At 41.2% G+C, this 72,089-nt stretch overlaps 1 protein-coding gene across 1 annotated transcript; it reads right to left on the bottom strand.

Annotated features, from left to right (window-relative positions):
- Positions 1-21,915: 21,915 nt before the first annotated feature.
- Positions 21,916-71,028, bottom strand: LOC124120325. Its single transcript, XM_046483125.2, has 8 exons — positions 69,658-71,028; positions 47,800-47,892; positions 45,696-45,854; positions 43,317-44,223; positions 42,344-42,586; positions 41,741-41,907; positions 41,012-41,212; positions 21,916-23,148 (listed from the first exon to the last, which is right to left on the bottom strand). Exons 1-8 carry the CDS (start codon positions 69,910-69,912, stop codon positions 22,987-22,989), a joined length of 2,187 nt encoding a protein of 728 aa, XP_046339081.2. The 5' UTR covers positions 69,913-71,028; the 3' UTR covers positions 21,916-22,986.
- Positions 71,029-72,089: the final 1,061 nt, after the last annotated feature.

Genomic DNA, 72,089 nt, shown 5'->3' with positions numbered 1-72,089 from the left:
GCCAGAGGTGCTTACTTAAAGTCAGGGTACAATGCCCATCAAAACAACGGCATAGTTTATACATCACTATATGCAAAAAATCTTTGATCCCGTTGATCAAACCCGAATAGCCAGGGGTCAGTCATTATTGGATCAACTCGCTCTTGTCCGGAGGGTAGGTGGCCGAGAAGATTGAAAACTGTGAAGTATAGCACGGCTTGACCAGTCCGCTTGCGTACAGTTACGTAGGTGTGTAGGGCAATTGACCTTATGATTAGGAGAAGCAACGTTGCGTAATGACCGCAATGGGATTTTCGGGCTGATACGATTGTCACTCAATGTGACGTAACCAACTACTATAGAATTTCGTGGGACTTGGTTAAAATTACACCGAAACGTGTTACAGTCGACACCATTTCGCCTCAAGGGAAGCGCTGATATGCGTTTAATTCTAACCATTCCTAATGATTGATTTTGAATCATTTTCAAAACCATTGTACACTGTTGGAAACGGGTAATCGGCAATCATTAATTTCAGTTTGACGAATGGTACAAATCATGCAAGATTATCTAAAGTATAGGTACGCTACGAACAAAACCTAATGGTTATGTAAGCTTGTCACGGTTAAAGTTAATTGGATATATACCATACACGCTAATGTGGGTAGTTATATATCTGCGTATAATGTACATAAAATTAATCATGTCACAAACAACAGTTCATATTTTGTTCTTTTTGTTACATGTACTTCAGTATAAGTAAAGATAAGATATATGGATGAACAACTTCTTTATTACAATTAGGAGCGACGTTTCGGTGTAGGTTCTAACACCGTTATCAAGCAAGTGATAACGGTGTTAGAACCTACACCGAAACGTCGCTCAGAACTGTAATAAAGAAGTTGTTCATCCATATATCTTATCCTTACTAAGAACTCCAACTTCCAAATGCCTCTCAAAGAAGTTACTACAGTATAGTATTCCATAATCATAGATTTAATAATCCGTTTGATCATGTATTTGTACGAACGTATCAGGGTTATTAGCGATGTTTTATAGTAAAAAAACCTATATGCCACACAAACCTAAAAAAACACCGTCACTATAAATGACACTGTCATTGACAACAGAAGCCTGCCCTGAGAGGTCACGTAACCTGCACCTGCGTTGTTTCGTCAGCCTGACACGGGGAAAATCGAGATGTCATAAATCTGCCTGCACGACCTGTCAAATGTGGTGAAATTGGCATCATTGTTGGCAGCTATTTACATGTACATGCTGAACGTGCACATACGCGTCACTGTCAAAGTGTAACACATTTCAAACCACATTGTTCTGAGGACAATTGGAAGATCATTCCATTTCTGTGCAGCAGTTACTTCAAAAGCTCGGGGACCACGTGGTTTAAGTTTCCACGAGGGAAGAAAAATAAAGTTTGTCACCAGATCGCAAATTCCTAAATGACTGGTGCACATGGTCACGATCCTTGAGATAAGATGGAGCTGCTCCATTTACACACTTGTAAGTAAGGGTTAGCAAGTTGAAATCAGTTTTCTTGCAGTAGGCAGCCAGTGGGGAGATCTCAACACTTGGGATAGTTTAAACTGTTTTTCCCTCAGCTATAAGCCGAATCATTTCAAATGCAAATTAGCCATAAATATAAATTAGATTGCAATCCTTTTTACGACAGTCACTTGTAGGTTGGGTTTTTTAAAATGCTGACGCCAGACAAACGATTAGTCTTGTAATAAACCTGAACATAAAATCTAAACGCTTAGAAAACGTATGTACAAATACCCTTGAAGTCAGTTTTAGTACCGTATAGGTTAAAAGCTACAAGCGACCACACCACGCTAACGCAGCTTTAATTGCCCCACGTCACCCATCTTAAAACACATCAAAGAAACTCCGCCTAAATGGGAAAAAAAGTTTATTCCTATAATTAGAAAGATTGGAAAGCGGTGCTGTGGAAATGAAACAACACAGACTATTCAACCAGAACAGACAATCACAGCTCCACGTTAATTGCCACACCAGATTCAACGGTCGGCGCCGAATCCATCAATGTCCTCAACTTGTTTGTACGAACTGAAAGAAACGTTTGGAAAATGTTATATTGCTCCAAATTAAATAGTTCGGCGTTACTAAAGAATGTTCCATTCTAATCTGGTGATTAAAGTACACACGCTGGAAAGGGTTAATCGATTCATTCAAAGAAAGACTGGATTTAAGACTTTAATTCCTCATCCATGTGCCTTTAACGTTATTTTGTGAGTCTAATCAGACACTCATCACACGAAAATCCGTCGATTCACAACAGAACAGAAGATTATTCTCAAACGTAACTACACGGAGAAATAATACACAGATGTGTGTGTGCGGTGTGTGTGTGTGTGTGTTTGTAGTTATGTGTGTGTGTCCATTGATAATTGTATAGAATACAAAATCACATATTTTATAGATAATAGATAGCAATTAAAATCTAAAAATGTGAAGAATAGAATTACAATCATATTTGCATATACAACACGTAAATTGGTTAACAAATCAAAATGAGCGTAATTGAATAACGAGGCTGTTATTAAAATCATCTTATTCTTAGGTTGACGCATTCCTGCTGCACAAACTTTGATCACGAAGGTGACAAGATTATTCGGCACAAGTGACACAAACTTGATATGTAATGGATTTTACATCCTGGATAATCCTGAATAGATAATTTCAGCAAAAAGAAGGTGTTTTGAAACATTTAGATGATTTCAAGATATAACATTGTGTCTAGCTATAGAGTCACTGAGTCTGGATCGTTGTCGAGAAACTGTGGGGACCCTTGTCACCTGTCACCATGGTTACACAGGAATTCTGTTTTGGTGATGGAGAAACATTGGTCGCAGGTGTAAGAATGTGTTTGATGCCGGTAAGCCAAAACATGCTTGCCCTTTTCGCGAATACCCGGTGTCATCACAGTTTCAGTGATCAATGCATATTGTTTTCAAAGCTGTTTTGCCTTTCACGCCCAATGGAACCTGTTTCAGCGGATAATCAAGACTGATGTTTCATATAACGCATCCCGATCATAAAAGTTCCAAGTGGTTTTGTTGTTGTTGTTGTTGTTGTTTAACGCCGTACATAGCAATAATCCAGTTGTATGAGGCTGTCTGTTAGTAACTGACAACATGAACATCCATCTACGCATTTGGGATACGATGACATGCATCAAACCAAGTCAGCGAGCCTTACCACCCGATCCCGTTAGTTGACTCTTACGACAAGCATGGGTTGACCAGTTCTAAGCCCATCTTCAAGCGGCTAGTTCAAGACCTTCGATACTTGCCTTAGCTTCCGTGAAAGATCTGATGAAATATTCCGCTTGTAGAAGCAAAGAGTATTGAGTTGTTTTCCAAGTTTATTGAGTGAGGTTAATTTAACGCCGCTTTGCGCTGTATTTCAGTTATATCACGGCGTGTCTGCTTAATGTGGGAGGAAAGCCCGAAGTGATGCAGGTCGCAGACGTTTTCCACTTCGGCGAAACCCGCTAGCGCGGGTATTGTGCAGGCAAACCCAGAAACAAAATCAGGGCGAATCCGGGATACGAACCCACGATCATAGGTTTCACACGCCTAAGGGAAGCACCTCTGCGTAACGAACTGGGGGAGGCTTGGAGAACCAGGCCACCCGTGCCCCTTTATCTAAATTTTACTCTCGGGGAGAAATTATAACGATCGTGATTAAAAGTATATGAACTAGGACTCGCGATATCTACAACATTTAGAAGAGTGATCAATGTATTCGAAGTGGTCCGTGAATCACAGTGAAACTGTAACTCCAACGTTAACTTACGCGAAAACAAAACGTTTATTGTCGTGTCGAATCGAGCTGAGAGTTTATCGTTGTATCGGAGGGGTGTGGAGAGAGTTGATCGTAGCGTCGAAGGGGTGTGGATGAGGGTTGATCGTAGTGTCGAAGGGGTGTGGAGAGTGTTGATCGTTGTGTCGAAGGGATGTGGAGAGAGTTGATCGTAGCGTCGAAGGTGTGCGGAGAGAGTGGATCGTAATGTCGGAGGGGTGTTGAGAGTTGATCGTATTGTCGAAGGGGTGCGGAGAAAGGATGGTGAGTCTTGGTAGTTGTCCAGTTAAGCCTGCTTGAAACCTACTTAATTTTTAACATGGCTATTAATGCCTAAACTGTTCATTAACCTGGCATTTCATTCATGATCTTTCATGATCAAAACTCGTCAAAGTCTCGAACATCAACTCACTTCTTCCTCGACTGTTGCAGGCGGTTACCCCGCCTAATTAACGCGGCTTGTCACATTCTCCGGTTCACCACCATTTAAATCCCACTAAGGCCACCGCGACTCGTTGGGGCAATACTGCCTACATGCAGTTACGATGTATACAAAATCAATGCGAATTCAAATATAATGAGTGTCCCTCCAACAGACGAACAACGGTAACTGCGCAGGTGGTAGTCGCCTTCACAACACCAGACTGAACAGCGGAGGCCGACCCCATGTTGTGCCTTGCAGTGAACCTCCTTCACGTCGTTGAAAGACGAACACATTACCAGAACAATGCCATTAACATTTTGACCAAACGGCCCAGAAAGGGACAGATAGTCTGGGGGTCTATTGATGAAGGAGGTTATATCCTGGTTTAGCCTAGATCTTCTATTATCCCGTAGCCAAGTTAAATGGTTGGTACACATGTATTTTCACGTAAAGCTCGATTCTTACAGAATGTCTTCATGGGTATCCCGCCAGATGATCTAATTCATTTTACTCATCTTTTGTGTTGTTTTCATCATTGTAATAGTCATTATTACCATTATACTTGTTGTGATTAGTCATAATTATGTTATTATTAAAACACATCTGTGACGTCATTCTATTGTTTGAACGCTCCATTAATTTTCAGGAATGGACAGTTGCTTGTCAACTGTACATTATCTTGAAGCAGCATTTGAATTTTTCAAATATTTTCAACTACAGAATATTTTGTCAAAGTGTAAAAGTAGGGATGAGTTTTAAGTAGGGGAATATCCTCGTAACTCTCCATTCCTTAAAAATAATGGGCCTCAGCCCCTGCGGGGCCTCTGCTCCATTATTTTTAAGGAATGGAGAGTTACTCGGACATTCCCCTCTACATAACAAGTAGCAGTAGTGGTTGTGGTGGTAGTAGTAGTGGGTACGGTGGTGATGGTAGTGAGTGAATGCTGTTTTACGACACCAGCTATTTTCCCATTCGTCACCACTCGCCCCTTTCCGTAACCTGCAAGAAGACGCTATTCGGCTTGTCCCGGAATAACACGAGTTAGTCACGAATGCTATTTTCCAGCTATATCATGTAATTTGTACGCATGAGTATTAAGGACAACCTGGTTCAAAATCCAGTTCCGAAATATAAACCCTGATCTGAACCCAACTGAACACCTTTGCGATTACCATGGCCACCAAATGAGAGCTAGGGCCCCTGTGTGAACTTACCCAGACTCTGCACAAGAATGCAGAGGATCCCAATGTTGAAAATCAGACGTCTGATCAACAGCATGAGGAGACGCCTCGCGAATGTCAGCCACGGATGGATACTCCAGGCACTGACTGCAGAGTCAGTGGTGATTCCTCGGTTGACAATACTCGTTTTTCACTACATAATGTGACAGTCCGATTCGTGGTGTGGGCTGGGGGATGATGCTATCAAGCGTTGTTGAAATGAACGTGTTTATACGTCTTCGCATAACGCCAATACATCGGTGCCTATCCCCTTTGTCAGCTTGTCAGTAAGTGAGTATGGTTTTACGCCGCCTTCATCAATGTTCCAGGATTATAACGATATTTACCTGATGAACAATGGCCCATTTAATGTCTTAGAGGCTGGGGATGCAACTGGTCTTGATAGATTAAACGGAGGTTATTCTTAATTGCGGGGGTGGGTGGGGGTTAATCAGTATTTTTCTCCCAGATTGGGAGATCTCGTTTTTTTCGAAATACGAAACATGCTCTAATTTAGTCAGTGAAAATGCCATCCGTCATATTGGAATATAATACCACATACTCCATATATATTATATGCCCATGCCTGTCTATAGACTGTATATACCAGGGTATATCTATGTACTCCACCTACTCCAGTATTTCATATACCACATATATCCATATCTATCAATATACTCATGCCTATCACTATACACCACTATACATCTACTTTTCATAAACTCCATGTATGCATGTCTATCCATTAACCTCAACGTACATATATATAAACGTGCTGTATGTTTCCTGAGTGAGTGATTAACAGCATTTCATCTATATAAGTGTTAAAGGAAAGCCCAAAGTGATGCAGGTCATTGGTTATACCAACGGGCATATGATGCTGCAAGCCACAGGATCCAAGTCGGCCGGCAGATCCCAATACGAGTAAGGGGTATAACTGTAACAATTACCTAGAGCACAGAACCAACCGTTTCCCTGACATCAGGTGTGGAATCATTGCAGAGACAGCAACTGCTTAATGTTTGTGTTTCGTTCAGAGAAGCGGACCTAAAATCTGACACTTTTCAAGTTTGTGTCGATTAATGTTACAATTCCATTTTCATCAGCATATAATGTGTATTAGACGTTGAAAATTAGACGAAGTAAATGGATAGAACGTTACTAGTGTTGTTAGTAAGTCGGTGAAACTGTAACCTCTGGTATTGTTGTCTGTCAGTGAATCATCAGTCATTTGTTTATTTGTCTCTCTTTCTCTCTCTCTATCTATATATATATATATATATCTCCTCTCTCTCTCTCTCGCTCTCTCTCTCTCTCGCTCTCTCTCTCTCTCTCGCTCTCTCTCCCTCTCTCTCTCTTTCCCTCCCATTTCTCTCCCTCTCTCTCTCCTCTCTCTCCCTCATTCATCCCTCTCTCTCTTCTCCCTCTCTTCTCCTCTCCCTTTCTCTCCCCCTCTCTCTCCCCTCTTTCTCCTCTATCTCCCCCCTCTCTCTCTCTCCCATTCCATCCCTCGCTCGTCTCCCCCCCCTCTCTCTCTCTCTCTCTCTCTCTCTCTCTCTCTCTCTCTCTCTCTCTCTCTCTCTCCTGAACAATATCTGATTGTTTTTGAATTACCCACCATGAATCACAGGATATTGATTAGTCTTTTGACTGAGCCGTAAAGTACACCTACCTACCCAGAGCAGTAATTAGAACAATCGTATCACACCCTTGCAGGCTGGATTAAACATGGCTTATACGAGATCGAATTATTATTCCCTTATGGCTGAAGCATCCTAGTAAAAAAAGTGGTCACTCAAACATATTAAGTCTAATTAACGACTACGTCTATAGTTTATTTTCATGAATATAATAACTACAGAAAATAATTAACCTACATTTGCCAACATCATACCGCACACGTTGATTGAAGTGCAGGCAAATATTGCTATTTTAATTCAGCGCGGTGTATACTGACATGAATTGATAAAGTACAAAGAAAGATGCCCTCTGAAATGTTTGGTTCGAGTTGACGTCATGGCTGGAAATAAGCAACTCGTTCTTTGATGCATCTTGTCGATAAGGAAACACACATCAAAACTCTCTGGGATTCGAAATAATTACGCGTACATAAATACTCCGTTATCAGGAATCGACATTTCTAGCAGTCACAGCGTGTTGAGTTTGTCTCACTGTCAACATGACATTCATATAACATCCTATTATTATATCAGGGGTAGGACGTAGAGACACTGTGTCGGTGTGTGTGTGTGGGGTGGGGGGTGGGGGGGGGGTCGGAGTACGAGTGCGCCCTACCCCCCTCCCCCCTCTTTGGTTTTTGTTTTGTTGCTAACGTATAAAGCATGAACCTGAATCATTTGGTGACATATTTTTAATTTATTTCTCTCACAAGCTGAAACTGATTCCTGAATGACTTATTTGCATTCATATAGGTTCTTCTAAGAGCAAACACACCGCAAACACACACACACACACACACACACACACACACACACACACACACACACACACAGATACGCACAGACATACACGCGCGCAAACACACGCACCCACACACCCACAGACACATGAAAATGCAAACACACAAATACGCACACACATACACGCGCGCAAACACACGCACGCACGCACGCACGCACGCACGCACGCACACACCCACACACCCACAGACACATGGAAATGTAAACACACACAAACGCACACTCACGCACACACACACACATGCAAACACTTGTGCTTGTAACACTATCCGTCGACATGGAATCTGTATACTCTCTTGCATTGACAATATATATTTCATGCAATATTAAAACAAATGGCTAGTGGGTGACGTTTATGTTTATAATTGAAATGCACAGTAACGGATTGGCATCTAGTTATATTTTATCGAACTCTGAGAATGTCCCTCATAGGTCCCGCCCAGGTCTGAGATAGTCAGATATCGATTATGTATATATCAAAGTAATAGACAATTTGTCCCCGTTAATTAACAACCCGACAGGTGAACGGACGTCCTCATCATTGCAACGAGTGATACCTTGAAGTATGACTTCATGCTCATATTCCCTTGTTGATAATATCCCAGTAACTATCGCGGGTAATGATGCTGTTAGGGTTCATCTGGTCATGTATTTGTTCGATTGATTATCGCAATTAACGTCCTCGTCATGCCCTCAAGTGACATCTCTTGTTAAATATATGGTTCACTTGATTGTGCTATTGACAATATGGTGATGCACACACTCATTTCCAAGCACTTATCGGAGAGAGACTCATTTTACCACCTGGGTTAATGTGGTGGACGATGAATGACTGTATTTATTTATCCATATAAAATTCTGACCCACTGTATCTTCGAGCTCATTTACTTCTTTTTCAAGGACGTGGATCGGTTTCATCATCGTCATTAATTCCTCTGCATCACTCACTCACTCACTCACTCACTCATTCTACCGCTTAACCACCCACTCACTCACTTACTCACGCCCACCCACGCACCATCAAATCCCACCCACCCACTCACTCACTCACTCACTCACTCCCACCCACGCACCCTTCCAATCCCACTCACTCACTCACTCACTCACACCCACGCATCCTTCCAATCCCACTCACTCACTCACTCACTCACTCAAACCTAAGCTAATTTGAAAACAATACTCATGAAAACGTGGTTTTCTCCTAACCATTGAACATGTTTTCCTGGGATCCCAATTCTTTCTTGAAACTTCAATCATGGTCTGTGGTCTAGTTTAGAGCCAAGATGAGGAAAACAAATCGATTCATTACCATCACAACCTTCAGGATCCTCCGCACACCTAACTACACTGATCCGAAAGATCAGTCTGTACTTAATTTGAATACAAACAAATGCCAAGCTCGCAATTTCATGAGCTAATATCAAATCAGTTTTTTAATAGGACTAGTTGCAATATGTTTGGAGTGTTGGTGCGTTCGTCACATTCGCTCTGATTCTGGTTTATCCCCCCTCTGCACCATACCCGTGCGAGTGAGTGAGTGAGTGAGTGAGTGAGTGAGTGAGTATGGTTTAACGCCGCTTTTAGCAATATTCCAGCAATATCACGGCGGGGGACACCAGAAATGGGCTTCACACATTGTACCCATGTCGGGAATCGAGCCCGGGTCTTCGGCGTGACGAGCGAACGCTTTAACCACGAGGCTACCCGACCGCCCCCATACCCGTGCGAGTCAGGGTTTCACCAAAGCGGTAGACGTCGGCGACCCGTGTGACTTCTGTCTGGTGTTTATTTGAAACGCCATGTTATAACTGAAATACTGTTCAACAAAGCGGCGTTAAATAGATCTCAATCACTCACTCTGGTGTAGATGGACCGGTAGTCTTAAGTCAATATAAATTATATGTATAAATTATTGCAATATTATTATATTATCAGAATATGTTTGTCATGATATATTTGTGGAAACCATGTTGATTGATTATAATGGTAAGAAAAAGTAACTGTGCCTTATATAAAATTGTGTAAGTGTTGTGTTATTGAAAAAACAACACATTATTTAGCCATTTGTCTGATCAATGTCTTATTGATTGACAAAACTAACACCTGATAACAGGAGAGAGAACGACACGCCCTAAAAGAGGACAAAAAGAACTCAATTTGCATTGTTAACATCGGGTGTGACCACAATTTGCATTGTTAACATCGGGTGTGACCACAATTTGCATTGTTAACATCGGGTGTGACCACAATTTGCATTGTTAACATCGGGTGTGACCACCATTTGCGTTGTTAACATCGGGTGTGACCACCATTTGCGTTGTTAACATCGGGTGTGACCACAATTTGCATTGTTAACATCGGGTGTTACCACCATTTGCGTTGTTAACATCGGGTGTGACCACCATTTGCGTTGTTAACATCGGGTGTGACCACAATTTGCATTGTTAACATCGGGTGTGACCACCATTTGCGTTGACACTGGAAAGGCAGTGACAGCGCATGGCAGACACAGGATGATTGAACACAACTGGGGGACGTTTCTTCCAAATGGCAACCAAAGATTGGTCCAGCTTTGCAAGCGATACAGGCTGGTTCTGGTCCTATCGTAGGCGTCGATCGATCTCATCCCCGACATATTCCATGTATAATGGGGGAGAGGTCTAGAGAAACAACCGAACATGGCAGTTAATCAATGTTTTACGGGCTCAAAAAGTCTGTTACAACACGTGCAACATGTGGGCGGGCATTATCCTGCTACGTGTAACGTTACTTTCCTGCATTTGCACAAAGGGTAGAACATGATCTCGAACGATGTCGTCCCGGTAGTGCACGCCATTCAAATTGTCATTAATGAGTTGTGTTTTCCTATGAGTTGTGATGCCACAATTACACACCATTACACTTCCACCCCAAACTGACGACGTTGAGTAAGGCAAGCGTGGCTAAATCGTTTCCCTGGAAGCATGTATACCATTGCACGACCATCATACATGTCCAGATGAAATCTGAAGTCATCTGTAAACGGTATACTGTCCCAGTCTTGTCTTCTGAACCTCAGATGCTGCCTACACCAAGCTATGCGACGTCGAAGCAAAATTGGGCGTATCGCTGAATGTCAGGGCCGGATGTAGTGCTCCTTCAACTGGTTGCGCATGGTTCTGCCAGTAACTGGTTTCAGTCCAGGAATTGTCCGAACTGTTTATGTAGCAGTTTGGTATCGATTCCGTAGATGCACCAACCGAACATGGTTTTGTTGCTGACGTGAACAAAAAAATGTCTATCAACTTGGTTTTGTCCTGTTTGGGGACACCCACGGCCCTGGCTTCACGAAAGCGTTGTTTGCGCAATGGGCCAAAACAGATGATAACCCTGGGTTAAGTTAGTGCGGGATGTTGTCATTGGTACAACATGAAAAAGAGGAAACAGAATTGGTGTAAACCCATTCTGCCTCATACAACTGTCATCCAAAGTCTGGCTGCCGTACATGTAGTAGTTCCCAACGGCAAGGTCGTTAATAACATAACCATTATATTTATTGTTTAATCAAAGAACTTGGTATATGTGGGATATCAAATAATACCACATGTAAGGCCAGCATGTTAACTCAGGAAGAAATCTGCCTAAACCATGCATCAGTACTATCAGCCTTTGACTTGACTCAAAAACTTGAAGACATGTCCATTCCTCTTTTATACTGGATTCCATAGCAACATAAAACTTCGTATGAGAGAGATGTATTACTGGGTTCAACAGATTAACCATCATCCTTAATACGATTAAGGAACGACTTTCTTTATATTCACAGAAAGTATTTGAGAGTTCAATTCTGTCAAAAAATTGATATTTCAACTTTGTACACCACTATCCCACGAAACAAACTTAAGGGAAAACTTCATTCCTTGATTCAACGGGCATTTCTCACTGTACACGGTGACCATAGATATATTCAAAAATGAAAGCAAATGCCATCTGAAGTTTACCAAGAAAACAATATGTGAAATATTGGACTTCGGCATTGATAATATGTAGGGAATTCTGTAGGGATAAGAAATTAAGGCAGTAATGGACATCCTCATGCGCACCAGTTGCGCTTCCCTTCTTGATTATCTGTTTCGTTTGCTTCTTTATGCACCTTCAACTACAGGCACAAACGAGCAGGCACTTTCCACAGAGATTTCAAAGGGCGCCATGTGACTCTTGCTCAAAGGTTGTATGATCAGGGTTACGGCAATCAGGTCTAAGTATAATCAGTATAATCAGTCTCAATTATCTGCCGAAACAGATTATAGGGCGTAAAAGGCAAAATAGTGATGAAAATTATATGGATGAAATTATTTGATCAAGGTTACAACATTCAATGCCTCAGTAAAGCTTTAATGGTAGACATGTGGAGGACATTTCCAAAATTTGACGCATCAGTTACTAAAATGATGGCCGATGCTACTCTCTGTTTTCGTGTTTTTTTTCAGGTGCACAATTGATTTGCTTTTGCATGTGTTTGTGACGGGTGGCAGCGGCGGGGCAGGATACGCTCACATTTTCGCGAACACCTGGTGTCATCACTATTAGATAGTGATTCATTATAACATGCTCATGATATAGTCGGAATCGTACAGAGGACAGCTTTCTTATGAATATGGAAAGTTTTGTCGCTTTTATTTAAATATAGGCATGCGCTAGCCTTCCCCACGACTGATGTGATGTATTGAGACATGCTCACGATTATAGTCGGAATCGTACAATCGACTCTGCTTTTGGCAGAGATTTCTCATAAATATGGAAAGGGTTTTGTTGCTTTCATTTACGGTTAAACAAAAGTGGTTATGAGCACCTGGTAGCTTAACAATCCTTGTGTGATGTTCACGTTCAAAACCCACGCGTGTGACTATGAAGCTCCCAACACTGAAACATCCAACTTGTGCACCGTGCATGAACATGCACGTGGAAATTGAGCAGTGGAGATGTGTTCATGAATATGGATTGAAATATACATCTCTTAATTTCAGAATAAATATGTTTTTTATTGAACTTTTATATCACTATGTTATCAGATTTTCAGATTTTGATAGTAATTATGGCTGTTAGTATAATATATTTGTGGAGGAAACCATTTTTATTAATTATCACATTAGGAAAATATACGGGTTCGCTTTACTGGTATACTCACTCACACTCATAAATCAGACGCTAACAATATTTAAGAAAGATATGTGTAATTGATTTGCCAATAATGCATCAACGCATGTCACCTGTGTAGTTGATTTGTTTGAAGTCATACTAAAGTTTATGTGCACATTAACATTGGCATGTTTGTGACGACATATTTTGCCAAATGCATAGCCCATTTCCAGTGCCCTTCGCTGATACTACTGAAAACGTGTTTAAACTGGCGTAAAACCATAATTACCCTCCTGAATATACGAAATATCGATAAATCAAATATAACTTGATGACTCATGAACACGCAATGTCCATAGAAACTCTAATCATTGTAATTCAATTTGATCATTCTCAGTTTCAATCAAGGAGAAACGTGACGGTTGTCAAATTATATCATTCCGTTGATGTTACTGATGTTGATTGTTGTTCAACACCGCACTCAGCTATATTTCCTCTACATGTAAATAATCGAGTCTGGACCAGACAATCCAGTGATCACGTTCGTCGCCTCTTACGACAAGCATAGTCGCCTTGTACTGCAAGCATGGGTTGCTGAAGACCTATTCTACCCCGTGTCTTCAGGGGCTTATATCATAGTGAGAAACTAATGTCAAACATTATCAAAATACAATAAAAAATAGTGTCCAGGCATTGTAGCTCACTTTGATAATTAATTAGCAGTTTAAATTTAAAGACAGACACGTCAGCATTGATATTCAAACAATTTTGCATAGGTACTGAAGACTACAAGTAACACTAAACTCTCATATGATGTGATCGTAAGGGAAACACACACTATGCCAAGATGAATTAGTTTCGTCACCTCATCTATCAACCAGAGCTGGAAATAAAGAAAAAACCGAGAAACCATATTCAGTGCCCTATCTTGATCTATGCCTAGAAATTCAAAATGATGGCAACCCCTGTACCAGGCTGTATGTCAAGAGGGGTCATTTCCATTTTCCCATCGCTAAGTTCCCCTTCATGTGGAGTCTACGTTTCCCAGTTGCTAAGATACTTAATTGAATGTACATATTATTCATATACCACATAAAGACACATCTTGCTAACAGATAAGCTTTTCAATCAAGGTCCTGAATTGACTTGTTTACAGACCGCGGCCATTTGGAAGGAGTGTTGATGTGTTCGACGTTAGGCATCAAACAAACACTTACTTTTTTCTGTACGGTGTGGGACCGCCTCCGTGGTCTAGTGGAAGAGCGTCCGCCCGGAGAGCAGAAGGATGGTACTTGTTGTTACCCTGTCTGGCGCTCGGCATTAAGGGGCTAAAACAAGGACTGGTCGGCTCGGAGTCAGTATACTGTGTCTGAGTGGGGTATTCATGTTAAACTGCGGCATGGTTTCTCAGTGAGCTAGCACTATAAATCGTCAGCCATCCGATCTAGTACAAGCAGCCACACAAACACACACACGTGCATGCTATATAAGTGCAATAATCTTGGACGCGACGTTAAACCCCATTTCACCTCACCTCACCTCACCTCACCTCACCTCACCTCACCTGTACAGTGTGTGAGTGGCGGGTGTTACTGGCGGAGCAGGACACGCTTACCTGGTGTCATCACGAATTTTCATTGATCAATTCATGTACGTTTCATTTCTATTTTGCCAAAGGGAACCTGTTTCGGCAGATAATTGAAACTGATACTGTGGCGTTTACCTTTTGAATTTACCATAGAACATTCTGAAACCCTTACTTAGACCATGACTGCTGTAACCCTGATCATACAACTTTTGAGCAAGAGTCGTATGACGATCTTTGAAATCTTCGTAGAAAGTGCATGCTCGGTTGTAGCTCACAGAGTTGTGAAATGAAGACACCAAGGGCTGGAGCTGCAGGATTATTGCTTGATATAAGGAAAAATCTGACTATTGGATAACTGAACTCATCCTTCTTGTTGCACAGTCTTGTGGAGAATAGTTTGTCACTCTGAATCTTCATGCATTGATCTCAATATGAAAAAGATGAGTCGATTTCACGCGTCTCTTTTCATTCTAGTTAAGGCGGGTAAATCAATGGAAAGGGAATTGGATATTTGACAACTATTGAACGATATCAGCCAATCAATATATCTGAAGCTTAAATTGAAACATCTTGGCCAAATTCACGTGCTTTAATTCAGATTGATTTGCATGAAGAAACAGATCAGCAGGAGTCAAAACAAGGTAAAAAACTAAAATACTGACACAAAAAGGGAACATATATGCATCGAATTCACCAACTCTATAAACAAGTACCATATTTTATTACATTTAGAACAAAAATGACTGTGTAATGGTCATGTATACTTTTTACAATATGGCTGATGTAATGGGCATTTTGAAATTCGGATTCAAAACGCTTAAACAAATTCAGGAGATATCATTGGTGGAAACAAGTACATGAAGTTTCTGCTTTGTTGGTCCACTTGTTTCTATATATTTACAGTGCGAGGAAATGCATTTTGACAGAATGTAGCAAAGGTCCAGCATAGGTAACAATGATAAATATCGTGAACGGAGCACGTGTTTGGGCGCAATACTATCTACACATAAACATATTTGCATTAAATATTTGAACTAATAAAGCCGAGTAATAGTAAGAAGTTTCACTGTTCAATGTGGTCGAAATGCAAGGATCAAATCAAGGTGAAAACATACCAAATCTCAGAAACCTAAACACGTATGTTGACCCCACTACAAACTTACACCTTTCTGAAAACTGAGTTATAGAAATATATACATTTTTCAATATGGCTGCTGTGGCTCTCTTGACGCTTAGTCGGGTGAACTAACCGCTCGAACAAAACGTTTCTGCACGTATTCAAATGTTTATTCATTTTAACATTCAGTGTTTACATATTAGATGTTGATATCTTATTTATCAAACACTTACATGTACCCGTCCGTGCATTCCCAAGGGAGATCGACCCGTGAAGATCCGGCTTATAATAGGTCTTCAGCAACCCATGCTTGCAGTAAAAGGCGACTATGCTTGTCGTAAGAGGCGACTAACGGGATCGGGTGGTCAGACTCGCTGACTTGGTTGATGCATGTCATCGATCCCAATTGCGTGGATCGAGGCTTATATTGTCAATCACTGGATTGCCTGGTCCAGACTCGATTATTTACAGACCGTCGTCATATAGCTGGAATATTGCTGAGTGCGGCGTAAAACAACAAACAAACCAACCAAGGGAGATGAGGGTTGATTTGGAACGATCTATTTTTTGTCAATGTCATGCGCTTTGACAATCCAGTTATTGACTCCTCCCAGGAAGCGCAGTGTAGTCAAACCTAACAAGAGCTTGCAGCCTGAAACACTGCAGCTTTTTGCAATACCAAGATGAGCTGTGTTTCTGGCAGCAAACCCGGGTACTCTCGCAAAGTCAAACAACAGATTGGGAGGTACTAAACCTAAGGCACCAAGAAGTGGTCCGGGCGGCTTGGTACTTGGTTAGTGGAAGAAGTGGTAGTAGTCGTAGTCGTAGTAGTCTTAGGATTAGCATGAGCAGTTGTAGTTGTAGTATGGTAGTAGTAGTAGTAGTAGTAGTAGTAGTAGTAGTAGTAGTAGTAGTAGTAGTTCTGTACAATCCACTAATCAGACATAACACATACCCCGGATTTTCTTTTTTAACTTTTAATTTGGAAACAGATAATGTCTACTTGTGCGCTAAAGGGGTTAGCTGTTAACCTAGTTGTTAAAGCGTTCGCCGTTCGACGAAGACCCGGGCTCGATTCACGACATGGGTACAATGCGTGAGGCCAATTTCTGGTGTCCCCTGCTACAGGCATCGTAAACCATACTCACTCACTCCATCCACAAGGTTAGGTTTAGTAGCCCGACGATACATGTACATGTAGACTTGAATTAATCTACTTTTACAATACACCAAATATAACATACTTATAAAAATACAAATTTATTAAATGTACACCTTCCCAAGCAACACATTGAGTTGAAGCAGTAGAAAAAATCCTACGGCTGAAGCACGATGTGTTTATCAAAACCCATACACAATGAAAGCCAACGACATAGCCAAGGCTTTATGGCAACGCAACGTAATGTAACGTAACGTAAAGTAACGCACGTCGCCTCATAACGCAACACTTTGTATCACAGATCACCGTCCTCTCCTCTCCCCTTCTCGCCTCGCATCGAATCGCCCCGCGTCGCACCTCATATTAAAATACAAGCTTCTGATTGGTTAAGGAACGGGCAATAATTGTCCATGTATCCTTATGTACCCCGCCGAGAAATAAATCGGAACTCACCACAGGTAACTTGCATATCTCGCATAAGCTGAGCTGAAATTAACCGATTTGTATCCCAAACAATTGGACAAAGGGAAGTAACTAGCTTCGTTTGCGTCGTCTGCTAGCTGTCAAATGGCTGAATCAAAGCGTTTGACTCAGTGAAACTTCGGACATATATTTCGGGTCTGTATGAGTGAATGTCGGTGAGATATATTCGTTGCCAACCGATCCCCCTGGGGCATGTGGTGTGATGTACCCCTCGAGATCGGTCGACAACTTGTATTGTGCACCATCGCCTGCAAAAGCATGTACATAGTTGGTACCAGGAACGTATCTGATGTAAATATTCTGAAATGGTGTTCATTTTGTATTTAATATCTAAAAAAGTCAATTTAGTGAGGAGTATATTATGCGTTGAGATATTTTGTTCACCATTCATTAGCTCCGGTACAGTAAATCTTCAAAAAACAACACATTTTGAATTATTTGCTTCTAAAATTGCCAACTCAAAAAAAAAAGAATATGAGCACAGTTATTCACATTTACGTATATATAGATGGCAAACCTGCGACAGAAAACATGTTAATTTCAAAAGTGACAGATGTTTGTTATATTTCCCTATCAAATGTCTCAAACAATTATTAACAAAAGTCATGAACGTATTCCATTTTATGGTGCCTTGTTGTTACTGGACTAGAAAAATACAAAATAAATAGCATTTTATATTGCTGTAATAGAAGCTCTAATTGCAGTTATTAATATGCATGACTTCTTTCAGTCGGTACCATCTGTTGACAGCTATCTGTTAGCAGCACACACAGCAAACTGGCGTGATAAAACAAAGAGTGTATCGTTATAGTTATGGTAAAAGTAAAACATACATGGCTTTCTGGATAATACGTTTAATACATGACACATTGTCAATACAAAAACGTCAGCAAAGACGACCTTTTAGCCATTCTCAAGACCAGGCGTCCACATATTTCACACATTGCCTCTCTTATGTAGTGGTGCAAAAGAATTTAGTCTTATACATATGGCAGAATCAACGATCAATCAATTTTCGTGACCCTAAATATGTGTTGATACTTCTGGTTATATTTTTGAAGATTTTGCAAACACGAAGTACTGTTTAAGTGTGTTAGGTAGAGAGAATTAACGTTTCAGGGTTTTACATTTGTAATGAAATAATTTAATTTTCCGGTAGAAACTACACAAAAAGTATATAATGAATAGAATATTCCACGTGTCGATTGAAATATCTCCTTTCCCCTCGTCATTCGATGAGAGAAACTTGATATTTCACTCGACACATGAAATATCCTCTACATATACTGAACCACAAAAGAAACGTCACCCCAAGTAACATTGCATGAAAAGTTTAAATATCTGGGTAATTTTTATCAAAGTTTCTAATATTTAACATTACAAATGAAATTTGATGATAAAAAAACAAAGCAGATGACAACAAAACCGATCGCCCAAACGCATCACGGCAACGGCCATGGTAACCCGATGCACGTGAGTTCCGTGCACATTGAAATGCACATGCGTTCCCCATATGTTACCCTTTAAAAATCCACTCAGATCGGATAACATTCATTCGTTATTGAATTGCTACCACATGCCAAGATTGACAAGAAATCAGCGACACCAAGCCCTTGGACGATTGCAAGCTGGACAAACCGCCCGGCAAGTAGACATTGCATTTCAAGTCCACGTAAGGACCATATACAGGCTCCAGCAACGGTACGAGACCACCAACACTACAGATGACCGACCACGTAGTGGAAAACCAAAGGTTACCACCCGACGTCAGGATAGTCAGATTGTGCGACAGCATCTTCAAGATCGCTTTGTTACTGCTGCGGAAACTGCTCGACAGACCATGGGGACACACCAGCGATACATTAGCGAAACACCGTGCGTCGACGATTGACGAGAAAGACACCTCCACTGTCACAGGCCACACCGAGGACCCATTCTGGCACCACGTCATCGCCGGGACCATCTTCAGTGGGCAATACAGCACAGCAATGGCGCCACCAGCAGTAGAGAAGAGTCCTCTTCTCAGACGAGAGCCGTTACTGTATCTCAACAGCAGATGGCAGAGAGAGAGAGTCTGACGAAGCCGTGGGGAACATTATTCGGATGCTTGGGTAGTTGAGAGAGAGTCGTGGGGTGGTCCGAGCATCATGGTGGGGGGTGGAACTGGTCTTGCACAGAGGGTCGGCCCTGTGATCTTCCAGAACATCGGTCCAGGGAGAGGCAATGGTGTCACAGCAGCTCGAAAGCAAGAAAAGACTTCCTCCAGCAGAATGGCATCAGAACCATGCAGTGGCCTGCCCCCAGTCCCGATTTAAATCCCATTGAGCACCTGTGGGACGAGATTCAAAGACGGCTGAATGACGTACGACCAAGACCGACAACTGCAGATGAACTGCATCAGGCGTTCCTCAGAGTGTGGGCTCAAGTGCCTATGGCCTTCATCAACAGCCTCATCCATTCCATGTTGCACGGCAGTCATCAATGCACATGGCGGACACACGAGATACTGACTTGTGATGCCATTTTCTCAGAGACTAGTGTTGTGTTTCACTTTAAGAACATTTAACACTTTAATTTCAACCTTGATGATAAGTTTTGCGAAGTTTCATCATTTTGATATGTCTCAAAGTATGTTTACAGTGTTTGGACAAATAAAGTTTCTCATATATCCATCCATGGTGACGTTTCTTTTGCGGTTCAGTATATTTGAAGGCTATAGTAACCTGTGATTTAAGAGGCCTCGCCCAAAATCGTTACAGGTGTTATGGCGACACTCACAAATGCTTGACAGTGTTTTTCATTTTGGCCACCTTGGTAAATACATCATTAAATAATACATACATACTTAAATGTACGACATTGTGCCACTCCGGGATACAGGTACAATGTGCCACTCTCGAGTATATGTACAGGGTACACTTCTAACCAGCCACGGGGTGCAGATCCACCCAGTATTCTAGTCATTTCGAGCGGATCGGGTGATTATGTACTGTGACTTCGTTGATTGCGTGTCATCATACCCCGATGGAGTGGGACGTTGTTCGTTCAACCACTGGTTTATCAAGTACAGACTCGATCATTTTAAAGGCACCCGTGATATAGTTGGACCATTCATGTGCGGCGTTAAACACTATTCATTCACTATTTATGCCAAATATAAAACGCTATTTTTTCATTCAGATCGAAGAAGACGTAACACCTGCCTGTCCATCCCGTATGTGAGAACAATATCTTAACTACATCGACGGAGCGGATTGTGTCATCGACAATTTGTTTGTTTGTTTGTTGTTTACCGCCGCACTCAGCAATATTCAAGCTATATGAAAGCGGTCTGTAAATAATCGAGTCTGGACCAGACAATCCAGTGATTAATATCATGAGCATCAATCCACGCAATTGGGATCGATGACATGCATCAACCAAGTCAGCGAGCCTGACCACCCGATCCCGTTAGTCGCCTCATACGACAAGCATAGTCGCCTTTTACGGCAAGCATTGGTTGCTGAAGACCTATTCTACCCCGGGTCTTCAGGGGCTTATATCATAGCGAGAAACTAATATCAAACATTGTAGACCTATTCTACCCCGGATCTTCACGGGTCGTCATCGACAATAATACATAGGGCACAGCGGAACTGACCAGTTTCGCGAATTCAAAACGTCAACACTAAAGAATAACCGGTCTCGTGATGCCGAAAATAGTCATGTAAAACATGGCATTTGTTTACATAAAATCAGTGATGGCACCAGGTGTTGCAAAAACGTAAGTGTGTCCTAAATTCTATTACCGGAAGCACCCGCTTCTCACAAAATTTTGTTAAGAAGTTCTCGGTTCGCCCCCATTATGTTTCTAGGTTTGTCAGCACCATATCCGTGCTCGTGGGTTTCACCGAAGTGGTAAACGTCTGAGACCTGCATCACTTCGGGCTTTCCTCCCACATTAAGCTGACACGCCGTGATATAACTGGAATACTGGTAAAAGCGGCGTTAAACACAACTCACTCACTCACTGTTAAAGAAGTAAGGGCATCTGTCTTCATTTTACAATGATTCATGATTGTTGGGTGAAACATTTTCTGCTTCCACATTGTTTTTAACATTCACCTGACACATGAATACCTATAAGGCATAATAGTTTAACATATAATGCGATTATGAATATTTGATTGTAATCGCCTTATATGATAAGCCCATACGGCACACACTTTGCGCTTGGTAAGCTTTACATTATTACAACGACTATTCTCAATCTGACATAATGATTACTTTATAGAACACTGTATTACAGTACCTTTAGAACACCCGGTGTCATCACTGGTTTTCAGTGTGTGTGTGTGTGTGTGTGTGTGTGTGTGTGTGTGTGTGTGTGTGTGTGTGTGTGTGTGTGTGTGTGTGTGTGTGTGTGTGTGTGTGTGTGTGTGTGTGTGTGTGTGTATTTTTTGTTTCTTTCCTTTTTTTAGGGGGGGGGGGGGGGGGGGGGGGTTGTGTGGCCACCATCAAACATGGTTGTATACTTTCTTTTACCCGGCAGTTTAATATCAAATTACGCGGTATACTTATTCTTATTGGAAAGCATCCAAACGAGGAAAATCTTTAAACGGGGAGAGAAAGAAGTCAAATGATAATGTGATGATTAATTTATGATAATTTTAATCTGTGATAATAGTATTGTCATTTCTGTGTATAATGTGCAATACATAGGACATCAGTGCAGGCAGATTCTCTGACATTTTATATCAACATTTCTCACATTCAGCAATACTGACTGTAACCTGTCTTAGTTTATACATTGTAAACCAGTCGTGTTCACCGATATCCATTCAATCTCACATGGAACGTTCTTCACTTCTGAAGTCCAAAGAACCCATTGGGATCGGGTACATGATGCAATTCAACAATTCTGTTTCCAGTTGTCATATATCACACTAAAGTTGTCTCTTTACAAAAATCCAGTCACCCTCAGAGTGATATATCCTCTATTAATGACCTACCAATGCAGTGTTTAAAATCAACGGTGGTTCACTCTATCACCCATATGTTCGACACGGCACATCCGGGTTACTTCTTGACGATCTTGTCTTTTTCACACGAGGTACGTTAATATTCAATGTAACCCCATTCAAATGTGGCTGTGGTAAACTAAGCCACGAGTCACATCTGTGCCATCTTGTCTTATTCTCTCGGGTGACCATCTCTGTGGTCTAGCGACCAAGCGTCTGTTCAGAGTGCGGACGATCGGTGGTTCGATTCCCGGCCATGTCATACTGAGAGAAGTTAAAATGTGGTATTTGTGGTTACCCTGCCTGGTCGACTCAGTGTCAGTATGCATGTGGGGTATCCATGTTAAACTGCGGCTTGCATTTCTGTGGACTAGCAATGAAAATCCGACATAATACCGGTCAGCTACAAGCAGTCACACACACGTGCATGCACGTCGCTATATAAGTGCAGTAATCTTGAACGCGACGTTGCCCCCATATCGCATCACCCCACACCACAGGGAAACGTAAGTGTTCGTATAACCCCTTTCAAAATTTGGTGTCGATAGTTGATCCACGATCTGTCTCAGTGTCATCTGTGATTATGGACAAGAGTAGTGTCGTCTGGAACTGGCGCAACTCTGTTAGTTTTGGCGGGAAGGAAGCAGACGACAACGCCGATGACCATAACGATGGTAGACAACACAGATATACCGATGAGACCTCCGCATGACACTCTCATCAACCGACCAACCTGAAAGAAGACATAATATATCAGTTTGTTTTGCATGCGTACATACGACAATTCTAATGGTATATCAAGCTATCTAGAGGATATTCAGTGAGGCTACCTAATTCCACTCATCACACTTTGGCAATTGCAATCTTTTCGTCATAATCATCATAACATGTGATCGCATAGATACATCGCCATGAGGTGAAATATAATCCTCTCATGGGGATTCCGGGATAGAATTGGTTCCCAGCAACATATGCTTGTCTTGCGAATCACCCTACCCAATCATATTAATAACTGGATTGTCTGGCCCGGACTCTGCTATTTATAGGTTGCCGTCATACAGCTGGAATAAAATTGAGTGCGGCGTTAAACGAAATAAGATCCTTAATAATTTCATTGAAAATATGTTATTTGCATGATCAACGATTTATTCATGAATACTTCAAGAATAGTGTATGTTGATAAGCTGATCAGTTGCAGGGCATTGACGCTCCACCAGTTTTGTATAAACCACAGTCTATAAACATACAATTTAATATGTTTATGCTGGTTGATTTAGGGTACAAAATATCCACTTTAGATGAGGTTTTTTTACCAGAAAAAAAACCTAAAAGCACGAAATAAAGAATAAGTTTTTCATACATAGACGGAGTCGAGTTAACTAGAATCGACTGAACTTAAACCCGACTCTAGTTCATTTGTACACGCTTATCTCGACGTGTGCTTATTTCGAAGTTCCCCGAGGCAAAGGGTTCATTGTGACTTTGGATAATTTTCTTTATGTGGGTTATTCGATTGTTACCTTTGACCATTCGATATAACAACAGTTTAGCGCAGTATAATATATACGTAAAGATCGAACTATTTGGAGGTATCTATATAAACAAGTTATGAAGCCGTCGGGACAAGTGGAGTGCCGATGTTGGATATAATTCATACGTGAAATGAACAACATAACACTGTTATGTGTCAATCACGGTAAGCTGTTACATTACGTCAAATATTATGAAACTGACAAGGATGATTACTGCATGCCACACAATACTCCAGTACCTTTCTGAACACCTTGACATCAATGTCAAATATTACAGGTAATATAGGATAACCAACACATCTAGATTAACTAAATTAAAATGATATTTACATATACACTCTTCAAAAAAAGAAACGCACAGGTAGTATGTCCATTGAACCTGACCACACACAAAATCCGGTATATATCTTGAATATATGTCATTGGGAAATGTTGGTGGCCTGATATTCGACAAACGGTGCGTCAAAACGCAGCCATTGTCGATTTGCAACGTCTTAAACGGCATTGTTGTCACACTTGTTCAAAAATGTCATGGAGGAAAACAGTGAAGCAAAATGCACGTGCAAGTTATGGCATTCGTAACTCGTGGTAGTGGCTATGAAAAAGCAAGCATAAGCCAATAATTTGTCATTCAATTGTCAACATTTTTCAAGTTCGAAAATGCCGATCGGAACATCGCCATAGGACGTATCCAAGGAGGGGGATCGCAGTCTTCTGTTGCACGCCACTTCAACGTCCACCACAGCACCATTTGCCGCCTTTGTGACCGATACACATAGTTCAATTCCACTGTAGACCGTCCGAAAACCGGCCGACGAAAAGTAACCACCCCTGCGCAGGATCGCTACATTCGAATGTTCCACCTACGTCATCGCAATGCCACTGCTACGAGATTGCATGACTCCCCTGCTTTGAGGAGGATATCGGACCAGACTGTCAGGAACCATCTTCGCGAGGCTGGAATCCGACCCAGAAGACCAGTTATCGTCCCTGTTACAGATCCATCGACAGCGACGCTTGCGTTGGAGCCATACCTTACGGCCTTGGAAACTGGAGACGAGTGTGGTTTAGCGATGAATCACGATTTCTTCTTCACCGGCGAGATGAAAGACAACGTGTTTATCGTCGTCAAAATGAGCGTTTTGCCCCACATTGTCTAAGCGAATTCGACAGTTTCGGTGGCGGTAGTGTCATTGTGTGGGGGGACCTGGAGATCTGACGTGGTTGTGGTTCAGGAACATTTGACAGCAAATCGCTACATGAATCAAATTCTTCAAACTCACCATCTTCCAATCGTTGACCGCCAGAGGGAGCTGTTACAACAAGACAACGCCCCAACGCACACAGCTCGTGTCACGGTAGACTACCTACATGATGCCAACATCAACGACTTGGTCATGCGAGATACTGAGTTCAGCGCAACCTTGTGGCCTTATGTGACATGACAATGAACAGTTTTCAATGCCTTTGTACGACGACAACATGTTACTATCGAGCTACGAAATTTCATATTTGTATCGATCATATTAAATTAAATATATCGACTTTATTAGGTACAGTACATTTACTAAAAATCGACCTGTGCGTTTCATTTTTTTGAAGAGTGTATGTATCCGTCAAAACAAATGAAATCATGACTATAACAAATGAGATCTCAGAGCGTTCTTCACAATGAGATGAGTGTACTGTGTGTTTGGATGCTAGAAAAGAGCGAAACGTCGCCTTATCCCAGTGAGTGAGTGAGTGAGTGAATGAATTTGAATTAACGCTGCTTTAAACATTATTTCACTGTTATCAGGGCGTGTCAGCTTGATGAGGGAGGAAAGTCTGACGTGATGCAGACCTCAGGCGTGTACCACGACCGCGGATATGGTGCTCACAATCATAGGCAGGGTGAATCTGAGTTTCGAAGCCACCATCATAGGTTCCTTGCACGCCAAAGGCATGCAACTCTGCTAAGCGAATGTCAGCGCCTGAGACGATGGGCTGTCCTCGTCTTTTTCGAAGTATCCGATTTCGAGTTATAAGGGGCAAACAAAGATAGGAATCTGCCACGAGCAGAAGTAATATCGCCTAAAGCGAAGTTCAAATTAATGTGCTTCCACTGTAAGTATGAATATCGACCCTATTGTGGTAATTACTGGTGACCAGTAAACACAGCATCTTCACGGGAGTCTATATTGGTTAGGAATCGAGTGTTAAAGGGCGTAATTGATTCGTTGCTATGCAACTCCTAATGAGTCTCTTCTTCAGTGGTAGTTTATTTATTTCAGTTATGTAGTCCTCTTTCTTGTCTTAGTTAATAAGCAACTGTGAATTGTTTTAATCCATCATTCATTCTGCTTTAAAAAAAACTAATTCTGTTATCACAGGTGTATCCTGAGGCTGGCGGAAATGCGTTCTACAAATCCTAAGCCACGACATGTCATTTAATGTTCTATTACATGAAGTTGATTTATGTGAATCGGGAATAATCAAGAAAGTGTGGCATCCTCAAGGCTGAAGTGTGAACAATATTTCAGGGCAATCAGTACTTTTTTTAGTATATTCAGATAAAAAACATCCGGTTGTTATATTAGTTCTCGGAATGACAAGATTATCTGTCTTTATTATTATTATTTATAATTTGATTTTCCTTCCCTAAAACGTTGCTGTGGTTATTACGAACGAGTTAGTTCGAAGGTCATTTTGAGTGAGTGAGTGAGTAAGTAACTAAGTGACGTGTAGAACTATTCGGCGTGATAAGGGAAGTCCACATGGTTCACGTTACCCTCTCTGTCATTTTGAAAATTAACTGCGACATACTATATAAAAGCTGTAATTGGTTCAGGAAACAACTTGCTTTTGTAAGCCACACGTAGGCCAAATAATTGTTATCACTCACTGCAGGACCAAATCAAACTTATTACACTGGGTCATTATACATTAAATATTCGATTTTCACACCGCCCTCTATAATAATAATAATAATAATAATTATTATTATTATTATTATTATTATTATTATTATTATTATTATTATTATTATAATAATAGTGAAAGCTCATTGTCCTATAGTCTTATTATTACCCCGGCCAATGAATCAGTGTGCACGCGATTTTCAATCTAAGCTCCATGGGGAGTATACAACCCAAGCTGCCTGTGAGGCGCTAGAAGGTTAACAGCCACATTACCATCTCACCCTACCGGGTACCCACTTACTGCCGGGGTGGACAGAAGCATAATTCGAATAAAGTCACTTGCCTAATGAAACACCACATGTGCTGCATAAGCTTCAGTGTTGGGCAGGACGAAGCCCTAGAAACTCTCAAGAAGTGATACACATAAGTGATACACATAAAGAAAGAGAATGTATGGATGTCAACTTCTCTATTATGAGGAACACAACGTTTCGGAGTAAATGTTTACGCCTTCATTCACCTGATGAAGGAGTAAGCATATACTCCGAAACGTTGTGTTCCTCACAATAAAGAAGTTGACATCCATAAATTCTCTTCCTAAGGAGTCAAGCTGCAGAACACGGACACCCATCAACCTACTCTCCGCCATCAAATTTGGTTAACGTCACCTGATTTGAGACTAGTGAGTTGTTCTCTGTGCTCAGTACCATGTGTAAGAGAGGACTTTGGTTTGCAGTGACCACTGACAATTTACACTGAATACAATGCTTTTGGTCACATATAATGATACAGATAAATACTTACTAAACATAGTTGAAGTTGCAGTTTGCCTTATTTGTAGAAATCACACCAATATAGAGCGGTTGGGAAAATGTAGATAAATTTTAACTATTCTCTGATACCCGTGAAGATCCGGGTTAGAATAGGTCTTCAGCAACCCATACTTGCCGTAAAAGGTGACTATGCTTGTCGTAAGAGGCGACTATCGGGATCGGGTGGTCAGGCTCGCTGACTTGGTTGATCAATGTCATCGTATCCCAATAGCGTGGATTATGGATGCTCATGATGTCAATCACTGGATTGTCTGGTCCAGACTGGATTATTTGCAGACCGCCGTCATATAGATGGAATATTGCTGAGTGCGGCGTTAAACAACAAACAAACATCATTCTCTGGTGATGGCCTTTGGATCTGGTTCGCCCAATCAGTAAATGAAAACAATGTAAAAACGCGTAGCATATAGCCTAATAGGTTCGGTTGGTAACGACGAGGAAAAGGGCAAACGTAATAGACGCGAGAAGTCAGACTGTGGAATAGTCTGTTCTCGCAGGCCCTCAAGAATACATCAAAATACAAATCCAACTCAAGCCTAGATTGCATTAGGTGAAATTAAGCATTGTCCTGGGCTTCATTTGGATTCTATTTTTTTTATTTTGTAGATATATATTTTTAACATATTTCTGGAACTACATTTTAGTCAAGCGGTGGGAGTGAGACATTGATTAACATCGCATCAGCAACCATGCCGTTAGTTACTCGTTGTGATCACATGGAAACTATATGTTCAGCTCACTGAACATTTACTTCAACTGGGTCTAACATATGTCACTGTATTTAAGTATGCACAGACACGTAAGTCGATGGTTCTTCACAAACCAGTTCGATTGTAGATGATGGGCGTAAACAATATAGATAATAGGTCGCCGCGGGAACCCTTGAGACATACATCGAGCGCACGAGTAGATCAAATATTGAAAACGGAAGTGTTTACATATCCTGTATTAACTGAGTATTGATGTCTCCATAACCATTTCCCCAGCGTACAGTTACAATTGTCATAGGAATTACCAATACGTTCAGTATATATTCTCTGCTCTAAAAAGGTCATATTAATGTTTTCTAAAACAATACATTAGAAAACAAACAAACTTATGGATAACAACCTCTGGTTTATTGCATATAGCAACGTTTCGATGTAGATTCTTACACTTTTATCAAAGTGGAGTGACTACAACCAAGTGAAGAGAGGGATGTATGCATGATATGTTGTGATAAGCATCATATTAACATTAACAACAGGTCATTTAAAACTAGTAGCACACAGATAATTGGATGAAGCCAAATGTACAGTGACACTAGCAAATAACACACAGGACATGAAGCCAGATAAAGATTAAAAAGTAACAACAGGCTGATTGGGTACTAATTAAAATGTCTTTTGGTTGATTAGTTCTTCATAGGCAGACGGGATGTAATAGTCTTGATCTCTATTGATCACGGCGGATGTCTATGGCTTCTGAGATTATTTTTGTTTGTGAAATCCTGATGTTTGGTTAAGAGGATTTGGACTATGTCAGACTGAATTTGATGACCTTCACTGGTGGTCTGAGAGGGCACACTTCGTTTTATGTTTACCGGTTTAGAAATGGAAATTGATGGAGTAGTATACATGTATCTATGACGCACCCCCAACCCTTTTTCCACCACCTCACAATCTGGATCCACACACCTTAAGCTGAGACCTATAATATGAGATTAATGGCATGATCCCAGCGTCAAAGTCGGTATTCTTGGTGTGAAGAAAAAAAAAGATGTCTGGCGAATCAGGAATGTGTTTTCACTGATCAGAGACATTTGCATTGGTATTCTGTAGTTACCATAGTAACTCCACATTACAATGACCGACGACAGGAGTTGAAACATTCATCAAAAACGTCTTATCTGACTGTATGGATTTTACACTTCTCAGTGTCCAATTGTCAATACAGGCTCTGAGTTTCATTAGCTGGCATCCACAAACGTGAGGGTGGTTTCTTAGCTACAACAGACGCTATACAAGATCCCTACGTGGCTGAGTAACAAGGCATCCGATTGAAGTAGTGCTGTTAACTGTTGTAATCACCAATGTCAATCAACACGCGGTTGTCAATCCGGTTGTATTCTAGTTTCGCCAATCAATGTCAATATGGTGAAACCTTCTTTACGTTATTAGGGCCAGCTGGATATATCGAAACACACAGAGACACACATACACTTAAACGAGGCGTGGTTATGGCGGCAGTACGTGCTCATGAGATGGAATATGTCTAAAGCGTAGTCGATAACCCTGGTACTACCCCTAAAGTCGTATTGGAAATAAGAGTCATAATAACCTGACATCTGTCAATTCCGGATATCAGCTGATTTTAGTGAAGTGTTTCATACAGGTATACCCCTGTATTTAATAGTATCAGGAGGAACTAATATATATATGTCCACCTGTCTACCATAAAAGCTTTATTTGGGCATAGAATGATGTGACCTTGATCAAATAACTTCATTCACATATAATTTTCATCACTATTTTGCCTTTTACTACCAATGGAATCTTTTTCGTCGGAGGGGGCACGGGTGGCCCAGTCGTCTTAGGCGCCGCGATTCGCTGTGCAGAGTTGCGTCCCTTGAAACCTATGATCGTGGGTTCGAATCCCGGTTCGCCCCGATTATGTTTCTAGGTTTGTCAGCACCATACCCGTGCTCGTGGGTTTTCACCGAAGTTGTAAACGTCCAAGACTTGCATCACTTCGGGCTTTCCTCCCACATTAAGCTGACAAGCCGTGATATAACTGGAATACTGTTAAAAGCGGCGTTAAACCCAACTCACTCACTCACTATTTCGTCGGATAATCGAGACTGGTTGTTCACTGGGGTTGAGGTTTTATGTTTCCTTGATGTAGGTTGATATTTCTGCTGGTGGACTGAAGTCCCCTAGTTTCATCATAAACTCAGTAGCGTTTATCATTTACGCTGCGTCAATAACAAAAGAAAAGTTTGTAAAAACGATCCTATTTCATAAACGTATTTACTTATAAGCAGTAAAATAGATGCACGTGTACACGGAAGACGTAATTCAAATGCCTGCCCCCATGCTGCACATTTGTAACTCTTTGTGGCAGCATTACATTAACGTTCTGCCATAGCAGGCTGTTTCTTCAACGCTAGGATCGACGCTAGGAACTACGATAGGACCAGAATCAGCTAGTAACGCAAGCTCACTTGGGCCAATCTTTGGTTGATATTTGAAACAACGTCTCCCGGTTGTTTTCAAACACCAGTCGGCTTCAATGCGCATGCCGCTGCCTCGCCTGTATAAACACAAATGGTGGTCACACCCGATATTAACATTGCCATTTTTTTAAGGCGTGTCGCTGTGTCGCCTGTATTTTGTCAATGAATTGCTTATGATAAAACATTGATCAGAATAATGACCAAATATTATGTTGTTATTTTCAATAACATATCATTTACACCCCTTTATATGAAGCACGGTTACTTTCTTCCGCTAGTATATATTCTGAACCGCAAAAGAAACGTAACCATGGATAGATATATGAGAAACCTCATTTGTACAAACACTGTAAACATACTTTGAGACATATTAAAAAGATAAAACTTGGCAAAACTGATCATCAAGGTTGAAATTAAAGTGTCAAATGTTCTTAAAGTGAAACACAACACTAGTCGCTGAGAAAATTGCATCACAAGTCAGTATCTCGTGTGTCCGCCATGTGCATTGATGACTACCGTGCAACGTCGATACATTGAATGGATGAGGCTGTTGATGAAGGCTATAGGCACTTGAGCCCTCACTCTGAGGAACGCCTGACGCAGTTCAGCTGCAGTTGTCGGTCTTGGTCGTACGTCATTCAGCCGTCTTTGAATCTCGTCCCACAGGTGCTCAATGGGATTTAAATCGGAACAGGCCACTGCATGGTTCTGATGCCATTCTGCTGGAGGAAGTCTCTTGTTGCTCTCGCAGTGTGGGCACGGGCGTTATCATGCTGAAACTCGTGGTTGCGGCGACGTGCTAAATGAGGTATGGCGTGTGGTATCAAGACTTGATCAATGTACCGAGCTGCTGTGACACCATTGCTTCTCCCTGGACCGATGTTCTGGAAGACCACAGGGCCGACCCTCTGTGCAAGACCAATTCCACCCCACACCATGATGCTCGGACCACCCCACGAGTCTCTCATAACAACACAAGCATCCGAATATCTGTTGAGATACAGTAACGGCTCTCGTCTGAGAAGAGGACTCTTCTCCACTGCTGGTGGCGCCAATGCTGGTGCTGTGTTGCCCACTGAAGACGGTCCCGGCGATGACGTGGCGTCAGAATGGGTCCTCGGTGTGGCCTGTGACAGTGGAGGTGTCTGCTCGTCAATCGTTGACGCACGGTGTCCGCACTAATGTATCGGTGTGTCCCCATGGTCTGTCGAGCAGTTTCCTCAGCAGTAACAAAGCGATCTTGAAGATGCTATCGCACAATCTGACGATCCTGGCGTCGGGTGGTGACCCTTGGTCTTCCACTTTGTGGTCGGTCATCTGTAGTGTTGGTGGTCTTGTACCGTTGCTGGAGCCTGTATATGGTCCTTACGTGGACTTCAAATGCATTGGCTACTTGCCGGGCGGTTTGTCCAGCCTGCAAACGTCCAAGGGTTGATGTCGCTGATTTCTTGTCATTCTTGGCATGTGGTAGCAATTCAATTACGAATGAATGTTATCCGATCTGGGTGGATATTTAAAGGGCAAGAAATGGGGGAACTCGCGTGCATTTCAATGTGCACGGAACTCACGTGCATCGGGTTACCATGGCCGTTGCCGTGATGCATTTGGGCGATCGGTTTTGTTGTCATCTGCTTTTTTTATCATCAAATTTCATTTTCCGGACAAGCTACTGTTATATTTTCGAAACAATGCCAAAAATTACCCAGATATTTAAATGACAAATTTTCATGCAATGTTACATGGGGTGACGTTTCTTTTGTGGTTCAGTATACATGTACATTGCAAGTCATATCTCATTAGCACAGCCCGCGGAGATATAAGATAATATTAAAAATATAATGCTAATTGTTATTATATAAGAATACACAGAACAATTATGTTTCTAATGGATGTTGTCCTTGTACCGTCAACAGGATTCTTGACAGATGATAATGGACCCTTATTGATTATATTATCCATGATGGATTTCCGTACTCGTGATGAGTATCGCGAGCATAGATACCCTGACATACACTGTATACACGTCCATGCATGGCTGGCACCAACAATCAATTATTGATATTGATATACAACTGCGAAGCACTTAAGAATAGAACAATCCTTGCTATTGGTTTTCTCATAGATTATTGAGGTAGTTTGGTTTCACATGACTATCCAAGGACGAACCCATTACCCTCAATGTTAGTGAATGTGTATGTGTCCCATATCTACCAAAACTGGTGGAAGTTCTGTGTCTTCTTTAAACTATATTATCTGTACATTCTTGATAAAGGGTGCATATTTTCTGTACATACTTCATAAAGGGTACATAATTTCTGTACTCCCTTGATAAAGGGTGCATATTTTCTGTAAGGGTGCATATTTTCTGTACATCCTTGATAGAGGGTGCATATTTTCTGTACATACTTGATAAAGGGTACATATTTTCTGTACTCCCTTGATAAAGGGTACATATTTTCTGTACATCCTTCATAAAGGGTGCATATTTTCTGTACATCCTTGATAAAGGGTGCATATTTTCTGTAAGGGTGCATATTTTCTGTACATCCTTGAGAAAGGGTGCATATTTTCTGTACATCCTTGATAAAGGGTACATATTTCCTGTACTACTTAATAAAGGGTGAATATTTTCTGTATACCCTTGATAAAGGGTACACATTTTCTGTACATCCTTGATAAAGGGTTCATATTTTCTGTACATCCTTGATAAAGGGTGCATATTTTCTTACACACATGATTTCCATCAAATCTTTGGAGACTAGGTACTCACTACCCTGAACCTGTGGAGATTAAACTTGTTTCCCTGTGGAGATTAAACTTTTTCCCTGGGGAGATTAAACTTGTCATCCTGGGGGTATTACGATGAAGTTCCCACAACCCTAAACTTGTCTCCCTGTGGAGATTAAACTTGTCTACCTGTTTCTCGGCGACTGTTGTTTGATAACGTTTATTATTTGTCGAGTGTATACCTTATTTGGCCCGGCAGTTCACGTACATGGATACTGAACACTGAAATTGATACATCAATATGGGTTTGTTTATTGTTGAACACCACACTCAGACAATCTCTAGCTGTATGACGGCGTCCTGTGAAAACATATGGGCCAGATAATCTAGTGATTGATAATAAAACACGCAACAACTAAGTCACCGAGCCTGACCACCTGACCCTATTACTCTAAACCGGAATGACCACAGGTCACTTTATGATTTCATATGATCATATGCACACAGCCATCACGCTGGCAGTGTTACTTCATGTCAATAATGAAGTTGTTGTTATTTGTACATAGGTAGTGTCGGATAGCTCAGTGGTTAAAGCGTTGGCGAGTCACAGAGATGACCATTGATTGATTCCTCACATGAGTACAACGTGTGCAGCCCAGTTCTGGTGTCTCTTAGCCGTGATCATTCCGCGCGTTTCTGAGATTCTCGATTAGTCTTACTCCATTAACTCCAGTATCATTAACACTATCAGCACCCTGGTCTTATACAGTATTCGGAACTACTGATCACTCAACTAAGTTCTTAAGTTGAAGTTCACTGTAGAAATTCTCAAAGATCAAGTTATAGTATAAACAGGAATTTCACTCTTTAATAGAATTTCATTCATGAATTGTCTCTGACTAATCGATGGGATCAGTGGGACCCCCACCAACCCCAGATTATTTTACCTCCGTCAAAACAGAGTTCACTGTCTTAGCTGAGATTTAGGTCGTCAGTAACATAACGCTGCAATAGGTTTAAGACAGACTCAAGAATAGCTCTTCCATATGTCTTTTTTTGTTGCAAGTCTTAGAAAAGACAGCTTCGTGAATAGGCCGCCAGGTGCACAGAGTAATGAATCCTGGAACAAATTCAATATATGTGGAAACAATACGAATCATTCACAGACATCTGATGCCACAGCCATTCTCGAAACTCTAATTTGGTTATTGGTTCCACGTGTGCTTTGGCGGTGTACAAAGAGAAACCCGGAACCTACATGCTCCTCTTGTTCCAGTTCCTGCCACAGATAATGGATAATTGTACGTGAATATGACTTTCATCCCACAACTAATTCCCTGCGTCAGTGTCAGTGACAGTGACATCATTTCATAAAAGAGTTTACCGTGAAACCTAATCGTTGAATCAATTACCTTTGTTGATGCTGGGGAAGCTTTCATGTCTATAATACAGTATATCAAAGCTAGAGGATGTTTTGTCGATACGATGCAATGGAACACGTCTTTCAGAGTTCCAGTTGATTGTCTTTTGTATCACAAGTCTTTTGAAGAACTGAAAGATATTGTTCTTCAAACACAGCCGTAAACAACTAGGCATGCGGCATGATGGATATTGTTTAGTGAAAATGGGGTTTTTCGGTAAATCTGAGACGAATAGGCCCAAATAATTTCCCAGTATTTTCTGGAACAAATACTTTTTGTCAAATAAAAAGTTTTAAAAAATCCATTATAAATGAATTGAACGATTCCGACCATATCGTAAGTATGTGTTTAAGATTCACAATCAAAGAGTGATGTTACCAGGTGTTCGCGAAACAAATCCAAAACAGAACATTATGTGAACGGTAAACGATGGGGGGGTCCTGTCCATCTTTACATGAGAAATTCAGAAAAGAAATAGTAAACTGATTAATGACCAATCACAGTTTTATACCAAACAAATGCCAAACATACCCCTAAACATACATCAGAAAAGTGTTCAAGCCCGTTCTAATAGTAATGAACCCAAATGACAACGAAATTTGCTTTGTCAACGATGAAGTAATCACATTTGTAATTTGTCAGAAATTATCTAACTTTCTGTTGATGGGAGTTAGGGTTAGGGAAATGGGTTTATAGAGATTACACTGTCTGCAACCTTCGTGGGATCAAAGGTCGTGATCTTTTGCAAGGTGACGGCGTTAAGTGCAATCGGCTTGGGTATTGATTAGTAAACCTGGGGCAAGTTGCCGTTTAGGACATCAAATCGTACTTGTCTCTTCAGTGAACGGGGCCACGTGTACTTTGATAGTTATGGGATTGAGTATCATAGAAAAGGGAGGAATTGGACTAAAACCAAATAACACTCTGTAGGTTGAACTGCTACTCATATTCCATCATCCTTCGTGGTATGTTGGGCAGAATATCTGCGCGGAGAGCGAAGTGTCGGTGGTTCGAAATCCCTGGCCGCGTCAACCGAACGACGTTAAAGATGGTACTTCTTGTAACTGTGTCCTCCACATCAGCAACCAACTCTTGGTCCTTGTTAAATTTCTGTCAAATTTCTCGGGGCCAGATCTGGCGAATACGGTGGATGGGGTAGAAGTGTGTATCCCCATTCCCTCACAGCAGCCATTGCTGTGTCATCCGCTTGGCATAAAGGGAATATGACAAGGACTGGTCGGTGAGGTGAGGTGTGATGAGACGAGGCGTTATGAGGTGAGGTGAGGTGCAGTGAGGTGGCTTACGCTCGGCATAGTCCCATTGCATGTTTCATCTCCACTATGGATCAGTTATCCTCGTAGAAGGTCGCATTCTGGTCTGTGAACCTGTCCTCCACATCAGCAACCAACTCTTGGTCCTTGTTAAATTTCTGTCAAATTTCTCGGGGCCAGATCTGGCGAATACGGTGGATGGGGTAGAAGCGTGTATCCCCATTCCCTCACAGCAGCCATTGCTGTGTCATCCGCTTGGCATGAAGGGAGTATGACAAGGAAGGACTGGTCGGCCCGGCCAGTTTATGTGTCTGAGAAGGGAATTCATGGTAAATTGCGGCATGGCATCTCAGTGGGCTAGCACTATAAAACCGTATACTAGTACAATAGAACAAGCAGCCGCACAAACAAGATTTACAGTACCAACTGTGTCCATGCCCAGCAGGGGATGGTGTACAGTGAATGCTGCCCATGGCGACTGATTTAGCAGTTTGGGGGTCGAGCGTATTTTAGAAGGCAATTGTTTTACAGCTAACTGAGGAAAGCGTCATATTTATTGAGAACATTGAATATTGTACAAAGATAGCTCATTTTATCCAGTTCTCTCTGCAAATTACCTCATGACCGCAATGGTTGATGTTGAAGTACGGAGATATGCCAATCTCATTAAAATCAGACCTCAGTTCTCGCTACCGCTGAACAATGATCTGAGGACATCCCATTAGGGGGCACGTCAGAACGACCTTTCATCCGACTAATCAGAGCATCGCTTACCAGATTATGAAAGTGACAGTCTTCTAATCATGCAACCTCGAAAAATTTACTCCGAACGATAGTTACGGGTTTAACGACTGAATCCATACAATCTAGACCATCTATTTGTCAAAATATGTTTCGAAGAGTGGTCGCCAATTTGCAATTAGTGCCGTAAAGCATGGAAAAGCTGCCTTCTGATTGGTCATTCCATTGGTCGGTCAAAGTTCGCGCAAGGTCGGTCTGACGTGACCCGTAATGGGATGTCCTCAGATCTTTGTTTAGCGGTAGCGAAAACTAAGATCTGATTTTAATGAGATTGGGAGATATGCGTGGCTGTATGAGGCTGGGTGAGGCGAGGTGAGGTGAGGTGAGGTGAGGTGAGGCGTGATGAGGCGTGATGAGGTGTGGTAGGCGAGGCGATGCGTAATGGGGTGAGGTGAGCTGTAGTGAGGCGAGGCGAGGCGTGATGTGGTGAGGTGGGTCAGGGCGAGATGAGGTAAGGCGAGTTGAGACGAGGCGAGGCGAGGTGAGGCGTGATGAGGTGAGGTGAGATTAGGTGTATTGAGGCGAGGTGAGGCGTGATGAGGTGAGGTGAGATTGGGTGTTTTGAGGCGAGGTGAGGCGTGATGAGGTGAGGTGAGATGAGGTGTATTGAGGCGAGGTGAGGCGTGATGAGGTGAGGTGAGATTAGGTGTATTGAGACGTGGTGAGGTCAGGCGTGATGAGGTGAGGTGAGGTGTATTGAAGCGTGGTGAGGTGAGGTGTGATGAGACGAGGCGTTATGAGGTGAGGTGAGGTGCAGTGAGGTGGTGTACGCTCGGCATAGTCCCATTGCATGTTTCATCTCCACTATGGATCAGTTATCCTCGTAGAAGGTCTCAATCTGGTCTGTGAACCGGCCCTCCACATCAGCAACCAACTCTTGGTCCTTGTTAAATTTCTGCTGAATATGTCGGGGCCAGATCTGGCGAATACGTAGGGTGGGGTAGAAGTGTGTATCCCCATTCCCTCACAGCAGCCATTGCAACATGGATTTGTTTGAATTTCAGAAAAGAACAAAGTTCAATCCTGTCAAAATATTTGATTTATCTATGCTCTACCTACAATCTTAATTCCAAGTACCATGGGGACGTTCTCACAAAACATGGTGACCCTAGTATATATAGTTTTATATCTATCGTCAAAGGGTCAAGGACAATTTGTCGAAACTGTGAAATGCTAGACTTCTTCATAGATGTGAAATTTGGAGATAAGAAATTTGGACAAGAATTAGGCACCCCCACGGGCACCCATTGTGCTCCCCTCCTCGCTGATGTGTTGCCTAATGCCCATGAATCATAATGTCTGCTCGGACAGGGAAAATCACATTCGTCACCACTCGCCCCTTTCCGTAACCTGCAAGAAGACTCTTCCCCCTATCGATGAATGTTATGTGCGAAAATACGACAAACCAATCAGAATGCGCGTATGATTTCAAGTTCTTCGTCAAAGAATCCCTCAGAATTCTTTTTTTATTTTACATGTGTCTTGTTTCTAAAAATATACCCAAGACACAGTTAAATGTGTTCAATCATATTGTATAAGTCCGCATGTCCCGATGTGCTTTAAATTGCATCGGAAATATATATAATATATGGGGAAATATATGTGAACCATTACACAACGAGTTGACAATTATTTTAGGTATGCCCGTTTGCGCTTAGACGGAACCCGGTCGCAAAAATGGCCGTGAGAAGGGCACGAGTCGCTATTCGGCTTGTCCCGGAATAACACGAGTTAGTCACGATTGGAAAATCAAAACACGGGAATTTCACCAAGACGATCATGTAAGCTTCAGGTATATCGACGATCGGATATTTTCCATCTGCTGATTTACCCATCTGAACAGAAATAGAAGAGACCAGTGACATTGTCTCATCTGTTTCATAATTAGATAATTAAATTTTCGTTGTGTTCACTGAAATTCCTGCATTCTGATTAGCTGAATTGGTCACGTGTTATTGCATTCATTTCCCAATGAATGTAACAAATTAAGCCACGCCCACCGACGCGGACTACGCTTATTACTACGGAATGTCGGGAATTCTCAATATTACAGTCGAGGGAATTCCCTTTCTGCTCACGTGTATTGTCATGCAGAGGACAAACAACTCTTTGAAACCGAAGGCCGAGGAGGAATGAGACAGCAAACGTGCAGACTCGCTCGACTGTTTTTGTCCCGCTCGCCTCGGTTCCACAACTTTCATGTCGTCGGGTTTCATTTCTGACTAGCATTTTTCCAACTGTGTCTTCCCATTCTCAGGGAACTAATGTTTGAATCTGGCGGTAACTGACCATGTCATTTAAAACAGCCGCCTTCTCCCGAATATATTTGTTCCGGTTCGTTTACAGTCTGACTATTGCAGTTCTTCTCGCTTCTTGCCTTGATTGACAGGTCCTGTGAACTTTGTTTTTATCTAACTCTCCGTTGATTGGCTACTGACTTTGTAGGCGTGTCAAGCTATGTGCATAAATTAAACAATCACCGGATTCATGTCACGCCACAGTACGTATTCGTACACACGGAATGTTTATCAATCTCTACATTTTTGTCTGCTTTTATATATACAACTGTTTTTGGTTAAATTATTGTAGGTAAAACATGTTTTCGTTGTCAAATTTAATTTTAAGCATTGAAAATGTATTTTTTTCGGTTCATTAAGCTACGCGGATTCATACAGTTTGCACAACGGTTTTTCGATTCATACCTCAAAGAATCGGAAAAAAACACTGTCAATCCTTAAAGTATATGCATAAATATTCAGAGTGAGTGAGTACGGTTTTACGCCGCATTTTGCAATATTCCAGCAATATCGCGGCGGGGAACACCAGAAATGGGCTTCACACATTGCACCCATGTGGGGAACTTTACCCGGGCCTTCGGCATGACGAACGAACTCTTTTGGCTACACCACCGCCCATATTCATAGTGACAAAAGACTGTCCAGAAGACTGTATATGACAAGAGGAATGACTTCAACTTCCAAAATAGTCAACTTTCCCTTTACGTCGAGGAATATTCCAACATGTTTGGTGTCCACATTTCACAATGTTTGAGATTCAATCGAACATGCTTTCTTCGAATATTTCAAAAGGCTTCATACGTCTCTTGTCCAAAACAAGTTCCGTCAGAGTCACAACGTCCAAGGCCCTAGTGAAGCTTTCAAAAGGTTTTTCAAACTTGACGCATGAGTGACCAAAATGATATCCGACGTCTATCTTGACATGTACCATAAATTAATATTTTTTTATGTGCCCGTTTTTGCTCAGGTGAAGACATGACATGACTTATGTATTCATACCATGTTCACCGCCAGTTGACTGATAAAATCGGAATGGTAGAGTGGTACAAAAGGGATTTGTCAATTTTTATTCTCTCAACCCACACGAGTAGCATGACGTCTTTAGTGACTGTGAAGTGTAATGTGACTGTCGTTCAGGTTTGTTTGTTTGTTTGTTTGTTGTTTAACCGCACTCTATCAATATTCCAGCTATAAGACGGCGGTCTGTAAATAATCGAGTCTGGACTAGACAACCCAGTGATTGACATCATGAGCATCGATCCACGCAATTCGGATACGATGACATGCATCAACCAGAGCAAAATGGGTTGCTGAAGTTCATTCTACACCGGATCTTCACGCGTCTATCGTTCAGTACCAGGTTTTGGACGGCATCAATTTTTTTGCAGGTGTTGGTGGTGATCAATATTTCCTTTGGAGGTGATGAGAGCGATTAGATATTTTTAATATTAATATTAATGTTGTAAATAAAGCGGCAAAACCCTTTTTATAAGTAACCTCTGCTAAAAGTAGAGTCACCTGACTATATCATGAGCACGTGTTTATGAATCACGATCAAATCACGTTCCAGTGACAAGTACATATTTAAATTTGTCTTTACCTTATAATTGTAGTGGCCTGTTTCATCCTCTGATATTTCAGCACTTCTCTCTATCCAGTAGAGTGGGATAGGTCGACCGAGGTACGACACTTTCAATAACTTCCTTCGTTTGGCGTTGATATTTTTGGCTGTCACTCCAACGTTGAACTGGAAGCGGAATTTCCGCTGCCAAAGTCGACCAGTATCTGGCTCCACGTCAATCTAGCGAAAGTGCACGAACAAAAGAACGTCAATAGGTGCATTGAATGTTGAAATGACATGACCGTAGGCTCCAACATAAAGGATTTTCATCGTACAATCTGGTTACGTTATTGTTATTGTTACGAATAGGATGGATTTTGTTAAGATAGATTCAACACATATATGAGATAATATTTAGCAAAATTCAACCACCTAATGCTAGAAATGTCTGTTCAAGCTGGATACGATCCAGTATCGTTGTACTGATGATGAAGTCAGCTCTTTTACTCTGAACCACAATTTCGTAACGGCTTTTAGGGGATACGGCTAGCCAGGTCGTCTAAGGTGACGCAGTTCGCTATACAGAGTTACATCCCTTGGGTGGTCAGAAACCTGTGATCGGGGATTCGAAACCCAAATTCGACCTGATTTTGTTTCTTGGTTTGTCAGTCACAACCGTACTCGTGGGTTTCACCAAAGTAAACTACCTGCTTCACAAGTAGAACGATCCATTAAGCTCACCTTGCAGCAATGATACAGGATACTTACAGAAGATATATGCTTTGTGATGGACCCTCCCGACTGAGCTCCAATGGGGTGTGATCCAGACGAGTGAACGAAGTGAGGGTTGCTCATCCACACAAGGTAGGAGTACAGTCCCGCCATGTTCTGCACACCATCGTGAACGTCGTAAGCTCCATGGCTTGAAAATGTGTCTACACCAATAAGGTAAATAAGGTCAACCCCTGATTAGATAAGGTCAGATAAATCAAAATATTAGGTACAATGAATGCAAATATAAAATGCCGGGTAAAAGAAAGTAAGACCCATGGCTGATGGTGGCTATTAATGAAACAGACAAGAAATGATAACTAAAAACGTTTTGATAACGTTTTAAATTTTATGGTCAAATCCAAGTTTCAAGGGTATAGTTTCTTTTGTCCGGTAGTTTAATCTCCGTGCAGTGTAACAAAATGTGTTGTATAGTGTAAAATAGCGTATTTCGACACATGGGACATAATTGTACGGCTCAAATGAGTTCGGTATATCCAGGGAATATTTCCACGCGAAATGTTTGCACCCCGTTCGCGAACAAGGGGTAGTTTGTCTTGGACAGTAGTGTAGATGAACCATATGTGCATTTACACTTACCGTTAGCCATATAAAATGTGTATACAGCGTTGTCGAACATTGAGGACGGGGTGTCACCGTTAAAATACACACTCCTCCACAATTCTGGAATATAGACTTTGGGAGACTTCTGAGCTGGTTGACAAGCAACACATGCTTGTAGTTGACCACAGGCTGGTACAAAGTCCGTGTGTGAGGAGAGATAGACATTCATTTCACTAGCTTTAAGAAGACCTTTCGGGGCAAGGTGACTTCCGTTGATTTCTAAAGGGCAAGAAAAAAGTGTTAAAACAGTGATAGGAGAACCATTCAGCTGGTAAAGATTCAAAACAACACACTCTCATGTTAAGCACCCGACTGTGACTTGTGGATCTTTGTAATAAGCGATGGAATCCATTCAGCTGAATGTATCTTCAGCCTGGATATCTCGAAATCTCATTACCTAAGTCAAAATAATTTAGCACCTAGACGTGTTTATTTACAGCTCCTCTAATTATCACTAAAAAGGACCGATCCCTTTTCACGCTCTTTTCAACACTATTTCGTTACATTTTTAATTTAAAGCGCAAAATATCCTGCCTAAATTCAAATAAAATTCTTCTCGACATGCAAACATGATTCGTCCCAATACAACAAGGATTTGCAGGATTATTGTGAATCAAATGCACACCCAGGTATATAGGTTGAAGCAGGGGAGTCCTTTCACTGAGGCGACTATGCTTGTCGTAAAAGGCGACTAACGGGATCGGGTGGTCAGGCTCGCTGATTGGTTGATGCATGTCATCGATCCCAATTGCGTGGATCGATGCTCATGGTATCAATCACTGAATTGTCAGGTCCAGACAGGATTATTTACAGACCGCCGTCATATAGCTGGAACATTGCTGAGTGCGGCGTTAAACAACAAACCAACCAACCAACCAACCTTTCACTGCTTCTTTTAGAAACATAATAAACCTAATACTACACCCTCACATGATTGTATTGCACCTACTTTTAACCATCATATTGTTGTCAGTATCCCGGTCCTGAAGACACGTGGCCAGCGTCCAAACTGAACTCAGCTCACTTCTAGATCCTTCACTGGGTCCCAGACTGGACCCCAGACTGGACCACGGGTCAGAAAATACACCTGGCACAAAAATGGTCGTCTTATCTTGACCTTCCCGAAAGTACCCAAATGCCAATTCAGACTGATTTCTCGTCGTCACCAGATCGTTCTGAAGACTCACAATGGCGGCTTCGTGAACAAATGCGGCTATATGTGATAATATGAACGCTGTTATAGCTTCTATGTAGGCAGTTGATGCTTGTATGTTAGTAGGAAGGACAAAGCAATGACTAGGGTTTTGCTGACTGCATAGAAAATGTTGGATTTGAGCAGAGAAGTTTTGAAAACACGACACAGATCCCGAACTGAAAATATTCAGCAGAGGAATAATACCACATTCTACATTTGAGTTCACCCCATCAGGAACAGCGAAGGCACAGCCTATTTGACTCGCCCACGATAAACACTCCGTGTGAGACGAGTTACCGCTGAGCAAAGAAGGTGATGTTAATAGATTATATAACCCCACCAGCTCCTCTTCCGTAAAAGAGCTTTGTCCTTTCTCAGTCAATATCACAGATTTATATGACGTGTCGTTTTTGCGAATCCACACACCAAATGACAACTCGTTCAAGTCTGTGGTCGAAGGTAATCGCGTCGACCAATATGCGTCACATGTCGTGTTCAAACACCCCAAGGCAGGAAGTTTGTCGGTGATGTTTTTGAATACATCAATGCCAAGGTTAATCATGGCTGTTGTCAGAGTGGAAGGAATCGCGGCTATAGTGTAGTCTGATTCCGACCCAAAACTTGTCGTCTTTTGAAGAAAATCCTGATTGATAACTGTCAACTGTAATAAAAAAAATACAGAGTCGTGGAATTTTTCAAAGTTCACATGAAAAACAATGGAGATACAAGATACATTTAAATCAGTATCGCACCCCTCACAGTGAGCGAGTGAGTTGGGTTTAACGCTGCGTTTAACAGTATTCCAATTATATCGCGCCATGTCAGCTTAATGTGGGAAGAAAAGCCGAAGTGATGCAGGTCTCAGACGTTTACCACTTCGGTGAAACCCCCGAGCACGGGTATGGTGGTGTCAAACCTTGAACCATAATCGGGGCGAACTGGGATTCGAACCCATGGTCAAAGGTTTCTGGCGTGCCCAAGGGACGCAACTCTGCACAGCGAATCGCAGCGCCTTAGTCGACTAGACCACCCGTGCACCCCCATTTAAGTCAGCATCACACTCCTTAGGTCATAACAGTTCTGCAGATGTTGTATTGTTTATGAACCAGTGCATTGATTGACAATACTTTCCTAATCATTTCCTTAACCGTGCAGCTTGAGTTTCAGGGAGTCTAGTATATTAGACACTGCATAAATACATTCAAGAAGTCATAAACGAAATGGCAAAACTACTATAACTGGCTCCACATATCACATTTACTTTTGCTCTAATCAACTCTAAACAAAAGTGGGAGGTGGGCTGATTGATATCACATGCCACTACTCGCTGTGTAGAGTTGTTTTCCTTAGAATTGCCAGGATCTGCTGATCTTGGGCTCGAATACCAGATTCGATTTATTCCAACGATGGTCTTTCAACACTAAGACAGTGCTCGTGAGTTTGACTAAAGTTCATGCCATGTAAGATCTGCGTTACATCGCCTAGCTTCCCACATTAACCACACCCGTGAAAAAATGACATACTCTTCAAGTGGCGTTAAACGCAAGGCATCATTCTCAAAAACATTGACTGAATCACTATTAGAATATGGCAAAGTATACCATTCAGGGTTACAAGGAAACAGTCTCGCTAAGTAACAAGGAGTACTATAGACGATGGGGGTACTACGCCAATCCGCATAAAATTATATCATGATGCGGCAAGACGACACTTTGCTAAGCAGTTGCTACATTTTGTTATAGTTACTTAGCAAAATGTAGCAACTTAACTGCTTAGCAAAGTTTCTTAGCAAAATGCAGCAACTACTCGGCATCATTATATAATTTTATGCGGATGGGTGCAGTACCCCCATCGTCTATACTACTCAAGACTATATCAGCCACACTTTTACTTCCAACGCGTGAAGTACAGGTGCGGTGGGGTAGCCAAGTGGTAAAAGCGTTCGCTCGTCACGCCGAAGACCCGGGTTCGATTCCCGACATGGATACAACGTGTGAAGCCCATTTCTGGTGTCCCCCGCCCTGAATATTGCTAAAAACAGCGTAATACCTACTCACTCACTCACTCTCACTCACTCACTCACTCACTCACTCAATCACAAGAAGTCTATTTGTCAGGTTTAAACAGCTTTACCGGCTCTTGTTCTGTGCAGTCAAAGCCGCACTCGTAGGCAGTGAGAGACGCATCAAACACATTCCGTCTTCGCAGTCGAAGCCACACTTCGTTAACGTTGAACGTGATGTCAGTTTTTTCCTCCGTCTCGCGGTAGACGTAAGGACCTCTCTCTTTTACCTGTTTTAATCAACAATTATCCCGCATCAAAATTATCACCTGTCAGTAAGAACTGCATTAAAATGAAACGTTTACTCTGAGGCGATATCATATGCATCTAGATGTGAGGACGCCTCCATTAGGACGTCGCACTAGATGAACCTTTTAATCAGCAAATCAGGGTCCATGCGTCTAAAGTCTTGATGGGAGAAACATTCAGATCAGCATATCTGATTTCTGTACCTCGAAAATAATATAAAGGATATAAGCTGCGCCATTTCTGCCGTTTCTGAGCACAATGGCATTTACACGGAAGAGGGAGTGGCATCGAAGGATCAGTTACGTTCTGTGTGGGTTTTCTTATGTTAAAATCAAATTTCCGAATCGATGTAGAATAGAAATGAAACCGAATCGTTTTAAAAAGCTGACATCTGATTGGCTCAAGACCCTAGTGTGCATCCTAAACTTGATTGGAGTCAAAGTTTACGCAGGGTTCATATCGCAGTAAAGATCTGATTTAAATGAGACTGTGTCAAAAAGTGAAGCAAACGATGAGAAATGCGCATTTATGTATTTAAATAAAATATTTTAGGGGTGTGGGGGTCGGGGTGTACCAAAATTAACTATCTGTAAAAATCGGATATCTTGAAATGGGTTTCTGTAAAAACTGCCAAATTGAGGATGAATTTCATGGTTTATTAGTATGTGATGAGTATGAACATCTTAGAGAAAAGTATATTCCGATGTTTAACAATAGACATAAAAACAAGATGTTAATGATCAGTCTTATAAAATCCAACAAGTCTGCTGTTACACGCTCATTAGTAATATAGTTGAAACATATATTCCCTGTCAGATAGTTTTTACTTATCATGTATATCACGTGACTAAACAAATGAAACTGAAAATGTCAACTGTACAAAAGGCCATGTAGCCTTAATATCGAATAAAATATCTATCTAAAATTAAGTAATTGAACACTGAATATCCCGAGAAGGGATGTGCTTAAGTATGTGATTTGTGAAACAGTGACCGAATTATATTCTTAAACATGACATTTAAATATTAAATTGCCGATCCTCTTGTAGGTTCCTACAGACATATTGTATTTCATTAACGATATTCAAGGTATTTAAATTTCATTGTACAGCACATAGCATGCGATTATAACACCGCTTACTTCATCAATATGTGATGTTATCGAGATAAATATACTCGGGTTTGCATTAACAGGTGTATGTGATAGGTTTGATGTGATCTGAGTGAGTGAATGTTGTTTTATACCCAAGCAAGCAATATTAAAACTGCATCTCTCTCATCCGCGCAGTGTGTCCACTCGATCCTCATTTTAATGAGGGGGGCACGGGAGGCCCAGTCGTCTGAGGCGCCGCGATTCGCTGTGCAGAGTTGCGTCCCTTGGGCACGCCAGAAACCTACGATTGCGGGTTCGAATCCCGGTTCGCCCCGATTATGTTTCTAGGTTTGTCAGCACCATACCCGTGCTCGTGGGTTTCACCGAAGTGGTAAACGTCTGAGACCTCGACACTTCGGGCTTTTCTCCCACATTAAGCTGACACGCCGTGATATAACTGGAATACTGTTAAAAGCGGCGTTAAATCCAACTCACTCACTCACACTGTGACATGTGACTGCGTGTCGTGCCCTTGTGTACCGTGTTTCCCTGTCAAGACTCAATTATTTACAGACTGCCGTGTTCACCTTATGTGATAGAATTCCATTCACGGCAGTTAACTTATTAGATTGCATTTATGATCTATGTCACAATAACTTTTGCCTTTGAATACATGTCTTTCTTTACCATTCTTAGTTTAGATAATTTCTTTCTATGTAGCGGCGGACGTGGTCTCAAGATTGACATAAATGTGCTTCAATATATTTGCTATTGCATAAATATGTTTCATTTAACACATATATTAGACAAAAGAGCGTCTTTGTTAATACACACCTTGGGTTCCTCTCCGTGAAATAGAAAGCCTTCTTTGTTTTCAAGCACCCAAAAATAGATACGATTCATTCGCTTCCACTGAGATCCCGTTCTCTAAAATACAAATACGAAAGTAAATTACATATATGGTGAGGTGAGGTGAAACGTGGCGTTCAAGATCACTGGTACAGTGTGCGTGCGTGCGTGCGTGCGTGCGTGCGTGCGTGCGTGCGTGCGTGCGTGCGTGCGTGCGCATATGTATGAATGGCTGATTGATTTTATAGTGCCAGCCCACTGAGATACCATGTCGCAGTTTAACATGAATACCCCACTCAGACATTATCCCCTTTATTCCGAGCGCCAGGCAGGGTAACAACAAGTACCATCTTTTCACGTCTTAACAAAATCGTTATCAAGTGTTTTCGAATCGCTATCAAAATAGTGATGATACCAAGTGTTTTACATCTTACATATATAACGTTAATATAACTATTAATTATATCAGCAAGACGTGTTGATGCTTAACGGTGATTTACTGTCAGTTACTTAAGCTAGCAATTACAGAGCACGTTTAATGATCAGATAACACAGTGGCTTGTTTCCAGTGGAAACTATTATTGTAAGACTATGTAATCTTGCTTCAGAAATTGGACATAACATAATACTCGCACCTGACTGTGATAAACGGGATGGAAAATATTATTAGTTGATAAATTTATAAAGCACTAAGTAACACCTGCACAGCAGATGTGTTTCGCGCACGGGTTTAATATATAATAATAATCCCTAAACACGATGGTTTTTAAAAAAAAGAAAAGCCAACTCAAGGATGCCATGCTCATATTTCATTGACATTATGTTTTTACCATTATTATTTTTTCTTCCATGACATTGAAGAATGTTTGATCCTGAACAGTCAAAATATGATTAAAACAAGTAGTTAATTTCATTAGATACCTCAATATAGGCATGCCTTTTCACACAAAAACCTTGAGCACGAATCCATCGATCCATCGATAGCCTACGCATCGATGAATGTAACAATGGATGCCGGTAACCCTTCAGAATGGTGTCCGTTCTCTATCAGAAGAACAGGTTATGAACATGATGAAATCTATTTTAGAACACACACAATTAGGTAAAACACAAACTGACCACTGTGTCAGGGGCACATCATCACCGATCACACAAATGCGCAGACTCTCAGACAGTCTGGTGTGGTACAATGCCTAGTCGTATTCTGCTAAAAACGGCGGTATTAAGCAATACCCCAGGGCGACTTCGTTGGCAATGAGGTTGTGCCAGCAGGGTAATTAACACCAGTAAATCAGCATGTTGATGGTGAACATAGTTAGAGATCAGGGTTGTCATCTGGGTTCAAACACTTTGTAAATAACACTGCCACAACTATTTTGGCCGCTATGGACAGTCGTGAGTAACCGCAGTAGGTCCAATTCAGCCATGTCGAAATTCGGGTTGGAGAGAAAGTCATTCTGAATAAGTAATACTGTTACTTGGGAGTTCCAACTGGTACACAAGAACAGTTCAAAATATCTAAAGTACTGTTATTTAAGGTGTTTTTTTAATACAATGTTGATTTCCAAGAAATGACTTGGTTGAGGTTTCGATACATTTTAATATATCTCTAAGAAGGGTTATTTCTTTTGCAAACGTATGTATTTTGTTAGCATTGGTTTGCATATAACTAATTAATTAATATTGAACTTGAGTATAGTGTATTTGATGTAAGTAACGTTTGTCCCTAACTACGACGACTTGCATTTTTGGTCATTTTAAGCAAGAGGTTTTGATTAGATATCCGTTATGAAATGAACACTCGTAAAAATTGACGACAAGCACTCGAAAAAACGAGGAGAAGCATTCAGAAAAACTGACGACAAGCACTCAGAAAAACGACGACAAGCTCTCGAATAAACAAGAAGCACTCAGAAAAACAACGTATTGCATCTTTCGTCATTTAAGGCAAGAAGGTTTTGCATTCACATTAGCATCTCATCCACCTGTGATCTCTTCCCTGCCGGATGAAAAGGAACTTATTTGGACCTAAGGCAATTGCTTAAGGAAACGCCACACGTTCGGTATTACCCTCGATGCAGTTTGGGCAGGACCAAAGACAACCCAAAAGAGTCAAGGTTGCCGATCACTGTCATCCATCAACCTACTCTCCGCCGCTGACAAAGCAAGGATCAGGGATTCGAAATTAATCGCCATCGGGTCCTGACACAGCCAAGGGACTCAACTCAACAGAATTGCGGTGATTGAGGCCTCAGTACTGGTCCAATGCCCAAATAAACCATGTTTCATTTGCCGACACGGGGTGCTTAAATAAAATGTCTGGAGACAATGATGATTATGGTTATACGCCAGTTTTAGCAATATTACGCGGGGAGACACTAAATATGGGCTTTACATATTTCGTACTCACGTGAGGATAGAACCCACAAGGCTACCCCGCTGCTCTCAAACTTTTTTATAACGAACTCCAAAACAAACCAGTTTATGATCTTGGAGTTACATGCATATTTCCACTTAAGAAAAAAAGGTTTAACTCGATGCTTGTGTCATCATTGTTACAGTTTAATTATCGAGTCGGATTCGGAACCTATCGAAACATATCCGAGAGAGACGTGGTGGTACTGGTCTGTGAAGTGGGGGTATGTGGCTTTTGTTTCTGGTGTTTACTGTCAAATGTCAAATGTTTGCTGTCTTGGCAGTCAGTGACTTACTGTAAAATCTAGGTCTTTTCGGTCTGCTGCCAGATCTTGGTCTTGACTGTCCAGTGCTTACTGTCAAATCTATTCCTTCACTGTCTGCTGCTTACTATCAACTGTAGGTCTTGACTGTCTGCTGCTTACTCTCAAATCTAGGTCTTGACTGTCCAGAGCTTAGTGTCAAATCTAGGTCTTGACTGCCCAGTGCTTAATGTCAAGTCTAGGTCTTGACTGTCCAGAGCTTGATATCAAATCTAGGTCTTGACTGCCCAGTGCTTAATGTCAAGTCTAGGTCTTGACTGTCCAGAGCTTAATGTCAAGTCTAGGTCTTGACTGCCCAGTGCTTAGTGACAAGTCTAGGTCTTGACTAGGTTTTGGCTGCCTGGATCCTTTGGCAAATTTAGATCTCGAACGACCATACCTTGTCGAGACAATCGAGTTTGATGAAATAATATTTTCTTTTAATATTGGAAACATACAACAATGTGCTTCCGCTGGATTTTGCTCAATATAATCAGAGCACTGATGAATACTCTGAATCCCTAAGCCATTGCGTTCTAGTAGAACATCGATACGTCACTTAAACAACCACATGTGCACCTACAGCCTTGTCAAGAGAGTAATTTCGTTGAAGAATACAAAGGCACATATAGAAGCTAATTTGTACTAATTTATGTAAAATATATACAAATAGATGTAATACAAGGTTGACATTAACCACAACATTATCATTAACACTTAAATAAATAAAAATACAACCGACATTTGCAAACAATACAATGGTTTCCTTGTTATGGTGTGCCTTTGGCGAATACTAGAAGACTAACAGTACAGAAGCTATTTTTTTACTTTGGAGTGAGTGAGTTAATGAATATGGTTTTACGCCGCTTTTAGCAATATTCCAGCTATATCATGGCGGGGGACACCAGAAATGGGCTTCACACATTGTACCCATGTCGGGAATCAAACCCGGGTCTTCGACGTGACGAGCGAACGCTTTAACCACTAGGCTACCCGACCGCCCCTTTAACTTTGGAAACAGGGATTGGTCAAAGTGTACTCGAGGTCGTGCAATCACTTCCACAGAGACATCTGTTCTGGCTATAGTTAGGCGATCAGGTATGGCTTAGACCACTCAGTGATATTAACAGATTAGTAGTGCTGATATCGATTAAGCCCAGTGGCTGTTATTATGAAGGCGTTTAGCAAATGCACCCGATGACCTCTCGCAAGAACAAACGTTCACACAATTATAATTAGCTTTTTCCTTTCATTGGACTGAATCGATGAAACAGTAACACAACACTATATAGAAAATTATGAACATTTTACGATTTCAGACTGAATTTTCGTATTGTGCTTGGAGAAAATAAAAGCGACAAAAGACTTTCCATATTCATAATAATTCCCTGCCAAAATCAGCGCCGATTATACGATTCCGACTATATCATGATCATGTGTTTATTAATCACTATCATATAGTGATGGTACCAGGTGTTCTCAAAAAAGGTAAGCGTATCCCAACCCTCCGATGGCACCCGTCACAAACACATGCGAAGTCAAGTCAATTGTTCACCTGCAAAAACACGGGAACATTTGGTACAAACCGCGTCAGTGGTCTAGTGGATAGAGTGTCTGCCCGAAGAGCGGAAGGTCGTGGGTTCGATCCCAAAAGACGTTAAAAGATTGTACCTGTTGTTACCCTGCCTGGCGCTCGGCATTAAGGGGCTAAAACAAGGACTGGTCGGCTCGGGTGAGTATACTGTGTCTGAGTAGGGTAGTTGTATTCATGATATACTGCGACATGGTATCCCAGTAGGGAAATGCCTACCACCTCGGCATTAGTCCGGATTAGTTCAAGCACACACACACACACACACACACACACACACACACACACACACACACACACAAACACACACACACACAAACACACACACACGGGCATGCACGTCGTTATATAGGTGCAATGATCTAATCTTGAACGTTAAACGTCATTTGACCCTACCTGTCATGCGACACGGGAGTATTGTACTTCGAACACCCCCCAAAAAAAATAGAAAAAAATAATAATAATAACGCCATATGGACGGCCCCTAACAAGTGTCAGGGACTGGGCAACACATGAACATGGCCATTAATACGCACAATATTTTATCGCAGAAGATGACGGAAAACGTGAAAATATCATCTTACGGACAATTACATGTTAACCACACGTTCAGTCGCCTACCTACTTTAAGGCGCTAAATTGCCCGTTATTGAGTGGTCTCAACCACTGGCACATATTACAACGTGACTCTGAGAAGATAGGATGTCATTCTCTACCACATTGATTGGTGTCTTTCGAGTACTGGCACATATAACAAGGTGACTTTGTGAAAATAGCTTGTCATTCTCCACAAAACTGGTTGGTGTCTTTCAAGCACTGGCTCATATTACAAGAGTATTATGTAGCTTTTATACGTTTTCCAGTTTGGTGAACAACACGAGTTATGGTGCTGACGAACCAGTGATCAAATACAGCGACTTTCGGCTCCAAAGACGTATAGGCCGAAAATAAGTACATAGGAAAACATATACTGTTGCAGATTGATCCTGAAAACTGTATCCTCATGTAACCATGCCGCATGTCAACTGCACCATCACCTAACAAATTAATTACTCAAAGACCTTGTACCAGTGAGTCACAATTTCTTCGTTATTGTGCTATATTCGAAGTGCAACGGTACCCCCTGTCGGTGTCGAATTCTTAAAGACGAAAAACGAAGCACTTTTATGATGCCAAAGAAAAAAGCAATAGGCAGAGTTACTTCCCTTTTTCGATTGTCCTTTCTATAAAAAATTAAAAAATAATTTACGAAACGAGAAATCTATTATAGTTTTCCATGTCTGAAAAATGTATATCCAAGCGGGTGAACAGGCGGGTATGAAAAAAACAAATTCTTGAGCTGGACGGTAATTACGGACTGGCGTGACATTGGGAAAACAGATGGGCTGAAAATTGAGCGTTCTTATCTCTATATATTTTACGGTGGCCCAGTCGTCTAATGCGCCGCGATTCGCTGTGCAGAGTTGCGTTCCTTGGGCACGCCAGAAACCTTTGATTGTGGGTTCGAATCCCGGTTCTCCCAGATTATGTTTCTAGGTTTGACACCACCATACCCGTGCTCGTGGGTTTCACCGAAGTGGTAAACGTCTGAGACCTGCATCACTTCTGGCTTTCCTCCCGCTGACACGCTGTGATATAACTGGAACACTGGTAAAAGCGGCGTTAAACCCAACTGACTCACTCACTTTATATTTTACGCCAACCAGATTCACTTTCACCAAATGTACTGTCACAGCCTAGTGGTTTTCCAATGCCCTTCCGGTTACCGGCTGCAATAAGTGGCGAGGTCTATTTGTTAAACAACTCGTCAATCAACTATACTCTTCGATGTTTCCGTTTGGCTGTTGAAAAAGACGCGTGCTCTCGTGACAGTTAACTCGTATAGTGCAAGTAATGAATGATTTATTTCCTGTATGAGAAGACGGGTGTTGTATATTACAATATGTGTCGATATCACGTCCCCTCTAACCGATCAATGCTACAGCCTAATGATACACCAAGAGGGAGTTGGGCACAAACATATATTTCATGTGAGAACTTGCCAATTTCATTCTTCGATTATCGTCTTGATGAAGTACGTGGATAAATATAACTGGGACATATCACATTGTTAGCTTGAAATGAATTTATCCTTTAAACTAACCTAATTAGCGGATAAGGATTTCAAAACGGAAGCCGTCTCTAACTGTCATGAAACTGTCCTTTCCATTGATTTCCACCCCGACTATTTGCATTTCACGCCAAATGGAATCTGTTGCGTCGAATAAAACAGATTGGTTATTCTCGTTGACGTTTTCTATTTACTGAATATATGCATTAACCCCGTTGTGGGCTGAACCTGATTTCCTTTAATTCGTGGTTCGTGAATTCACTGCTGCTGATTGGCTGGGACCACTATAGGATGAGCACTGACAACATTTACAAGAAAACTATTGCGCCTGAAATAAGGAACAGCCTGATATTATTTCACAAGATTATTTTATCAATGAAAAAAAACATTTTCAAAAACATACTTGAATCCGACCACTTGTTTGGCGTTTCACTTCGGATGTCAGTAGTTCTGTACATGGTGAAATTACATTACGTAGAAATACACAGCTCGAGACAAGAGGAGGACACTCTCCTGATCTGCTGAAGCAAAGAGGGTTTTAGTGATCCTGGCACAGTCAGGCTGGTAAGGCTTATCATCAGCTCAGGGCCCCTGTCCCCACTACAAGCAGCGCAGACAGCGAATGGGACTTCTCCCAGGATGCGCTGCCTAGTCGAACCAACCCAGAACATTTCGGAGATGTGAAGACTCCCCAACACTGCAGCCTTCTGCATTACCCAGATGGTCAGAAGGGCTGTATTCCTGGTAGCAAACCCGGGTACTCTCCCAATGTCAGTCAACATATTGGGAGGTACCAAACCTAAAGCACCGAATACAATGGGACGTCGAACAACTGGGTACCTGGGATGCAAGCGTCACATTTCGAAAGCGAGATGTGCATGTTTTTCCTGAATCTTGTCAATCACATTAGTGTCAAAAGAGACAGAAAATTCAATAATATAAATGTCATTGGATTTATCAAAAAGGACAAGATCAGGTTTGTTGGCCTGGATAGGTCTGAGACTGTATAAAAACCTATTCCAAGGAGTTTTGCATTTCTCATTTTCCACGACACTCTCTGCATATTCTGGGTCGAACCATGGATGGACGTTTGTGTCAAAACCACAAGCAATAAAAGGATAGAGCCACTCCATCATGTCGCTTAAGATACTGTGTTTGTGCCAAAGCTGGGCATCCACTGACAATGTGTTGGGCAGTCTCATTAAATTTATTGCATATTCTACATTTCATACTGATATTTTCGCCAAATCAAACATTGACGGTTTCGAATTGTTGTTGTTGTTGTTATTGTTTGTCATTGTTTGTCAACAATGATATACTCATTAATCAGGAGTGTATAAATCATAACAGCCACTGATGACAAAGAAGAATCAGTATTTTGCAGTCATACCCCATTTGTGAGACTCCCCAGTTGTTAGAGGTGGCTTGTCACATGATATATGTTATATGTCATATGATATATGATATATGATATTTACCTGTTGTGGGAATGGACCAGTCCTAGTGGACTGAATCCGCTATATAATTAAGATCAAGTTAATAAATTCCTTTGAAGTTAATGTTTATGAATGATTTACTCAGATACAATAGGATTATACACTGTTTTATTTTCTGCCGGTATAGATTTAACAATGAACCATTTAATCATGAAAACTACTTAAATTTGTAAGTACTCTACACTTCTGACATCAGCTTCTCACGAAAATGTTAGGTTTTTCAATTTATATGTTTTCACTAGATGGTGCATATATTGGCAGAGATATCTGAATTCGTCACACACGTGGCAGGTTTGCGGAAAGTTGACTTTGTGACATCGCAGAGAGGCTCAAAGAAGAATGACCGAAAGTACTGATGTTTTAATCACCATGTACAAAACACGCCACATTCGGGGCACCAAATGGCCTCCAATCCATTAGACTCTATGTTTATCTGTAATCGATCTTCAAGTTGTGTGTCTCACGTAATGTGAGTGTTTGGGAAACAGTGGCATCTTGGTTGGGTTGGTGAATGTGTTCTCCGAACTACGGAATAACCGCAGCTGCCGTGGCTCGCGGTACAGCCAAAAAACTCCTTCCGCGACATCCGTAGGCAGCTGTTTCATATGTGCACGTGGTTCGAGGTTAGTTAAAGGCTTAAGACATTACAAAACAACATATTAATCACAGTGACAACAAGGACGTTTGGGGAAAAAACATTGTTAAAAAAATATTTCAAAAGATAATTTTGCATCAAGTCCTACAAACTAAAAATCTTCGCTCGAGAAATGAGAAGATGTGTTTTGAAAAAAAGAAATATTAGGCTCCCTCTTTCAGAAAACAATATCCATCTAAAACAAACAAATCCAATACTCCCCCTAACCCCCTAGCCTTAACCCCAATGATAAATTTTATGATTATGGAAAGCGTTTTGTCGCTTGTATTATCATTGTTACCATCATACAAAACATACAGTTTTCTTGTACTAGGTGGGTGAAATGGGGTTTAACGTCGCGTCAAAGATTATTGCACTTATATAGCGACGTGCACGTACGTGTGTGTGTTTGTGTGGCTGCTTGTACTATTCCGGACTGATGCCGATTTATAGTGCTATCTCACTGAGATACCATGCCGCAGTTTAACATGAATATCCCACTCAGACACAGTATACTGACTCCGAGCCGACCAGTCCTTGTTTTAGCCCCTTAATGCCGAGCGCCAGACAGGGTAACAACAAGTACCATCTTTTAACGTCTTTTGGTATGACGCGGCCTGGGATCGAACCCCGGACCTTCCGCTCTCCGGGCGGACGCTCTACCATTAGACCACGGAGGCGGTCTTTCTTGTACTAAAGTTTCAGCTGTGTCAGTGTCCCAATATAATGTGAAGATACTTCTAGATACATGACAATAATAAAGTGGCGGAGTATAACGTTGTCCAAGGTAATACCAGTCACCATAGGTTCATCTTGTAATGATGCCCTTACCACTTGGCATCAAGGTACGTCGTATTGATCCGGTAACGTAACATGCACTAACACGATACTGATTGTTCAATGACAACACAATACACAGCCCAAGCTACGACTTACGTAACTCATATACAGAAATATTACTCTTCTTCAGCACTTTATTAAATGGCAATACATACGCCTGCTAATTGAGTCTCTTATCAACGTGTGTACCGTACTTCATTATCACCTAGTGAGGTCCAGGCAATGTCCTAATCAGAGCCATGTTGGTGACGGATATATTGTTTCTGGCTGACCATTAACAGCGATATTATTTTACACTATTAACATGAGTTAGCGGACAAAGTAGTGTTGGAGTTTGTCTGACAGTTTGTCTTTTCACTTTTAACATGGTATGTCAATCTCTTTATCCGGATTTATTTAAAGTTTACCAATTACACAGTTAACGCTGTGAACATGTGTTACGTATTTACCTATTGTATGACAAAATATATCGTCTCTGTGGATGATCCATGAGCTTTTTAAAGGAGGGGTTCAAATGTAGGCAGTAGTTGCTTATGTATTTCAACAGAGACTAAAGTATGCATATACCTATAATACAACGGTATAATACAATGGCTGGAACGTTCTGAGCCTAACTATGATTGACTGAGTTGATAGGGTTAGTTGCTAATTATTTTTCAACTGAGTCCCTTAGCCTTGCTATTCTAACGCAGTTGCCTGAGCAGATCCGCATACTATTGGCCAATAATTGTCTGATCTTTCGGGAGGTAGTCCACCAGTAGGATTTCTTTGGAATCCCAGGAAAGCGAAACCATCACCTTACTAGTTGATGGAACAGACTTTGCCTTCTTCTTCGGAAGAGACGTCAGAGGTTTTCACTGCTTTGACCGTTTAGACTCAAATCGCTCAACCAATTCAGCAGGGTTTGCCTTCAAAACGACGTAATATCTAACAAGAGATGATTAACCAGGAACGTTTGTGATCAGAAGCCTTAGAACCCAGCGTGCTGAAACCTTGGACCAGTTCATTCTTTAGAATGGTCTTCACTTTCTCATGAGCCATGCCTACTTCCTTGGCTGTGACCTGTGGTGCATTGTCGATCATCCATAATCACATCATGTATTTTATCAGCATTCCCCTTAGTTCTGACAGTTGGTTGGAGGTCTTCCTGATCTTGGATCATCTTCGAGGTTCTTTTTTTTCCTTCTTGAATTCTGCTGCCCACATCTTAACAGTGGTAAAGAAAGGAGCGTCATCCCCTAAATTTGACACAATAACCACATCGGTGCCTGTTTCAGCCCTTTCAGTTGAAAATACCTCGGTGGCAACATTTGTTCATTCCAATCAACAGAAAATGCCTAGTCACTTTGATGCTTTCGGACATATGTTAGTTCTTAATACATGCAAACACCACAGTTAGGCTCAGAACTTTTCAGTCACCCCTCGTATGTTTGTGTTGTTGTTAGTGTCGTCAAAGGGGGTCGAAACCAATGTGCCCCTCCTCCAGCGCCACCCGGCCACTGACCGCCATTCCGTATCTAGATTAACATACAGTCCCAGAAATAAAGTCATCTTATTTAAGAAGATATAACTAAAATATAAAAAAATATAAACCAAACGGAGTCCAGTACAATGCTTAATTTCAACTTGCCTAGACATTCTAGACTTGAGTTGGACACCTTTTTGCACTTGTTCTCTAGGATCGGGGTATTTAGGTCCGCGACAAACTAATCCCGGATCCTCCACTGCTCCTTCCCACATGTAGCATGTCTCCCCGGGGGATACAGCGTCTCCGTGCCCCCGTCCCGCAACAGCCAGGCATCTCCAGCGTGCCAACCTGCACCTAAACAACCCACTGACGCATCAACGTCACATGGTGTTATTGTTCTCCCACAAAGACACCGAGTAAGTGACAGCTGAAGTAATTAGCCCCAGTTTTCTGGTACGACCCAGGACTTTATCTCATAACGGTACATAATGCTTGATTGGGTTTGGTAAGAAACACGTGCGATCATGCAGGAAACAAGCATCTTACTGGCGATAAAAGTACACTCCGAGGAATAAGCTCTTCCGATCTTAGACGATCTCATCCTACATGTTTTTCAGTCATGTCAATGCACACTTGATAGGCTAAACGTTCGTTTTATCTACAGGATGCACATCTCGAAGGCTGGTGTACACGTTTCTCTTTTGCTTCGCGTTTCAAGGTGCAATGTTCTGGTGCTTATTCCAAAATCAATTACAATTACATGTTTAGCTATACATAATTAAGACGCCATGACAGTTTGTCAGATAAACTCTGGTCAGACATGAAGGACGGTACAGAGGACAAGGAATCGAACCAATGGGACCAAGTCTAGTCTCATTGAAATTGCTTTACTCTGGTATGATACCTCTCTGTGGGAAGAGTGAGTAAGTATTGTTTTACGTCGCTTTTAGCAATATTCCAGAAATATCACGGCGGGGGACACCAGAAATGGGATTCACACATGGTACATGTGGGGAATTGAACCCGGGCCTTCAGTGTGACGAGTGAATACTTAAACCGCTAGGCTACCCGACCGCCCCCTCTGAGGGAAGGTTAGACTAACATTTAGTCTCTGAAATCTTATATTACACAATATCCTTCTTGACACTAAAAATAAATAAATTTCCCTATGCTGATTTCAGAATAGAGTTAGCTTGAGCTGGCTAGACATGCTTTTGTATGCATTTCTAGATTATTATTTTTTCATAAAATAAATATATTCCACGGTCATGGTGCAGGACTAAGGGAAGGTCTGAGGACACTTCCTCAGAAGAGGTCACGTCAGGTTAACTTTCTTGTCAGCAGTCAGCTTCTTAATTCTCGGTACGAGTCAGCGAAATATTCAAACCAGATTATCTGATTTTTGCATTTCGAAAATGAACGGAAACGAGGACATCCGAATGTCAAAACCTACTGCGCTATTATTTGTTGTCGGTATGTCATACATCCTGCTGCTTGTGAGATCCAAAAAGGTTACTTTGGGGGTATATTTTTGGCCTGTTTCGGTTTTCTTTTACAGATATCGAAAATTCTGACTCGGGGCGGTTAAGAAATGATGCCGGATTGTTTTAGAAAGCTGACATCTGATTGGCCCTAGAACCCACGCATCCTTACCCGGCGTTGATCATGCTGTTGTGATATTGATGAATATGTTAGTTGAATAAAAGAACGTTTAACGTAACGTCATTCTGTTTGACGTTCAACGCCATCTTAGTGCTCTCTGGCTTCGGGCCGGTTGAGCCTTGGGGTTCAAGCTTTCGCACGTAACGCCAAATGTCCGGATTCGAATCCGGAAGCCAATTTCTGGAGTCCTGGAATATTGCCTAAACGGTGTAAAACCATACTCACACATTGGTGGGTTTCGCCAAAGTACCAAATCTCTTCAACGTGCATCACTTCCGGGCCCTCTCCCTCTGTAGGTTCACTCGCCGTGATATAACTGTATAATGCTGTTCAAACGGCACTCACTCACTCACTCAATCACTCAATCACTCACTCACTCACTCACATTGAAATGTTTTATCCTATTTGTGTTCTAGAGGGGGCACGGCTGGCCCAGTCGTCTAAGGCGCCGCAATTCGCTGTGCAGAGCTGCGTCCCTTGGACACGCCAAAAACCTATGATTGTGGGTTCGAATCCCGGTTCACCCCGATTATGTTTCTAGGTTTGTCAGCACCATACACGAGCTCGTGGGTTTCACCGAAGTGGTAAACGTCTAAGACCTGCATTACCTCGGGCTTTCCTCCAACATTAAGCTGACACGTCGTGATATAACTGGAATACTGTTTAAAGCGGCGTTAAACCCAACTCACTCACTCACTTCTGTTCTAGAGGATGAAATGTCCGTGTCTCAAGGGAACTGGCCCCCTTGGCGGATCCAAAGCCCCCCGCCCCTCTTTGAAAACCAAATGTTGTAGGCAGTAAAATTATCTGAGAGGTTTTTAGTATTTTGGACACTTAAAATGCGGGATCCGCCCTGAGGCTCCCGTATACAAAGAGATCGCGGAACAAGACACATTCGTACTATCTGACCCTGAAGCCCAGAATAGGTGTCTGGGGATTTATTCTGACCCTGCCTCCTCACGAGGGATGGAAACTGATGCGTGTGTGTGAACTATTAGATCCCGTGGAGCCGATACGAGTGCCTCGCTTACATAGTGCGAAGACATTTCCGTTAACCGGCACATCGATTTTGTTGTGTCAGCGAATGTCTTTCGCCGAAAGTCACTGGTGGCCGCTCATACTGAATAAAATATTGAAGATTCAGTTTGGCAGAATTGGAATAAAAAATTAATGGAATAAAGTTGTAATAATAAATGGAAAACTCAAAATAATTTAAAGATAAATGAATGTATACCACATATGAAAAAAATAATATATATCATTAATAGATAACCTATGTTTTCTGTTACATTAAATTAAAGTTTTGTTAAAACGGAATAAGGAACACGATACCCGAAAACATCCTTCCCTTTCCATATTCCCGATTCGCAATAACCTTATCGTAATACACTGCCAGGGAAAAGGAAGTATACACCCATGTTTGTTGGTGGCTAAAATGAAACAAAGAAGAAATTGTTATTGGATGGTGATGCGGTTGATACGGGAAACATAGTTGTGTTTTGGACCTGAAGTTTGCAGTGTTTCAGCGACTGTTAACGTATGATAACGTTTGTACTTGTTTGGTCATTAAAAAAATTAAGAGGATACTTTGAACTTTTGTCCTCGGCAGTTTATTTTTATTACATCCGTGTATAATGTGCGTGTGGGGTAGTTTTACGTCAATCTTCCATCTTTATCACTGTGGCCTGTAAACGATCGCATCTGGCAGGCAACCCAGTGGTTGATAGCATGATTAACGTCCTTCGTCGTCGGACATTTAAGTCAAGTCATTAAACATTGTTATTCTTGAAGTGTTCGGTACAACTAAAACACATGTATATATACCCAAAACAAATAATCTGCATGTATCATCTACGCACATAATTCAGATTCATCCAACTGGACTGCCTCTATGTAACATAACATCCTGTTCTTCCCAGACATATTGATTAATGAGACAACCCATGTGCTTGTCTCGCCAACAAGTCCTCAGCACGTTTACCACACCAATCTATATTAGTTTTAATTACCCACCAACTCGGGGATGCATCAAAGCCAAGAAATCATTAAACACACAATTACGGTACACTGGGATGCAGCTTCTGTAATGATCTGAAGTGAACAATTGACTTGCATTTGCATGTGTTTGTGATGGGTGCCACCGGTGGGGCAGGATATGCACACCTTTTTCGCGACACCTGATATCATCAGTGTTTTAAAGTGATTCAGAAACACATGCTTATGATACAGTCGAAATCGGACATTTCTGGAATGGATTTCTTAAGTTTATAGAAAGGGACTTGTATTCAATACTTGAATATAGTAACTGGAGAATGACCTTGAACTTGGTTGGTAGTTCCGGTTAGGCTGCTCATCTTTATCACAATCACCCGGTGCCATTTAATTAGTCGTTTCCATTCCCTATAGATTGTTGCATTTTCAGACATATGCACTGACAGAAATAGTGAATTTCACTGACCACTCAGACACTAACATGTTAAGAGACTTAAGGTGGCCTATCGTAGATGAGTACAATTTATAAATCAGTCAGAAGAGATTGCTGTCCACCTTTCAAAGAATATTCTTCTCATAACTTACTAACTGCAATAGACTAGTAGGTGGCTTATCGTAGATGAGTACAATTTATAAATCAGTCAGTAGAGATTGCTGTCCACCTTTCAAAGAATATTCTTCTCATAACTTACTAACTGCAATAGTATATTTACTAAGTTTGTTGTATGATTTACTTCATTTTAATAAATGTTCGTTTCTTGGTCATTTGCGATTCCAGATGACAGCTGCTGAATACAATTTGCAAAAAAACAGGTAACTAAGAAAATTATACGAACCATACAGGCGAAAGAGAACATACAATGATTTTATTTTTAGGTATATTTACTCTATATTAAGAAAAGTAATTGACAGGTAAAAAGAATAATATTGTTTTTACACTGGCAAACTTAAAACATCTGCCTTCTTCATTGAGTACATGCTATAAAGTTCTATTTTAACAACGCAACAAAGCCATTATATACCTGAAATGCTGACTCATAATCATCCTAATTGTTGTCTCAAAATGGAGCGCGTGACAGTGGCCAAGGCGCAAGTGAGGAATGTCACGTGGTCTTGACGCCGAAACTGAAATAGGATACCCGTTCTCTCCACCGCTGCCGCGTGCAATCGACCAGGCAGAATACTATTTTCGCTGTTTACTAACTTTCTGGCCGCTGCTACTAATTCAGATAGTAGAATTCAAACGATCAGCTCTATTTCAGCTATATGGCGGCCTGTAAATAGTCGATTTCGGACCAGACAAACCAGTGACTGCGGGCATGCTCAACAACCCATCCTCTCTCGCTACGATGACAACAATCAGACAAGATTTGGCCATCAGATCCCCATTCCAGTCGGATGTTGCAAGCATGGGATACTGGGGACCTATTCTGACGTATCCCGCTCCTGAGATATGACTCTAATATACAGCATGCTTATGTTAACTTCCAGAACTAGTTTGTCTGGCAGGGGGACGTTTTGAGACCGCCCCTTTCTTTCTTTTCTCAATTAATAAAACGCAACGTTGGTTGTTGATGAGTTAAGAGATGATTGGTATCTCTATCACATCAACGACGTCAAAAAGTTCAAGAAACCCTCATTTATAACAAACCATGGTCTAGTCTAGTCTCAACTCCAATCGATTTCTTAGGCAAAAAGTTCCTTTGTCATGATAAAAGATTTTTAACGCTTTTCCTATCTCCCTACCTCCTATGTATAACATCAAGATGCAAGACCGTAACGAGCCCATTATCAATTTGTAATCATGTTATCGGGGATAATTCATCACCATTATGTTCCATGTCAATAATCTCCCCGTTGTTACCGAGTTGTGCGACCATATCTTCTCCGTTCCTCTTTTATATCATTTTTGTATATGTCACTACTGTCAATGTGTGCTGTAAGATTTACAGCGTACTTCTACGTCTCCGTTCGTCTGTAAATTAAAATTATATTTTTGAAATATATTTACCCATCTCTTCATTACCGACTTACCTCCAAATAACTATTCTTTATTTCGATGAAAGTGAACTTTGAATAGTTATTCCAGATCGAAAACAGAAAGCGATAATGTAACCGCAGCTATGTCGTGGCCCTATCATTGTTTGTGTCAGAGTACAAGGGAAGATGTCTGACAGAGCTATGTTTATTGGAGAACACGCTAGTTCGAGCCTGCAGTTATCATAGAACCAGCAATGTATCCTACAGTGTGTCCTGAATGAGTGTCAAGCGTGGTTTGGAGTATAAGAAAGGACCTTCACCGCCACAAAAAAACTGTCAACCTCATCCCATGTATGGGAAAATATGACATTTTAACATTAAGTTTATAACCCATATTGCGACTGTCCTGAAAATTATATGGAAAGGTTATCGTTCTGGCATTGGGTTTATATAAAACGTCAACATCAACGCCAGACAATGACCAGTCTTGATTATTCGCCGAAACAGATTCTACTGGGCGTGGGCTTGGGCGTGGAAAAACATCGCGGGATACATCTCAATAAATACATACTATTTGTATTTTTCATAAGCTTTGGAAACTAAAAATGACCTTTACTTACGACAGCATTTGTTCAAGTCGTTGATTGGGGGGCAAGCGCCCAAAACCCGTTATTTTAGCGAGGCGGCGAAAAAAATAGAAACCGTTACTAGGGAAGAAGCCCGTGCACATTCCTTACAGATATGGCGGGAGTTATCAGTTATCCGTTATTCTGTATAGCCTCCATGATGACCCTGTAAGCACATAGATAATCTGCCCATTGAAAATTCATCTAGTATTTTAAGTTGACAAAACAGGTCCGATGAAGCTGAAATTTGCAAGGAGTCAGTCACTTGTTTAAATAAATCCGAAATTAATTTCAATTTGTCCCAATGAACCAAACAGGCCTGTCATACATTAGATGGCATTTGGTATGTGGGCTCTGCGGAGGGCTCGATTATACATGGCTATACAGGGCGGTGGTTGACTACAAAGAAAACCATGGGCCGAGAACCCCCTCGGGTGCAACAGGAATATATTTTTTAAACGTGTTCTTTACTTTTAAGCACAAACTCCTCACTTGTAAACAGCAGACGTAATTCAAAATTAAAATATCGTTTTTAGTTTCAACAAACTCAGTAAATACGCTGTCGTGTCACTGGATTTTCTGGTCCATCGATCACTTGATTGTCTGCTTTGTTTATAGGTCGCATGGCAGGAGAACTACTGTGTAGAGTCACGCTACAAGCATTCACTTCTTTATGTACATTGTGGGAGTGGCGGATGCTAGCGGTAGAACAGGACATGATTTCCTTTCTCACGAGCACACTGATGTTCAGTGATCCATGCAGATACTTTTCTCGGCTATTTTACCTGGATTCTCTTTCTGAGAGTGGTAATTCTCTGACATCGACGTCTCATATTTACCTTGATTTGACATTTTCAATATGTGTTCACATTCTCTCAAATTGTTGTAGGGCAAGTTTTAGAACATTCTGCATCCATGAGGCTGAAACGTAGAATCAAGAAGACAATGATGTAGTTCTAACTGTCCCAGATATAACGCTTCCAGAACATTCGTTGCATGCCGTGTAGATAACGTCTTGACATGTGTCTATAATGTTTACCATGTAATGAGACTAAACCGGTCTTCTTTGTCGAGTTAATTTCACATTTTTGCATGGATCTTCCATTATGACAGTGATGTCGGTCGAAATTTCTCAATTTGAAGTGTGGCCTATTTCCTTTACAATTTAGATACCTAGGTCACACTTGTTCAATATTTTTTTGTGTTTAACGATCGTGTTATAATAAGTGGCAACCTATTGATGATATTGAACTATGTAAGTGGCTGTGTTTCTTTCAATATGTTTGGCAACAATCTGTCAGTGAGTGTCACATAATCTCGGTCAGATGTTCGAGTCTGGACCAGACAAACCACAGACTGAAAGCACTCTCAGCAAGGCAACGATGCAAGGTACCGATACGATGGAACGCAATCAGACATTCCACACTCTGTATCACAAAACGTCAACGCCGGAGAACGACCAGTCTCGACCATCCGCCGATTCCATTGTGCGCAAAAGGCCAAACAGCGCCACTACCGCTGAAAATTAGCAATGACACCAGGTGTTCACGAACAAGGGTAAGCATGCCCTGCCCTACCGGTAACACCTGCCACGGGATCATTTTAACCACACGGTGATCATTTTACCCGGCTCATCCTATTTGCCAGGGTTTACTCCACACCAATTGTGTCCCGGAAGACCCATGGGGTGCAACACTATAATAGTTATTCATGTATGTTTTAACAATACCTGTGATGAGTGTCCCTATGTTAATGCTCAACACATCACATGTATTTGTTTGAAGCCTATAAATACATAACCCGTACAGTCTCATGTTTACTGTCAAATGACAGTTTTACTGTGTGTCGTTATGGCAACATATTCCATCTTATCTGTTCCAAAGAACCATTCTATATTTGTCCTTCTGTATAATTAATGCCACAATTGTAAGTGATACTGGCTCAATATAGCTACATCGGGTACTTGACCCTGTGAGGTTATCTTGGCTTAAAGCTATCTTCCGGGTGTAAAATGAAGTGGTCAATTATATTATGTTAACATATGAGTGTATGGTATGCAGACACCATACTTATATTACGTGATAGCAAGGCTGAGACAGCCCGATTATCTCAAAAGAAATACAAAAGATAATTTTACCACACGGAGATTCCAGGGTAGATTTGCCGAAACAGATTCCATAGGACGTGAGAACTAAACTAGTGATGAAATGTATTTGAAAGGATTGCTGTTCGCGAAAAGATGAACTTGTCCTCTCTCGGCAGCACTCGCTACTCACGCAATTTTCATTAACAAAAGTAAGTGCCAGAGAGTAAAGAGGTGTGAAACTCCAGTTACAGGTCATAGCATTGGCAAGCATCGCGTTTCATGTTTACAAGCGTCCAGTCATAGTCAGTAAATGCCTTCGAATATCTGCCATAAAATGTCTGGATGACGTAACCAGGCCTTTGGTGGTTTTGTTTCTTTTGTTTCTTAACGCCGCACTCGACAATATTCCAGCTATATGACGGCGGGCCTTTTGTGGTGAAACCTTAATAAAAAATAAAGCGACGATCGATCGATTTAACTTTTACAAATATGACAATATTTATTTATTTAAGATAATTCATTTGTAAAAACGTCTTATATGATTATAGATGAAGAATTAGGTAACTTGGGCTGTGTCATAGATACAGGTCATGTACACTGGATATATTATATATTATATATCATAATAATTTGTAAACAAAAGCGACAAAACTCTTTCTATAAATTTCCATAGTCATAGGAAATCTGCTAAAAGCAGAGTCGAATGTACGATTCCGACTGTATCATGGGCATGTGTTTATGAATCATTATTAAATAGTGACGACACCAGGTGTTTGCAGACGTTGAGCATATCCTGCCCAACCGGCGACATCCATCACAAACACACGCAAAGGCACGTCAGTTGTTCAACTCAAAAAACACGGGAACATAAAGTACAACTCAAAAAAGGGAGCTGCATCGGGGATCAATTTAGTCACTGATGCGTCAAAGTTGGAAACGTCCTTCACAAAGTTTATATGTTCTTTTATTGGGACGGGCAAAAGAATATCTCGAACTGTTTATATTATTTTTCAAATTCAGTTTGAAAACAAGGGCTTCTTTCGATCTACTCTTTTATATGATCGTATGCCTGCACGAACGTCATTTTATTTCGATTGTTCTGACGTACAATATATGTGTGATTCAAGTTGCAAAATTTGAGAATGCAAAACTGATACCTATTTACTTGAAAACTTTGTGTTTATTATTTGATAGCTCTGTAGTAACGACAGTTAACATTTTGTAATTTAAAACAACGTATCTTTACCAGTAGATTGGGATATGAAGCGGAGTGGGGATGTATGGGCACACGGCGGCCATGTGTCCTGTCTCTATTTATCTCTACGCCACAGATCACTGTCATTTAGAATTGATTGATTTAATATCTCAAACAAACAAGGTATATGGGACATTATATTATAAGTCAAATTACGGAATAAATGTGAAACGTTATACTGAATATATTTTGACGACTCTTATACGCCCATATTGATGTATCATATTCATATCCTTGCACTGTGGAATTTAACATGAATAACAAAAACAGTATGGTACTTGGAATACAATCCACGACTTTCAACAAAGGTCGTACAAAACATGTTCTCATGATGTATATTGAATGAGATGGTAATGTGAATGCAAAAAATTGTGATGCCTGAATGGCAGCTTGGGTTCTATACTCCCCAGGGAGCTGAGAATGTAATTGGGCCAGGGTAGTAATTGTGCAGGCAAGGAGCATTCTTCGCGGCATGGATACAACGCAATATAAATATGCATTTACTTACTTTCATGTTGTGTATATATATTTCTTTAATACACGACTGGATGTGTGCATAAAACGTTGACAGTAGATATTGTGGTTTATGTAATTAAATTGAGTTCCGCTAAAAAAGATAAGTGAACTATTTCAACATCGAGGAGTATTTCAAGGATAAATGAAATTATACTGATTCAATATTACCGATATGCATCTTCATCACAATGCATAAAAGTGTTAAAAGTATGGCGATGTTTACAACTCAAAACAACTAAAAGAGCACCTAAAATTGGAAGGTTGTGTGTTACAATACCCACCAGCTTTGACAGATTAACCGTAGTCAAAATCGGGTGTTCTTTAACTTCTTTTAAGCAGTATATATCTAAATCTTGGTTAGGCCGCAATAAAATAATACTTTTCTTCCGATAGTTTTTTTTAATGTAAGGAGACAGGTCATGTTTTATATTTGTAAAAGATCAGTTCAACTTCTTTTGACTAGAATACATGTAAATTCTGATAGAGGTATTTCAGTGGGCGGAATGTCATCTCGGAACGGAAAGGGTATATTAGAAATATTCTCACAAAGTAGTGTCCATAGGACCTTGAAATTATATCCATTAAGTATTTATATTTTTGGTTGCTGTTTTGTTTGTTACTTAACGCCGCATTCAGCAGTATTCCAGCTACACGATGGCAGTCAGTAATTTAACCGAGTCTGGACAAGACAATCCAACGATTGACGTATGTTTGTATATAATTGTCCCTGCCAATGCCCCCAAAGTCCCAAATCCATTATTCGGTATACATTTATTTTCCCTCTTTCTCTGCATAACATCTTGTACCATAGGTAATGGATTTGGCTCTAACACAACACTCAGAAGATGAAAAAAACTTAAAGCGACTTACCCACGATTCAAACTTGGAATGATCTTTGTTTAGAATACACTGGTCTTCAATTATTTTAGTGCGCACATATTTGGGAAACTCCAGTCCAATGATGAGAGCAACAGATAACAGAAGTACTCCAACTAAAAACAGACCTAGACCCAGGATCTTTGTGGACATAGCCTGTTGGGGTACCTTATTGTCCGAGTCCTTCCTGCTAAAAGAAGGGTCTAGCACTGGGCCCCGATGGACCGGGGCGGTGTAATTCCTATGCATCTACTGTGCAGATCTCTACACGACACGAGTCCTATAAGTTTGTCACGCAAATGATTCAACTGTCATCAATGGTAATATTACAAACGTTTACCATTATCATATCAGTTAATTTAGTTTTCCTTCACAAGTACGAACGTTGCTGGAATTGTCCAGCAACCACCATACCACTTGAATCTGTTCCGCTATATCCTCTAAAAATGGCAGCGTTGGAAATATCAATTCTTCTTCAAACCCAAACACGAACCTATCTTAGTGAGAACGCAGTATATATTAATTCATTGCAGTAATAATCAAGTGTTCCGCCAGCGTAAAATCCACTCGCTGGTTCATCAGTGTGGATGAAGATACTGGCAGGTCGAGCATATTTACACTTTTGCTCGTCGGTGTTGCCTTGACATACACGTGCTAATAACAGGGAATAATCCAGATCAAGTAGAATGACACAAGCTTAAATTAATCCGTATTCGTAATGCATATATTCCGAAGTAACATATGCTGCAAATGTCCAATTTCAACGCTTACGTTGTCCACTTTCTTCTGCGTTTAATCCAACAGGTCGTCATTATCGGTACCGTCTTTCACGTTCAGTTGTGAACCTCTGGTCTTGATCAATATAACAGATACTTTTCACTTTAACCCAATCCGAAAAAAAGACGAATATCCATTTTCCTTCAGATCAACTGTGGTCGGTGTTTCCATTATCTAGCATGCTTACGTTGTTGCCCAGTGGTCAAGGAGTGGACGGGCTCTCACTAATGTCAGATACCATATACCGGAGTATGATCTCTGCTAATGCCCAGGTTGGCGAAGTATTATTAGCCTGGGGCACAGGTGGCGTTGATTTACATCGTCCAATAATCAATTACAGTCGGCGAAAGTTGTTAAAATGGTTTTGTCACCAAGGCCAACTACGCCCATTTGGCTTCACAACTGATGAACATGATGGAAATCGACGGATGACATAAGGTGTGAAATCAAATAGCTGTGAACGTGTGATCGTCAACAATAACAGGCAGAAAGTTACCTACACCGAAACCCCACTGAGCAGGCGAGTCCTTTGTATGCGATGGTTTCTCTAGGCCGTCTGCTACCACCTGCAGACGACACTTATATTGATCTCGTGGCATCTCGTGGTTTTCCGCTGAGTACGAGTTCAGCTTTAGGATTGCCCGCGGTAACAGTGCTGGGGGCTGTCTGTTTGGCCATCTCGCCAGTCTCATCTCTTTAATGCCCAATTAGACGTCGTCTGCTCGGGTCGTTAAGCATGTCATGTCATTAAGGGCAAATTCCTCTCTCTAACAATCGGCTCTGATGTTCTTTGTGCAGTAAGGCAACTGTACCGGTAGTAAGGTATATTTCAATGAATAATTCACACCTGAAACAATGCAAACGACGTGTGGGTTGTGTGCTTTGTTCAATGAGTTGTGTTTCTAATGTATGACATTAGAAACACAACTCATATATATATGAACACCATTAAAATGAGAACCACTAGTATAGTTACCTGACCAATATAAGATAATACAGTATAAAAATCGGGATACGTTTAAATATAAATAATTCCGTGTGAAATCCACTTATACCGAGGATACCACTATAAAGCATTAAGAGCAGATAAATCACGTTTGTTATGCAAAAATATATCCACACAGAATATAGATATTGCACTCCTACACCAAGGCGATCTTCTCCGCACTAACAGAAGGCAGATGCACGATTGTTAGCGCACAGGTTGAATAAATAACTCCATACATTATCACGTCTAAACTGTATTGTTTACTTAACAATGTCTCCTGTTGGGATTTCGGGTAACAATAGATCCCCAAAGTCCACACTCCCACCGCTATACACAGTTACGTCACTTAGTCATACAAGGATCCGCTGTTCAATGGTTCGAATCCCAAATTCGACGCACTTATGATCCTTGAGCTGTCAGCACCATGCATCTGTCTTTCGCCAAGTGATAAATAAATAAATAAAAAGACCATTAAAATTCTAAGATTTACATTACTTTGAGCTCTCCACTCTTATCAAGCTACTGAGATACTGTTAGAAGCGGCGTTAAACCCAACTGTGTCGTTGTGATGTAATCCGACGGTCACGTCCAGAGTCCTGTATCTCGTCCACTCAACTCAGTCAAATCAATTTTGGAATTGCACGTGACACAACACAAACTA

This window comes from Haliotis rufescens, unplaced genomic scaffold, assembly GCF_023055435.1.
Source record: "Haliotis rufescens isolate VD_foot unplaced genomic scaffold, xgHalRufe1.0.p SCAF_3, whole genome shotgun sequence".
Lineage (NCBI taxonomy): Eukaryota > Metazoa > Mollusca > Gastropoda > Lepetellida > Haliotidae > Haliotis > Haliotis rufescens.
Note: the sequence above shows the minus strand (reverse complement) of the source record. Positions and strands in the feature narration are given on the sequence as shown.

Coding starts and splice junctions, on each gene's coding strand:
- LOC124120325 (XM_046483125.2), bottom strand. CDS start 69,912: ATGCATAGGAATTACACCGCCCCGGTCCATCGGGGCCCAGTGCTAGAC. Junction 41,908..42,343: donor CACATTTTATATGGCTAACG/GTAAGTGTAAAT, acceptor TTATTGGTGTAG/ACACATTTTCAAGCCATGGA. Junction 23,149..41,011: donor CAGGCCACTACAATTATAAG/GTAAAGACAAAT, acceptor GTCTTCTTTCAG/GTTGGTCGGTTGATGAGAGT.